Here is a 72,089-nt window from a genome sequence, read left to right as displayed (position 1 = left end):
CAGACAGGTTCAGAGATTGAAAACTAAAGACGTAGCTTCGGTAAAAGTACTTTGGAGAAACAACAATGTGGAAGAAATGACTTGGGAGGCCGAAGAAGACATGAAGTCTAAATATCCTCACTTATTTCCTCTTCCAGAGAAGGGTCCGATCGAGACATCACAACCTTAAGGTACGTGTATGGATTCTTGTGTTAGTTCTTGTCATTGGTCGTGTGAGGTCATTGTCGTTATTGATGATTGTGGTCCTATGTGGTGTTGAATTATTGAGTTTCTACAGGAAGAGTTAGTAGTAGTATTGTTGCAAAGGCGACTCTGCCAAAGTTTATATAGATCCCGGGGATTTAAACATTCGAGGATGAATGTTTCTAAGGGAGGAAGGATGTTACATCTCGCATTTTCGTATGTTAAAGTTTTCCCTTCAGTTAATCAACGTAGACTCGAGGATGAGATTATCTTGAGGTTATATGCATTTATGCTACTTATAACAAGCGATAAGTAAGTGCCGTAAAGGATAAAGGGTAAACGAATCAAAGAAAATGAGTTCCGTTGAAGGTTGTCGATTTGGGATAAAATACGGTCCGAGCAATAATACCCGGTATTTATGGACTAGTGCCATACAAGGAACCCCATGACCACGATAGTAGGGTACGTAAAGTGTATTAAAAGTGAGTAGTATTTTAAGTAATTTGAGATAATTCTTAATTATGAGAATTATTAGTTAATGGGAGAATTAACAAGTTAATTAAAATTAGTGGGTAATTAATTAATAAACTTGGGATAAGCTTAACCCCTCCCCAACGTGTTTCCCAATTTATGACTATTGAAAGACTTAAAGGCGTCACACTTGGAAAGGTTATGTGACTCCAAGATTAATTATGTGGGGCCTACCTAAAAGTAAGGATAACATTTATTTTCTCTTAAGAAAGGATTTCAAGGAAAGTAACGTTCTTTCTAAGAGTTTCAGCGAAGATTCCTTACACATTAATGTTATTTCTTATCTATTAAGAAAGAGTTCAACAAAGATGATTTTCCAAATAGCAACGTTATTGGTAAGTTCTTAAAGAAAATCTTCAGCCAAGATTATCTTTGCATAGCAACGTTATTGCTTCGGGTATTTCATATGAATTGTTCCCTATTTCGATCTAGTTATTACGTGTTTCGTCGCGATTGGCATATGTTTGAAGGATTGTCTAGAGGATCGGCTCAGGTATGTTAAGGCTATCCCTTCTTTCTTTTTGGCATGATCCAAATGATACAAATGAAACGAGCAAAATATGCAACTTTCATAAATGACTCTATTCATAGGAGTATTAGATGTGCCTATGTTCTTGAATTCCCATGTATCTTATTATCACATCTTTTGTTCATGGGTCTCAGGAAATACATAGTTGATAAAGTTTGTCCGAAAGGTATATTGATCATATTAACATATTTTTATGCATTTCATTCATTTATACATGCACATTGTCCCATGACCAGATAGCGTTATATACGCGTATATATATATATATATATATGTGTACTTATATGTATATGGGATATTAGAAAAGGTTACGGTGTTATATATGCACCACCACCTGATCAGCTGGTATATGTGAATAATTTTGCCCACAGTGGCCGAGATGATATGATGGGATGCCCTTGAAGGCTTGATGATGTTATGTACACCTATACCTATGTATGACACGACATTTATACGCACGTGCAGGACATTATAAATGTTTCAGGATTTACAAAGTGATTTAGACTTACACTCGGAATTCTTTATTCCATGTTTCATCTATGTTTGTTACGAGAATAACATACATGGGTCGTTACAAAAGTGGTATCAGAGCAGCTATCATATGAAGAAGCCCCCATTGCTATATGGGATCTAGCAAGTTGAAGGAAGGTTGTGAGTAGTATAAATAGATATGTGTAGGTCGCAAGCTAAAGTATGGTAAAACGACAAGGTTTTAGGAAGATGGGAGTAAGGATAAGAAAGGGCGAGTGAGAATGTGACGAGAATGGATAACTCCTCAGGATTAAGCCCATGAAAATAAGAGAGCTGATGGTTTCTCTAAGTTATAAAAAGTTTAATATAGCCTGAATGAACTCAAAGGAGTCTAAGACTAATAGCATTTAACCTGGTAGTAGAATAAGGGTGTAATTATGATAGGTAAAGGATGATGTTTGGCCCTTCGATCGAGTAATGATTTGAAAAAGAAAAAAAAAGGGATTTCATGAATTGTACAGGATTAAAATACCCACATAAGGTGAATCACATTGGGATACTATGACAATACGGTTATGGAAGTATGGTATCGCCCCTAGGTGGATCAGGAAAATCACTTCAAATATTCCTCGATGCAACATAAGCCCTAGTGTCAATGTATTACGTAAGAGGTTTCAAGTTATCAGTAGTAGATTGTAGATCAACATTGAGGTGAATCAACAATGGATGGATAAAAGTTATAAAGTATGAGTTGAGATTAGGCCATCATTTTAAAGATGAACAGTAATGAGGAAGCATTAAAGGACTTAGACTTATACATATAGGATAAGCAACGAGAGTAACTTGGAGTTTGGTAGAAGACCTCAGTAACGATAAATCAGAGTAAGAGTTATGGTATAGTATGAACTACCTAGATGTGGTAAAGTCATACGAATGGATAATCGGGTCTATGAAGTAAGATATAACAAAATTCGTAAGTTCAACAAAGTATCGAGCGAAAAATTTATTGTACTTATAGATGCCAAGAAGGACATCTTATTAAGCTCTGTATATGTTCACAAAATGAGGCCTAGGAATTGGCTAAAAGCAGGATGAAAAAGGAGAGAAGAGTCGTATAGGCGCACTTACAAAGTCAGAGTCATACATGTTGCATGATAAAAGATAGCAACAATTACAAGATTGGAATGATTCCGACCATGAGTCATGGTGTGAGAAAAGAGGCCTAAAGGGGGGAATGCACTAGCCTTTGGATTTATTCAAATAATAGTTGCCTAAATGGCAAGAAGAGTATTAAAGTATTCGCAATAGCTACGGGTTATGAGAATGATAAGTGCATCAGTCAACATTCGAGGACGAATGTTCCAACGGGGGGAATGATGTTACACCCCATATTTTCATACGTGAAAGTACGTCATAAATAAATCGACGTAAGCTCGGGAATGAGATTATTTTGAAATTGTAAGTATTATGCTATTTCAACCAAGTGATAAGTAAAATCGTGAAGGAGAGAGGGTAAGCGAATTGAAGAAAATGAGTTTTCGTCGAAGTTTGACATTTTGAGAAAAAATACGGTCTGAGCTATAATACCCGGTATTTATGGACTAGTACCATACAAGGTACCACATGGCCATGATAGTAAGGTGTATAAAGTGTATTAAAAGTGAGTATTATTTTAAGTAAAGTGAGATAATTCTTAATTGTGTGGGTAATGGTATTATGAATTTTAGTAAGAGATTAACTAATTAATTCAATATTTTGGATAAGCTTACCCTTCCCTAACGTGGCAGCAACATGTGATATCCACTAAGTGACTCTTAAATTATTTTTGCAAGGTGGCAACATTTAAAGATGCCTTTATCTCTTTTGGTTAAGAATATAATCAAAAAGGGAAAAAGATGGTACAACCCTTTAGATTTCCTTTCTTGTATGTTTGTCGTTGAGCTTTCTTGATATTTAGAGAATGTGACACGCCTTTCTAGTGTAGCATTCCCTTCCTCCAGTTAAAAAGTGAAAGACTAGCTTTTCATTTGGTATTTGAGAAAAATCCGAATTGGAATCTTGCTAAGACTTACAAAGTAACGATGGATCTTAATCAATTCATTTGAAACTTCAAAGCGTGAGGTGTTACAATTATAAGGGAGTACGGTGCAATCTTTCTCAAGAATATCATACGGATTTTTTCCTACTCCGATCTTGCCGTCATGTGTTTCGTCGCAATTAACGTGTGTTAGAGGGATTGTCAAGAGAATTGACTCAGGTATGTTAAGGCTATCCCTTCTTTCTTTTTGGGATGATCCATACGATAAAAACGAATCGAGTAAATGCACAACTTCCATAAATGACTCTATTCATAGAAATACTAGAGGGTCCTATGTTCTTGATTCCCCATATGTCTTATTATTCTATCGTATGTTCATGGGTCTCAAAAATACGTAAGTTGATAAAGTTTATTTCATGATATTAATCAAAGGCATAATGGTCTTATGACATTCCGAGAGATTTTATTGACGTACTTCTCATGCATTACATTTATTTATACATGTATATTGACCCATGACCAGATGGCGTTATATACATGTATATATGTATGAGATATGGGAAAAGGTTACGGTGTTATATACGCACTACCACCTTATCAGCTGGTATACGTTGATGATTTTGCCCACAGTGGCCGAGATGATATGATGGGATGCCCTCAAAGGCTTGATGATGTTATGAACGCATATACCTATGCATGATATGACATTTATACGCATATGCATGACATTATAAATATGAAATGATTTACAGAGCCATTCAGACTTACATGTTGAGTCTTTTACTACATGTTTCTCTATGTCTTTTATTTACGGATTTTCATTCCTTATATACTTGGTAGATTATTTGTACTGACGTCTCTTTGCCTGGGGACGCTGCGTTTCATGCCCGCAGGTCCCGATAGAAAAGTTGAGAGCCCTCCAAGTAGGCTATCAGCTCAGCGGAAGATGTTCGTGCGCTCCATTTGCTCCGGAGTTGCTATTTGGTTAGTATCATTAGGACATGTATTGATTGGTATGGCGGGGCTCTGTCCCGACCTTTATTACAATTATGTATTCTTAGAGGCTTATAGATAGATGTCATGTGTACGGATATTTGTATGGGCTTGTCGGCCTATGTTTTGAGTTTATAAATGATCATGTTGGCCTTATAGGCCCGTATGTCATGTGCATGAGTTTTTATATCAGGTTGGGTCGTTATATGTAGGGTAATTCCCTCGTGTTTACTCTGTTTATCTCATGATACACCTTCTGGCCCACTTACCCATGATGATGTAATAAGAAAGATATGTTATATTGGTACTCGGTTGAGTAAAGTACCGGGTGCCCGTAGCGGCCCATTGGTTTGGGTCGTGACAAAAACATATAAGAGCAAAATAACAAGTAAGAGGTAGAACAAGTGCTAACAACGTCAAATAGAGCATGTAAGAGTAGACTAACAATGAGAGATATCACATGTTATGACAATTCAATTAAAGGCATGGAAAGTGTCTAGATAATCTAAACCGGTCAAATATCACATATAGGTCGTGTACCCACTCGTTACCTTGCGTACATGGCTTTCACATAACACAAATAGCACAATTAACCCAAATCCTAAGAAGTAGTTTCCCCACACAAAGTTAGGCAAGATACTTACCTCAAAGAAGCTAAACCGATACTCTAAAATGACCTTCTCGTGTGAGACAACCTCCGTACGACTCAAATCTAGCCAAAATAACTTCATATTATAAATAAAAACCATAGAAAATAATTTCGGATAATAAAGCTTCAATCTTTAAAGAAAACTAAGAAGTCAACCCAAAAAGTCAACCCCGAGCTCGCACTTCGGAACCCGACAAAATTAACAAAATTTGAACACCCATTTCGATACGAGTCCAGCCATACAAAAATCATCAAATTCCGACTACAAATCGACATTCAAACCCTCTTTTTTACATTTTTGAAAGTTTATACAAGAATTCTCATATTCTCCCATTCAAATCACTAATTTAAGGTAAAAAAACAAAGTTGGAATCACAAAATATACTCAAATTCGGATAAAGAATACTTACCCCAAACCAACACGTGAAAATCCCCTCCAAAATCGCCCAAATCCGAGCTCTCTAACTCAAAAAGTGATAAAATATCAAAACCCCTCCTGAGAACTGGAATAACTTAGTATGCCATTTGGGTCTTGAGTACAAAATTTGAGGTCATTACGGATTGATTTGATATAGTTCGGCACGAGTTTTGAAAGTTGAAAGTTCAAATGTTCATTAAGTTTGATTTGAGGTGCGATTCGTCATTTCGATGTTGTTATGTGTGGTTTGAGGCCTCGAGTAGGTCCGTATTATGTTTCAGGACTTGTTGATATATTCGGACGGGGTCTCAAGTGGCTTGGGTGAGTTTTAGACGGGATTCAAATCATTTTGGAACTATTGGGTTAAGGCTGGTTTGTGGCAGGATCTGGTGAGATCGCACCTACGGAGGTCTAGGCAGATGCGAAAAGGTCTGGGCAGAACAGTATTAATTCGAGGGTTGGTTGATTTTGTCATATTTTGAGTTGGGGAGCTAGTATTTGGGCAATTTTCACCACGCGGATTGGGGTAAGTGTTTTCTACTCGGTTTTAATTATATTTTATGAATCTATCTTCGTTTGTATCATTTGGATTATGAATTTCAAAGAGAAATTTGGGGGGTTTTGTCTAAAATTTCATAAAGTGAATTTTCGAGTTTGAACATCGATTCGGAGTCAGATTTGAGTGAAACTAGTATGGTTGGAATCGTAATTGAATGTGTTATCGCATTTTGTGAGTTATGTCGGGTTCCGAGGTGCAGGCCCAAGTCTAAATATTTGATTGACTTTGGGCTTTTGATTAAAGATTCGACCTTTATCGATTGGGTTTGTTTCCTTTGGCATTATTTGATATTATTGAGTTGCTTTTGGCTAGTTTTGAGTCGTTCAGAGGTCGGTACGCATGAGATGGAATTTCTAGATTATTGTCTGGCTTGCTCGGTGTTGGATTTGGCTTGTTCGAGGTAAGTTACACTTCTAAACTTAGTGATGAGGGTATGAACCCCTAAATATACTTGTTATGTGTTTGGTGTTGAGGTGACGCACATGCTAGGTAACAGGCGTGTGGGCATGCACCGTGTGGATTATAACCTGGTTGGTTATGTGGTACTGCGTAGTTACCTAATCTTGTTTTTATCCATGGAATTTCTACGTGCTAAAGTAATTGAGCTGTGATCCATGTTAGAAACCATATTTAGGATATATGTTTATTCTTTTGAGACCCACTGGGGTCATTTTTGCTGTTGAGTTATTTGCTTAAACTGCATTTACCTACTCAATCTTATTCATTCATTTGCATATCATTTCTCAGTCTCTGTTGTCATTTGTTGTCACATGATGTTATCATTGTTTGGGGCTAATTGGCATGAGATTTGTGAGCCCAAGAGACTAGAGAGATTGATGACTAAGTTGGGGCATGATGGTAGGATTGTGAGTGTTATTGATGGGATCGGGCTGCAAGTCGTAGCAGGTTTTATTAATTCATGATGTGATCGGGATGCACGCCGCAACAATCCTTCTTGGATTTATATATATTATTATTATATAGATCAGGTTGTACGTTGCAGCAGGCCTTATAGGCTTTATTAATATTGATAGGATCGAGTTGCACACCGCAGCACGCCAAGTGTTACTCATGATCCTCCTGGCTTCGGGAGTACACCAGAATGTCGTCAATAAATACAATGACGAACGAGTCAAGATAGGGCTGAAATACACTGTTCATCAAGTGCATGAATGCTATTGGGGCATTGGTTAGCCCAAAAGACATCATAAAGAACTCATAATGACCATACCGAGTGCTGAAAGCCGTCTTCGGGATATCTAGCTCCCGAATCTTCAACTAATGATAGCCTAAACGCAAGTCGATCATAGAGAACACTCTGGCACCCTGAAGCTCATCAAATAGGTCATCAAACCACTTGGGCAGGATCCGCCCCTCCGGAGTCAGACATACAACCAGTGAGTGCATGTAGTGTACAGTGCTGAGTGACTGAGTATGCTGAGTGATTGAGCGTGATGAGTGGGAGTGTGAGTCTGTAAGATTGAGTACTTTGAGATGTGTGAGTACATGAGTCCATCACTGTGGTGCATTACATTTGACATGTATACCTGGCATGTAGGCGTAGAGATGCATTTCCACATGCTAAACGGTATTGTGACATTCATGACTTCACATGCACATTGACATGTAAGCATATAGATTTAATTTCCTCATGCTATCTGAGAATGAAATATCTCATATGTTGTTGAAAGTTGTTTTGGCAAAAATCACAATTTAATGATATACTCATATTTTGGTGATTTTGGTGAAAGATTTGGGTTTTAATGATATACCAGAAAAGCATGCCTATTTTCCGTAACTGTGAACGAGTTAAGCATCCTATATCTGAGTTATTACTTCTACTACTTTTATTATATTGTTAGGAGTTGTTCTTGGCTATTGGTATTGGGCTTTGACTGTTGTCCAAGCTGGGCATGACTTTCAACCTAAGGTTAGGTTTGTTACTTATTGAGGACATGGGGTCGGTTGTACTCGTACTACACTTCTGCACCTTGCGTGCAGATTTTGGAGCTGATGTTGCTGCATATCGCGGGAGCTGGCATTGGAGATGTACCTACGTTCTAGTTATAGCTGCCTCTTGTTCTTGGTAGCTTTATATTTATAAATCTGTTTATGTATATTTGGAACTGATGATGTATTTATTTCATACCAGCTTTGTCAACTGTAAATCTTAGAAGCTCATGATTTGTACTACCAGTCCTTGGGAAGATATGTAAAAGTTTAGTTGTTTCATCATTTATTTTTCTCGGTAAATCTCAATTGAATTGGATTGTTGTTAATTGGTTTACCTAGCAGGTTGAGTTAGGTGCCATCACGACTAGTTCGATTTTGGGGTCGTGACAAGTTGGTAACAGAGCTCTAGGTTCATAGGTTCTACAAGTCATGAGCAAGTGTCTAGTAGAATCTTGTGGATCGGTATGATGATGTCCATACCTATCTTAGATTGGCTGCAGAGCATTTAGGATTAACTTTCCATCCTTCTTTCCTTATCATGCGACATTGATTCAGCTTGAAGCATATCTCTTTGAATTTATTCCACTCACTCGTATGTGTTTGTGAGCGCCCGGTATGAGGTGCGAGATGTGATTTTTGTGTTTTGGTGATGGGCTAGTCTGGAGGAGTTGAGACCGGGTTTTGACCGCAGCTTGGGCATGGTGACTTTAGTTGTGTGAGTATGTAATTTTGGACTTCTATGTCCAGTAGTGTCCTTATGAGTGGGATTTATGGCTCGGTGAGTGGTTGGATGGCTATATGATGAGTATGACGTGATTGCGACATGCGTTCATATGGTCTGGATGTGGCGAGAAGAGTTGATTGGGATATGGAAAGGACTATTGGATTCTTGAATTCTGTCTTGATGTATTGTACATTCTCGAGTTATGATCGTGATTGGGGGATCTTTCATGTTGTTTATTTGTGGAACAAAGTAGATTTTCATGTCTTGTTGATGAGTTCAGACTCACAAAGATTAAGTGATTGTGTAGTAGTTGTAGCTGTGAAAGGGTATAGAGAGATGTCAGTTTGAGGCTAAGCAGGTGGGTTATCACCTGCAGGGTAATCTACGGATGTGTGATACTTATGATGTTGTGTGGAGGCTTTCTTTTCGGCCAGTAGGTATAGGTGTTGCGATTTGAGTTTGGATGGGCGTCGTTTGTCCCACACTTAAGAAAAAGTAAAAAAGTATGGATGGAGTAAAAAAAAAAGTACATAAGGAGTGAGAAAGAAAAACTTGGTTACGGGAACTGAAGGTTAGGCCGACTACTTTAGTAGAGCAACACCTAAAAAAGTTCATTCCTACCCCTTACCCTTTCTTTCAATGTTTCCAATTCCCAGAATACTAATGTACCCTCGTGTATACAGTTGTCCAACAACTTTCTTCCTCTGACTTCTTTAGCCACTTCTGCATCTATCGTAGTCGGGAAAGCTTGCTTTGGTTGAGAAAGTTGACTTGACCGTCATGATGATGAATGCGAGCTTAGCAGATGATTTGAAGTATTATATGGTTTTGTTACATGAGCTTATGAAGGATTTAGTTGAATCTCATTGTGGTATTATGGCAGTAATAGAGTATGTGCATTGTGAGTTATCGAGTGTTTTGATCTATGGCTAGGCGGAAGACGCTTTGGCATGTCTTGTGGCATGATGTCTTCAAATTCCAGAAGTAACTCCTTCACGGGTGCAGGAATGGGACCCGAGGAGCATTCTATATCTTCCATGTAGAGGGTAGCCAGGAACGTGGGTTCATGTCTTTTTACCCCCTTCTTCAACTGCAAGGCCGAGATGTTCTCGGCTGCCATCTTCATGGGAATGCACGGAATAATGAGCCAAGTGGGGGATTCTACTATCAACGATTTGATTGCATGGTTACATGTTGTATTGATTTCGGTCTGAGGCATACTTGTGGATCGGATATGACTTGCATAGTCTGGTTTTGAGGACGGCATAAGCAAGGAAATTTTTGGATGTATGGTGTATGACACTTTATGGGTATAAGCGAATAATGGAATGATTGAGTTGTTATTCATGGTGGATGTGATATGCTAAGGAAAAGGATTCACTCGGTAGCTTAGAGGTACAGATTACTTCTTTAGGTGTTAGTGTGCTAATTGAGCACAGGTCATTCAGCTCGTTTGGGTGGTGCATTTGAGATTAGAATAGGGTGGATAACTCTCGAAAAGGTTCTAATGAGTTCAAGATTTATATGTAGCAATTGAGAATTTTTCAGATTTGTATACGGCTAGAACCTGAGAATTTACATTGGATTGTATCGAGACTCGCGGTATTTCTATATCATTATACATTCTACATTTCAGTATCAGGAAGGTGAAGGAAACGACTTTAGATTCACAGAGTCGTTTGTGGTACTTTGAGGGTTGCTTAAGAGGAAATACAGCGGCTTATAGGCCTTAGGGAGGTGTAGTTTTATGCTGGGATCTCTTGTGGTGAGCTTTGGATAAGGTTCGTGGTGTTCTAGCAAGGAAAAGTGTCAACTTGAGGGTAATTCAGAAAGAACTCAGAGAAATAGGACAGCTTGGTAGTAGATTGGATCAACACGGTAATGGATATGATCGATTCTTTGTGTACTTATGATGTGGTGAGTCTCTATAGGTGTTTTGTGGCAATACTCTTGGGGTTTGGAGACCTGTGTGACTTGGTTGAGTTAGAGAGATTCAGTTCTGGTGGCTTGGTTATGTGCAGATAGGTTAGTGTTCTTGACGTTTTCTACCTTAACTTGAAAAAGGATTTATCTACAGGTATGAGGGGTATGTGGCGTGTTATGATCTTCTCCTGGATGGAATCAAGTGGAAGGTTTCTGACTGATCGTGTATGTATTCTGCTTGTGACTCATGGTTGATAATGAGATTCTCGTGCCTTTCACATGATGGAATGATAGATGCGGTGCGCTCGGTAGGATTGAGATTCACATGTACAAGTTGATGGTTTAGTTTTGAAGGGAAGGTCATGAATTCTTAGACAACATGGATGGTTTCAAATGATTAGATGAATGTTATTACTACTTGGTATTGCCTGACAAGGGTGCGTATTTCAGAAGGCGCACTGTGTTTTGACTTACGGATGCTTCATTGGCATTGCGGTACTCGCCTGGTTGATCTACTGCTGATGTCCAGATTTTGCTATGTGACACGGAAGAATTATAGAAATATTTCTTGTGGAGATGATTGTGTATGAGAGATGTGTTATTCATTCGAGTGGTGGAGTTGGGATAGGCTATGATGATTCATGTGTTCTATAGATTTGGAGACTGGGAGTTCTCAGAAGTAGATTGTTTTAGGGTTGCGGACTGTGAAGATGTGGATAAAGTTAGCTAGATGATAGTACGTGCTATGGTTAGGTCATTGTGGACTTTTGGAGGGCTATTTATCCATTTGGGGATGACCAGAGTTGATTTGGGGGACATTGGTAGGCCCAACGAGGATGTGTACTCTACACCAGGTCAGATTTGTTGACTCAACACTGTTATTGCTGAAAGCTGTGTCATTCGGTTAGAGTTGAGCTGGTTTGTGTTATGATATATTCTATGTGTTACTCTTCTATGCTATGAGGGGTTGTGATTTGTTGGTTATATGCGCACCCAATGCGGTTATGTTTGGGCCTTGTGGCGAAATTCGAACGAAATGGTTATTGCGGTGTTAAATGGTCGATTGCGTCTTGGTTATGGTATTTTAGGGATGTGATATATTGTGTTATTCTCTTCGCCATGGTTATGGTCATGCACTTCGTGTACTTGATGTCGAATAGCGCGTGGTAGTTGATATTGAGCATTGTGGCTTGAGGTACTTCATATGGACCAGTGTTTGGATGGGTCACGCATTGCAACGGGGTTATGTTGCGATATGATCCTTGTGATGGATTCGTGTGTCTTAGTTCTACTATGTGTGATGGGTTAATAGCATTGTGGTTGTGGTAGTATTTGTTGAGCTTGCGGGATGGTTCTCTCATTTGAGTCATTTTTCGTGTTTGAGTACATTTGAATTGTTGCTTATTGGTGCACAGATTTTATGGTTTGTGGTTTTAGGTTGTATTGGTGTGGCATGTCAATAGAATGGTTGTGTTTTATTAGATGAGGTCATTGGACCTAGAATGGGTACTATCGGATTTGATTACAGTATGTATGTAGGAATAATATCGGGAGTCGGCTTAGGATTTGGCTTTGGTTCTTGTCGTACGAGAGAGAGCTCCATGACTTGTTGATCTGATAAGTGGTTATGAGTTTATGCGTGTTTCTTTCATCATCGGCAGTGTACAAAGGTTTTGGAACTAGGTTTTATTTTATATGAGGTTTATTAATTTTGAGCAGTTACTGTGATTGAAAATTATTGCTACAAGTAAGCGAGTTATGTGGTATATCATGTGATTTCATCTTGGGTATGGTCGTGGCTTGATACAGCTTGTTCAAACTTATACAGTGTATAGATGCGAGATTCGGGTCTTGTAAGAAATTCTAGATATTCTTCGGTTATGTTGAGATTCCAGATTCCAGATATTCTTGGATTGGGGTGACGTGGGACCACCCCCGGGTATGTGCTAAGTGAGTTTACATAGTAATTTGATGGCTTTGGAATGATTCTTGGCACGTTCGAGGACAAACGTATGTTTAAGTGGGGGAGTATGTAACGACCCAGCCGGTCGTTTTAAGTATTTGCATTCCGTTCAGCTATTTGAAGTTTTGAGTAGCTTCGTATGATGTATTATGACTTGTGTGAATCGTGGGTTTTGGTTTTCTAGTGTTTCAGAAATGATTTGGAAGAATGATTATCAGCTAGGAAGTTCTAAGTTGGAAGAGTTGACCAAGCTAGACTTTTGAGCATTTGACCTTGGATCGAAGTTTCGATGTTTCCGTTAGGTCCGAGTGTTGATTTTGGACTTGGGTGTATGCCCAGATTTGCATTTGGACATTTTTAGAAGGTTTCAGCACTAATTGGCAAACGTTTGAAATTTGAAGGTTTGGAATGTTCATAAGTTGGCCGGGAGTGACTTTGATGATATCGGGTTCAGATTGTGCTTCCGAGAATTGGAATAGCTTCGTCATGTCATTTGGGACTTGTGTACAAAATTTAAGGTCATTCCGGATTGATTTGAGATAGTTCGGCATGAGTTTTGGAAGTTAAAAGTTCAAATGTTCATTAAGTTTGATTTGAGGTGGATTCGTCGTTTCGATGTTGTTATGTGAGATTTGAGGCTTTGAGTAGTTCTGCGTTATGTTTCGGGACTTGTTGGTATATTCGGACGGGGTCTCGAGGGGCTCGGGTGAGTTTCGGACGAGATTCAGATCATTTTAGAACTATTAGGTTAAGGCTGGTTTGTGGCAGGATCTGGTGAAATCGCACCTGTGGAGGTCTAGGTGCAGGTGTGGTGCCCGCAGGTGAGGATAGTGGATACAAGTGCAAAAATGGGCTGAGTTTGGGAGCACCACAGATGCATGTTTTTGTGGTGCACCTGCGAAGGCGCATAAGCGGATCGATGGGCGCAGAAGCGGGACTTGGCGCAGGAGCGGAACAAGACTCGCACATGCGATATCGCAGAAGCAAAAAATGTTTCTGCAGGTGCGAGAGGTCGACTGGAAAGTGGAGTCCACAGAAGCGTAACTTGTGTCGTAGAAGCGACGCCGCAAAAGCGGCTCATTTATCGCAGATGTGAAAAGGTCTGGGCAGAACAGTATTAATTCGAGGGTTGGTTGATTTTATCATATTTTTAGTTGGTGTGTTCGGATTTGGGTTATTTTGGAGGCGATTTTCACCACACGAATTGGGGTAAGTATTCTCTACTCAGTTTTGATTATATTTCATGATCTATCTTCGTTTTTAGCATTTGGATTTTGAATTTCACAGAGAAATTTGGGGGTTTTGTCTAAAAATTCATAAAGTGAATTTTTGAGTTTTGAGCATCAATTCAGAGTCGGATTTGAGTGAAACTAGTATGGTTAGACTCGTAATTTAATGGGTTGTCGGAATTTATAAGTTTTATCGGGTTCTGAGGTGCGATCACGGGTTTGACCTTTTGGTTGACTTTGGACTTTTTATTAAAGATTCGACCTTTATCGATTGGGTTTGTTTCTTTTGGCATTATTTGATATTCTTGAGTTGCTTTTGGCTAGCTTTGAGGCGTTCGGAGGTCGGTACGTGTGAGATTGAATTTCTAGAGTATTGTCTAGCTTGCTCGATATTGGATTTGGGTTGTTCGAGGTAAGTAACACTTCTAAACTTGGTGCTAAGGATATGAACTCCTGAATATACTTGTTATGTGTTTGGTGTTGAGGTGACGTGCATGCTAGGCGACGGACGTGTGGCCGTGCACCGTGTGGGTTATAACTCAGTTGGTTCTGTGGTACTGTGTAGTTACCTAATCTTGTTTTTATCTATGGAATTTCTACGTGCTAAAGTAATTGAGCTGTGATACATGTTAGAAACCGTGTTTAGGCTTATTGTCTTGGGACCCACTGAGGTCATATCTGTTGTTGAGTTATTTGCTTAAACTACATTTGCCTACTCAGTCATATTCATTCATTTGCATATCATATCTCAGTCTCTGTTGTTATTTGTTATCGCATCATGTTATAATGGTTTGGGGCCAACTGGCATGAGATTTGTGAGCCCAAGACACTGGAGAGATTGATGACTGAGTTGAGGCCTGAGGGCCGGATTATGAGTGTTATTAATGGGATCAGGTTGCATGCCGCATCAGGTTTTATTGATTCATGATGGGATTAGGCTGCACGCCGCAGCAGGCCTTCTTGGCTTTATATTTATTATTATTATATGGATCGGGTTGTACGTCGCAACAGGTCTTATTGGCTTTATTATTATTGATGGGATCGGGCTACACGCCGCAGCATGCCATATTAGCTTTATATTAGCGCTTGGGCAGGATCCGCCCCTCCGGAGTCTGACATACCAGTAGTAGGTACCGTACATTATTGAGTGGCTGAGTATGTTGAGTGATTGAGCATGATGAGTGGGAGGGTGAGACAGTGAGATTGAGTACTTTGAGATGTGTGAGTACATAAGTTCATCACTATGGTGCATTACATGTGACATGCATACCTGGCATGTAGGCATAGAGATGCATTTCCTCATGCTAAACAGTATTGTGACATTCATGACTTCACATGCACATTAACATGTGGGCATAGAGATTTACTTTCCTCATACTATATGAGAATGAAATATCTCATATGTTGTTGAAAGTTTTTTAGGAAAAAATCATAGTTTTCTGATATACTCATATTTTGGTGATTTCGGTGAAAGATTTGGGATTTACTGATATACCTAAAAAACATGCCTATTTTACGTAACTCTGAACGAGTTGAGCATCCTATATCTGAGTTATTACTTGTATTGCTTTTATTATATTGTTACGAGTTGTTCTTGGCTATTGGCGTTGGACTCTGACCGTCGTTCAAGCTTGTCACTGCTTTCAACCTAAGGTTGGGTTTGTTACTTATTGCGTACATAGGGTCGGTTGTACTCATACTACACTTCTGCACCTTACTTGCATATTTTGGAGCTGATGTTGTTGCATATCGCAGGAGCTGGCATTAGAGATGTACTTGCGTTTCCGGTTATAGCTGCCTCTTGTTCTTGGTAGCTTTATATTTATAAATCTGTTTATGTATATTTCGAAGAGATAATATTTTTATTTCATACCAGATTTGTAAACTTTAAATCTTGTAAGTTCATGATTTGAACTACCAGTCCTTGGGAAGCTGTATAAAAGTTCTGTTATTTCATCATTTATTTTTCTTAGTAAATCTCAATTGAATTGGATTGTTGTTAATTGGCTTACCCAGCAAGTTGGGTTGGGTGCCATCACGACTAGTTAGATTTTGGGGTCGTGACAGTCTTAGGCAATTATTTGCTATGCTACTTTTATCAAATTCAATGTCACGTCCAGAAAGTGTTTGGCAAGCAACATGGAATTTACTATATAAAGATATCCTTCACGCCGAAAGAACGATGTTGGATAACCCGGGTACTTAAAATAATGCTTTCAATTTCGAGTTATTATATGATATTTCAGAATTATGGATGATATGCTTGACTTCGTGTTGTAATTTGATTTTTTAGAAGGTCATTCAAATTAATCTGATTGTACATTGCTTTGACGTTTTGTCCCTTCAATTCCTGCAAAATGCATCAAAGAACTTGAGGTTCCAGCAAATTATGTTTCGTTATGTTTGTCTTTTTATATAGTGTTGACTTTAGATCATACGAATAATATTGGTATGGATTAATGCATTTACCATAATATTTTCTAAAACCCCAATAAAACTGGCTTTTTGCATACATTAGGTATAAGAAAATGCATCTTCAATTCATCATTTGTATTTTGTTTTCAATAAAATGAACTAGATTGTTTGGACTATCTTATTGTTTCAAACTCGCTGATAATTAAATGGCTTTCATATTAATCTAAATCACCATTTTGCATTTTTACCGATCCATTAATCTTATTATTCATTTCATGTAGCTACACTAAACTATAAGATTTAATTGAAATTGTATTTAATTATTATTATTTTTTTGTTTTATCAGAAGTAACGAGGAAGAAGTTGACAACAGTAACAGATTAATTCGAGATGAATTGTGTTATAATAGACGCGCTTTTGCAGAGGAACATGATGAGTTAGTAAAGAATTTTAAAGATGAGCAAAATTGTATTTATAAAAAAATAATAACAGCTGTGAATGAAGACAAAGGTGAATTTTTCTTTTTATATGGTTTTGGAGGTACAGGCAAGACTTGTTTTTGGAGGACTCTTTAATCTGCCATAAGATCTAAAGGAGATATTGTGTTAACTGTTGCATCTGCGGGGATTGCATCTCTTTTGTTACCAGGTGGTCGAACAACTCATTCAAAATTTGTAATTTCACTCAATCTTACTGAAGATTCAATATGTAATATCAAGCAAGGTACTCCGTTAGCAAATTTGATTGTCAAGGCAAAGTTAATTATTTGGGATGAGGTCTCTGTGATGCATAGATATTGTTTTGGATCTCTTGATAGAACTCTAAGAGATATTCTTAGATTCAAAGATGAATCCAACTTAGAACGACCATTTGGAGGTAAAATAATTGTTCTTAGTGGTGACTTCAAACAAATATTACTTGTCATTCCAAAAGGTACTAGGCAAGATATTGTTAATGCTTCTATCAATTCTTCTTATTTATGGTCTCAGTGCCAACTCTTAATGCTAACAAAGAATATGAGATTGCAAAATAATGAAATAGGGCCCCAGATGCAAGAGTTGAAAGTTTTTTCAGATTGGATTTTGGCAATTGGTAATGGTATGATTGATAATTCAGTTGATGGCAATGAAAAAGTTGAAATACCAAATGATCTTCTGATTAAAGATTATGTTGATCCAATATCTACAATTGTGAAAAGTACATATCCTGATTTTATCAATCATTGCAACGATATAGGATACCTCCAACAAAAAGCCATTCTTGCTCCAACTCTTGATATGGTAGAATCAATCAACGAATATATGATTTCACTCAATCATAGTCCTGAGAAATCATATTTGAGTTCCGATACAATTTGTAGCTCTGATCAAACTTATTCATCATTGGAACATGTACACACACCAGAATTTTTGAACACTATTAAATGTTCTGGAGTTCCAAATCATGCTCTGACTCTAAAGGTAGGTGTTCCGGTGATGTTATTAAGAAATATTGACCAATCAACAGGATTGTGTAATGGAACAAGGTTGATCATAACGAAACTTGGAAATCAAGTTATTGAAGCCAAGGTTTTATCAGGACATATGGTCGGAGAGAAAGTGTTTATCCCAAGAATGACATTGACTCCATCTGATGCTAAAATTCCAGTTAAGTTCCAGTGAAGACAATTTCGAATCACTGTATCTTTTGCCAGAACAATCAATAAAAGTCAAGGACAATCATTATCTCACGTGAGATTATTTTTGAAGAAACTTGTATTTACACAAAGATAACTATATGTTGCTCTTTCCGGGGTGACAACTAGAAATGGATTAAAAATTTTGGTTTATGATGATGATGGACAAATAGCTATTGAAGCTACAAATATAGTATTTAAAGAAGTTTTTCGAAATTTAGGTTTGGGGTGCGTATTGATGCAACACGGGAATGTGATTGCTTATGCATTAAGACAACTGAAGAAAGATGAAAAGAATTACCTGACTCATGATTTGGAATTGGCTGCAGTAGTATATGCTTTGAAGATATGGCGGCACTACTTATATGGTATTCATGTTGACATCTACACAGATCACAAGAGTTTACGATATATCTTCAAGCAGAAGGAGTTGAATTTGAGGCAACAAAGACGGCTTGAATTACTGAAAGACTATGATGTCGAGATATTAGGCCATCCCAATAAAGCCAATGTTATAGCAGACGCTCTCAATCGTAAGCCAATGGGCAACTTTGTACACATTGAGGCAGGCAGACAAGGGTTGACTAAAGAGCTTCGTCAGTTGGCCAATATGAGAATCAGATTGTTAGACTCTGATGACGGAGGTGTTACTGTGTAGAATACGACAAAATCATCTTTGGTAGCCGAGGTAAAAGCACAACAATATGAAGACCCTACCTTAGTACGATTGAGAGAGGGCATTTAGAAGCATAAGATTATGGCTTTCGAGATCGGAGAAGATAGGGCACTAAGATACCAGGGCCAATTATGTGTGCGAAATGTGGCAGGGCTGCCAGAGAAGATTATAATAGATATTCATCAGTCCTGGTATTCCATCCTTCCCGGCTCGACAATGATATATCATGACATTAAGGAGTTGTATTGGTGGGACAACATAAAGAAGGCTATTATAGAATTTATAGCCTAGTGTTCTAATTATCAACAAGTAAGATTGAGCATCAGAAGCCCAGTGGACTGATTCAAAATATAGAGATTCTGACCTAGAAATGGGAGGCGATCAATAACGACTTCATTACTGATTATATCGCTTTTATCATAAGTTTGACTCCATCTAGGTGATAGTTGACCGGCTTACGAAATCTGCCCACTTTCTGCCAGTTAAGACAACTTACACGACTCAAGATTATGTAAGGTTATATATCAAGAAGATTGTTAGGCATCACAGTGTGCCGATATCTATTATATCAAACTAAGGTGCTTAGTTTATGACTAACTTTTGGAGGTCATTTTAGAAGAGTTTAGGCACACAAGTGAATCTCAGCACTGCATTCCATCCGCAGACTGATAGTCAGACTGAACGTACCATTCAAACACTCGAAGATATTCAACGAGCATGTGTTCTGGATTTCAAGGGTAATTGGGATGACTTTCCTCCACTCATAGAATTTACCTACAATAATAACTGCAATTCCAGTATTAAAATGGCCATGTACGAGCGTTGTACGGGAGGATATGTGGATCACTAATTTGATAGTTCAAAGTTGGCAAAACAAAATTATATGGGCCAGGTTTGATTCACCAAGCCATTGAGAAGGTTAAAGTGATACAAGAACGACTAAGGGCAGCGCAAAGCAGGCAAAATTCTTGTTCTGATGTCCGACATCATGATCTGCAGTTTGAGGTAGGTGATTGGGTTTTTCTAAGGATCTCACCTATATAGGGTGTTAAATGTTTTGGGAAAAAAGGTAAGTTGAGTCCACAATATATCGGGTCGTACAAGATTCTTCAACCAATTGGACAGGCTGATTATGAGTTATAATTGCCATCAGAATTGGAATTCTTCAACCCGATATTCCATGTATCTATATTGAGGAATGTATTGGGGACCCTTCTTGGGTCGACTCTATCAAAGATGTACAAGTTATGGAGGATCTATCATATGAAGAAGTGTCATTAGATAGACAAGTCCACAAGATGAGAACAAAGGATATAGCTTCTGTCAAAGTATTGTGGAAGAATAATAATACAGAAGAAATAACATGGGAAGCGGAAGAGGGGCTGAAGTCTAAATACCCTTACCTATTCCAGATTAAAGGTTCCTAATAGATGGCCCCTTATGTATACTCTTCACCTCGTACATGTATCCTAAATTGTTTTTTGTTTATCCTTAGATAATGAGGATGTTGGGAGAATGCAAGATGCAAGGGAAACTGAAACGGCTCTGTGAGGTAAACAATAGCTTGAGAATACTCTTCCTTAATACAAAATGGTAATATACAGTTAATGTACATATCTATAATGCTTTGTATATCCTTGTGATATCATAGGTTGGGTTTAACTACTTGCAGGTTTGGCTAGTGTCCATTTTATAGGGTAAACTCTGCCAAAAAGTTTTGTCGGAATCCATGATGAGTTAGACTCCCCATAAACCCTTACATTCGAGGACAAATGTTTCTAGGGGGTGTTACAACCCATGTTTGTGTACGTTAAATCACGTTGCAAGTTAGTCGACGTAAATTTGAGAAGAGATTATCTTTGAGATGATATGAAGTTAATCCTATTGGTCTTAAATGTTACAAGGGTATATAAGAGTGCTTAATAAGTATTAGAAGTTAGAAGGTAAATCAAAGATGTTGTAACACATACTTTCGGGTTAAAACTAGGGGTTCTTAATATGCTAATAAGGTTGTGTTTTAAGTTATTTGAATTATATAATATCTGTATCATAAGTTCTAAAGTAAAGCAAGTTGTATGACAAAAATTAGAAAAGGTTATCGCATGTTACGTTCATAATCCTATTGAAATTTTGGTCTAATGTCATGAAGCTTTTATCCCAATATAACTAGAGTTACGGGATGGTCCACCAAAAATATTGAAGGTCTATGAGTCTAGTTTCCAACTCATTAAACATTTCATCGATAAAATATCGGAGTAGAGAGATATTCGCGTTTTCGCGAGACTGCACAAACAGCTCCCTATGGGAAACCACAAAGTCGGTGGGGGCTTATCTTGTTATATAAAGTGGTGGTCTTCATCTCCAAGACTCATACCTAAAAGTCTCTCTATACCTCCTAAGCATATACTTATAGTTTGGAAGCCAAATCAAAGGTGGAGACGGTGAAACAAGTGGATTCAAGCCTTGGGAACCCGAACTAGTCGATAGTTTGCCTTTTCTCACTTTGTGGATTATTAAGGAGGCATAGCAACAAAGTAAGCTCTAAAAATTGGGGATTTGTGTGCTATACGTTATGTTCTTCACCCCTATACTTGGGGTTGTGTCGGGTTCAGGCCATAGCAAGCCTAGATATTGAAGGCAAACATGTTAAACTTGATGTTGGAAGTGTGTTTGAGGTGTTATGTATATGGGACTGTCTTTGATGGTTTTTGAGCTAGGTTTCAGCTTGTTCTTTATTTAGTAGATTGGATGTGTTGTTGTTTATGTTGTTATTGTTGTTTTTGGTGTTGGTTTGAATTGAAAGGAAGTAATATAGGTGCTGCCCAATATTCTGAATATCGTAGGTATCTTGTTATTGATTGTTGGACTATTTGGGAGGCGTAACATATCTATTGCTGATGTTGTTTGGGATGTTTTGTGATTGTTGTAACTTGTGGGAAGTCATATAAATAGTGGAGGTGCTGCATGTTTTATTATAAAATAGGTTGTGGTCGATATATAATAGTTACGACACTTAAACTATAACAATAGTATTATTTCTCTTATTGTAGACTAAGGAATCGTGATATTTTCCTAGCTTGATGTTGGGATGTATATACAAGGTATGTGAGTCTATCCCTTTCTTTATTTTGCATGACTCTGATTGTACTTAACGTAAATGAACGGGCTTCCAAAGATACTCCACTCTTAGAAGCTGCAGTACTTACATTGTTTCCCTTCTTATGGACTGATTGATGTTGTTGTTGCTTCTCTTATTCTTATGTTATCAAATGCTGTTAGTATTTACTGATTCTTATAAGATTCGTGATGACAAGTTAGCTCTAATAATATATACAGAGGTTACCGACCTTACGTCACTCCGAACGGTTCATAATGTGATTTCATGAGTCCAGCATACATTTTATGTATGTACCTATTTTACTCTACCGAGTCGCGCTATAGTCGGTCAGGTATGGAACCTATTGTGCAATCACTAATCAGTTGGGTTTAAACGAGCTCCACGTGCCTGGGTACAATTCTACTGAGCCTTATGATTGTCGGGTACATTTTTACCGAGCCTATTACTGCCGGATAAGATATGATGATGATGATTCCCATAGAGGCGTGTGTGTATATATATATATATATATATATATATATATATATATATATATATATATATATATATAATGCATTCATGTCAGTCGCCCTCAGAGGCACTCAGATGTCACATGTTGTATCTTCTCTATCTCTCTTTACATTACTGTTCTTATTTATGCTTTCCTGCCATACATACTCAGTACCTTATTCGTACTGACATCTCTTTTATTTGTGGACGTTGCATGTCGTGCTGCAGGTCCTGATAGAGAGGTAGACGAAGCTCCCCCACCATAGTAGGCTTCCCAGTTCAGCGTTTATTGGCGAGATCCCTTCTCCGGACTTGCCGTGGTCTTAGTATACATTAATGTTATAGACATTATGGCTATGTCGGGGCCTTGTCCCGGCAATGCTACAACACTTATGTTCCTTTAGAGGCTCATACACATGTGTCGTCTTATGTATAGTTTTGGATAGCCTTGTCGGCTGATATTTGTTGTATAGTCTATCATGGCGGCCGGCTTTGTTGGCTCGTACCTTATATATGGCTTTATGACAGCTTTCTCGGATGTTCATGTCGTTATCTGTCCTTGTTGGTTGTTTATTATTCATGTTTACCAATTATGTTCGCCTCGTCGACCTTTACAGATAATAAGAAAGGTTAGATAAAATGTACGTCGATGCTCAGCAAGTATGGCCCAGGTGCCAGTTATGGGTCTCCTGTTTGGGTCGTGACATTTTGTTTAATTGTCAGGAGCTATAACAGCTTGTGCTCGGATTCATATGTACCCTTACATTTCCTGAGACGACTATTACTACACCGATACCGACTCCGTGGTTCTTGGAAGCCCTCTTCCGGTTTAAGAAATCTCTTCCACTGAGATGGGTAAGTTTAAAATGGAGCACCTTGTTAAGAGGGGTATCTTCTTATCCCATACGAGTTATATGTTAGACATATTATTAAACACAAGGGTCATGCTAATGATTTAGTAACATCTGAATGGTTTCAAAGGCAATTAGTAGATCTATCTTTATTGAAGAAGATCTCAAGTTCTGCTAACTTCAGAATAGATTGGAAAGAACTCAAGATTGTCAGAAAGGATTTGCTAATAAACCTCGGACTACAGCAGAGTATGAAAAGAGATAATTTCTATGATGATAATAAAGTCTAGATAGACACACGACCAAGAGAAGTAATAGACTTAGGGAGTAAAGATGCAAACACTATTTACATATTGTAACTATTGAGGGAAAAGGCTAAAAATCGTGTGATTACTGATAACAGGAAGAAGTCAGTCAGCCCCCTAGGGAAGGTCAAAAGACCAAACCAACTCTCTTCAATACCAAGGCACATGCGTTGAAGGTTAAGGCTAAGAAGGCTAAGACGAATGATAATAAGGATCATAGACCAAAACCTGATGAATAACTTTGGAAAGGGCCTTCTCCCTTAGAATATCTACATGCATGTCCGTTTCATTAGAAATGTACACTGTAATTATGACTTCTGTTCTCTAGAAGCGTCTTAAATTTATTCCAGTTTTGATTACTGCTCACAACATATACATAGTTGTTCTAATACTTAACAAACTCGGATACCTTTGTATCCCATATCTTTTTCTCTTTACTTAGAGATTCTGGTAAAAGAGAATTCATTAAATCTATAAGATCATCAGATGGTAAATGATATTCTAACATGTGATAGTATTTTCTTTTAAAGGGGAATGAAGGGTCAATCAGATTTTGATTAATAAAATCATTGATGATTTTTATTGGATAACTTATATTAATAAATACATTGGTATATATATCAAGAATTATTCTTACGTAAGGAGAAGTAGTTAAAAAAGTATCATGTACCATGTATAGGTGCATGTTGACTCAATAATGATTCTACTACTTTCATGGCTATGTATGCATCCTTGTGAGGCATCATAATACACCATATAACCTTTTGATCTTGATGTGAGAGTGAGGACTGGAGCAGATGTTAATCGATTCGTAAGCTCCTGAAAACTACATTTACTAATGTCAGATCACTAGAACTTTGTAGCTTTCTATGTTAACTTAGTCAAAGGTGTTGATATAGAGGAAAACCCTTCTACAAACCGCCTGTAATATAGCCTGCTAGTCCCAGAAAGCTGCAAACTTCTGATGGTGTTGTAGGTCTCAGCCAATTATTCACTACATCGATCTTTTTAGTGTCGACACTAATACCCTCGTCAGATATCAAATGGCCAAGGAATGCTACAGAGTTCAACCAGAATTCACATTTGGAGAGCTTAGAATATAACTTACGATTCAGGAGGGTCTGTGATACTATTCGCAAGTGGCCTGCATGTTCCACCTCCGAACAGGAATATAATAGAATGTCATCAATGAATACAATCATGAACATGTCAAGATAGGGTCTGAAAACACTATTCACGATATCCAGAAAAGCTTCCGGGGTATTTGTTAGCCCGAAAGACATCACCAAGAACTCAAAGTACTTGGCTTTAAACGTAAGCAATTTCTTTTCCTGGTATTTTTACCACTTGTTGCATGAATACTTGGCTTATCTTATTTCCCAAACATATTGGAATTCCATACAACCCATATGATCTTGAATATCACCTTTTGATTTTCTTCTTCTTCCTGTTCATTAGCCACGATAGGTGCCACTTTCTTATGGGGTGCATACAATGTTGTTGTGAGACTGTTGTTACAAGACCATTTTCTCTTTATGTCATTGTGCTTAGGTTGAAGCCTTCTTCCTTATTTCCTCAGCTAGTCTTTTGTTGTAGTACTTAGGGAAGACCCTCTGACTCTTGTAAAGTTGCGAGCTTATTACATCGTATACCCAATAAAAGTTTTGATATTCGTACTCACTTATAATTATCCTTAGTTACTCGCCTCCATACTCATGTGCTCGTACGGTTGCTTCTGAACTGAAATTTTGACTGTCTTCCCGGAGGGGCTTTCTTTTATTTCCATAACACTCATACGGTACCTTTAATTTCCCCAACTCCTATCTTGCACGATCTCTTTATTCGTCTGTAATCTCCTATCTAGCCATAACTAGGCTCTTCCTGAATCAACTACCAACTACTCGTTGGCCCATTCTCATATCAATATTCCGCATAATCTTTCTTGGGTTATTTCCTTGTCTTAACGTACGTCCCGCACTGGCTCCTTATCTACCAATAACATCTCAGACAGGAATCCTTACTTCCTTTCTTTGACGTCGTGTTTGCATAATGTTCTAGAATCATAGCATATCTGTAGGATTTGAATAAGTGCAATCTCATCCCTTTCTCATTTTTTATCGCATTCTTCCTTTACCATTCCATAGTTACTAGAACCACTTAATTCTGACTTAATGCCACATCACTTCATATTCTCCCCTTTAGGGGAGTACTTAAGATTTAGCGCTACGATGATCTACCCAAAGATGTTTTACCTCTTTATCTTTGGCGTCTTTTTACATCATTGATGACCCTTAATTGCCTTGCGGTAATCCTTTTGTACCAAGGATAACAAAATTCCTTACTCGCGAGGAAGACACCTAGTGTAACTAGCACACACGGTCCCTTACGCTTAACTTTGCTCACATTGCTTGCTTTAGGGAAGCATCTTCCTGAATGATCTTTAAGGGTTATTCTTATGTCGTCCATTCTATTATTGCCGGAACGCAATCTCTGAATATCCCATGATGCCGACTATTATCAAATCACTCAGTCCCTAATTCATGTTTAGTTTATCTTGTTCACCAGTCTATACTGATTTCTGTTACTCTAGGGTCTAACTTTTTTTTCTGGTAGTCACGTTGGAGTCACGAACTTATTTCTCGAAATAAGGATATGACTTTCTGGCCTATACTCTTTTGTTGTCTCAAGGCCTGTCACCTCTCGTCTTTTCCTTTACTTGACTATAGACTCTGTAATACTGTCATCTTTTTGATCTACCGTTGTCATCAATGTATCACATCTTACTCATAATGCTTCATTTACTCTCTTCTTATTTCCCGGTAACATTTATGTCTATCACTTTATTCTGAAAACTCGAACAAGATATTCTTTTGCTTTTAGTTCCCCTTGCTCCATCTGCTGGCTCTTCGGGTTGCTTAACATTATTTCTCTACCAGGGACGGGAGCCACACTAAGGTAATATTTATCCTTTCCAGGCTCCTAGTGCTTATCTTTGTAAAAAACTATTTCTGAACATTCTAGTATTCATATCTAGCTGTACTATTCTAAAGTGCACCATCTGGGTGTCTCACAAGGAGATCTATTAGCACATTTGTAGTATCCTTCGGAAATGTCAACTAACTCAAAAAATCCATTTTGGGTTACTCTAACCCCAGCCGGATTCTGATATCCCATCCTTCTCTTAAACTATATTTGTTAGCTTCCATAGGGCATAACTGAGATGGGTGTGGCTGATTGTACATACCTCTACTACGATTGAAGGTGATTCAAAATGCTTATATCTCTCTTCCTGATTGGTAAATAATGAAAATCTTCACTAGCTGGGTACTTCGCACCCTGCTTCATCTTGCTTCTTTTATATGTTGAAACTTGTATCTAGCTTCTGAATCTCTCATTGCCTTTCACCATAGGGGTGGATAGATATTCTTGCCTTAAGGCTCCTTATCAAGAGGCTTACACGTCTTAGTATACACATGATCTGCTGAAGACCTCACATTTACTCATCATGCGCATCATGCAAAATCGAGTTTCTGACTCAATTCTTCCGCAGCTACATTCAATCCCTTACCAACCGTCTTTCTAGATATAGACATCGTCGTATTATGAATAAGATAGATTTTAGGAAATTGAGTTCTTACAACTGGGCTCTACCACACGATCTAGAGTAAGAAGAAAGAGTGACAGTCCTAAATGCCCTGTAGCCTCCTGCTTATAAGTGTGGTGCACAACACACCCATAAACAAGACTCTACTAGACACGGCTTGTAGACTCCCTAGGACAGAATTGCTCTGATACCACTTTTGTCACGACCCAAACCGATGGGCCGCGATGGGCACCTGGTGCCTTACTCAACCGAGTACCAACGTCACATATCCTTCTTATCGTACTGTCATTGGCAAATGGAACAAACGGGCTATCATGGGCTAACCAGAATAAACATAAGGGAATATTCCCGACCCAATCTGATATAAAAACTTATACATTTGAAATACGGGCCTATAAGGCCAAAATGACCGCTCGTACATTGAACATAGGCCGACAAGACCATACAATCTTTCATGTACATGACATATGTCTACAAGCCTCTAAGAGTACATAAACGTCATAAGGCCGGGACAGGGCCCCGACATACCAATCAATATGTGTCCAATGCATACTGACCAAATAGGCAACTCCGGAGCAAATGGAGCACACCAACACCTTCCGCTGAGCTGATAGCTTACTTGGAGGGCTCTCAACCTGTCTATCGAGACCTATGGGCATGAAACGCAGTGTCCCCAGGCAAAAGGACATCAGTACAAATAATGTACCGAGTATGTAAGGAATGAAAATCAGTAAGTAATAGATATGAGGGAAACATGGAGTAAAAGACTCAACATGTAAGTATGAATAACTCTGTGAATCATTAATATTATAATGTCATGCATATGCGTATAAATGTCATACCATGCATAGGTATATGCGTTCATAACATCATCAAGCCTCTGAGGGCATACCATCATATCATCTAGGCCACTGTGGGCAAAATCATCAACGTATACCAGCTGATCAGGTGGTGGTGCGTATATAATGCCGTAACCTTTTCCCATATAACATATACATATAATATACATATATACGCATATTCATGGGTCAATGTAAATGAATACAATGCATGAGAAGTACGTCAATAAAATTTCTCGAAATATCATAAGACCATTATCCCTTTGATTAATATCATGAAATAAACTTTATCAACTTACGTATTTTCTGAGACCCATGAACAGATGATAGAATAATTGAACACATGGGGAATCAATAACATAGGCATCTGTAGTATTTCTATGAATAGAGTCATTTATGAAAGTTGTGCATTTGCTCATTTCGTTTGTATCGTATGGATCATGCCAAAAAGGAAAGAAGGAATAGCCTTAACATACCTGAGCCGATTCTCTTAACAACCCCTCTAACACACGTCTTTTGTGAAAACACGTAACGGCGGATCGAAGTAGGAAAAAGTCCGTATGATGTTCTTGAGAAAGATTATACCGGGCTCCCTTAGAATTGCAAATCCCGTTGCTATTGCGTAGTATAACTTCGTATGAATTCCTTTGCTGAAGATCGTTACTTGTGAATTTGATATAAGGTGAATTCTTCCTTTGCAAATCTAAGAACTCCCGTTGCTCTCTTTGTGAATTAAAGGTTTTATACCTTAGTGATGTAAAGAGATCCTTGGAATTGTGAGCTTCATCAGTAAGCTTAGCAAGCTTATGTATTTTCTCTCTTAACTTATGTATAATAATCTCTTATCTTTGAGATTTGTGGGCCCCCCACATATGAGATGACTAAGCCACCCATCTCTCTTAATTTTCCATCTTGATTTATGAAATAAGACTCATATTTTGTGATTTGATCAAGACTTGTGGGCGGCCACGTTAAGGGGTGATGCCCCTCCTTAATCTTATCCACCAATTATCTTAATTAATTAGGTAATATCCATTACCCAATAATTAACTAATTTTCTACATAATTAAAAATTATCTCAAATTACTTAAAATACTAATCACATTTAACACACTTTATACACCTTACTATCATGGTCCTGTGGTACCTTGTATGACACTAGTCCATAAATATGGGGTATTATAGCTTGGACCGTATTTTATCTCAAAATGTCAAACTCCGAAACTCATTTTCTTCGATTTGTTTACCCTCCAACCTTCACGGCACTTACTTATCGCCTGTTATAACTAGTATAAATGCTTATAACCTCAAAATAATCTCATTCCCGAGCTTACGTCGATTATCTTACGACGTAACTTTAACGTACGAAAATGCGGGATGTAGCATCTCATTTCCGAGCTTTTATCAATTTACTTATGTCGTACTTTCACTTACGAAAATATGGGGCGTAACAATAATCAGCAAGAATGAATCAACCAGCCAGCTAAGGACATAGTAGCCACATCATGAGTTATTTATTGTTTAACGAAGAAATGGCTAGCAGAACGAATCTTATTCCCCACCCTGATGGGAAAATACAAGATGTATGCATGTACTTGCTCCATGATTTTAAGGAATTTTTGCATCATCGAATAAATGATAAATTACAAATGGAAACCATTGAATCTAAGTTAGATAGAAAGCTCATCAAAAGTCTACTCATGCCGGCCATTGATCTATGGGATGAAATTAATCAGCATGGAAAAGGATATTAGGGTAAAATATGCTGAATACTTAGTCGAAAGGATAGCTATAACCTCGCAAAACTTAGCAATGAATTTTGGATACATAAATATCCAGACATAGGCGATTTTATGAAGTTGATTACCATCTTTAGTTGATTTTGTTCTGTAATGGATAGGTCTTTTGTCTATAGTGTACCACATTTCACTACAAAACATGATTATATGTCTTTCGTAAAAGAAGAGATAATGGTTTATGAAAGGACTACCAAAAAGAGATGACGGGTTACTCTAAGTGTACCTACTATGAATAGGGATAGGCGAAAGACTTTATTCATCACAAGGATGCATACATAGCCATGAAAGTAGTAGAATCATTATTGAGTCAACATGCACCTATACATGGTACATGATACTTTTTTAACTACTTCTCCTTACGTAAGAATAATTCCTGATATATATACCAATGTATTTATTAATATAAGTTATCCAATAAAAATCATCAATGATTTTATTAATCAAAATCTGATTGACCCTTCATTCCCCTTTAAAAGAAAATACTATCACATGTTAGAATATCCTATACCATCTGATGATCTTATAGATTTAATGAATTCTCTTTTACCAGAATCTCTAAGAGAAAAAGATATGGGATACAAAGGTATCCGAGTTTGTTAAGTATTAGAACAACTATGTATATGTTGTGAGCAGTAATCAAAACTGGAATAAATTTAAGACGCTTCTAGAGAACAGAAGTCATAATTACAGTGTACATTTCTAATGAAACGGACATGCATGTAGATATTCTAAGGGAGAAGGCCCTTTCCAACTTATTCATCAGGTTTTGGTCTATGATCCTTATTATCATCCGTCTTAGCCTTCTTAGCCTTAACCTTCAACGCATGTGCCTTAGTATTGAAGAGAGTTGGTTTGATCTTTTGACCTTCCCTAGGGGGCTGACTGACTTCTTCCTGTTATCAGTAATCACAGGATTTTTAGCCTTTTCCCTCAATAGTTACAATATGTAAATAGTGTTTGTATCTTTACTCCCTAAGACTATTACTTTTCTTGGTCGTGTGTCTATCTAGACTTTATTATCATCATAGAAATTATCTCTTTTGATACTCTGCTGTAGTCCGAGGTTTATTAGCAAATCCTTTCTGACAATCTTGAGTTCTTTCCAATCTATTCTGAAGTTGGCAGAACTTGAGATCTTCTTCAATAAAGATAGATCTACTTATTGCCTTTGAAACCATTCAGATGTTACTAAATCTTTAGCATGACCCTTGTGTTTAATAATATGTCTAACATATAACTCGTAGGGGATAAGAAGATACCCCTCTTAACAAGGTGCTCCATTTTAAACTTACCCATTTCAGTGGAAGAGATTTCTTAAACCGGAAGAGGGCTTCCAAGAACCACGGAGTCGGTATCGGTGTAGTAATAGTCGTCTCAGGAAATGTAAGGGTACATATGAATCCGAGCATAAGCTGTTATAGCTCCTGACAATTAAACAAAATGTCACGACCCAAACAGGAGACCCATAACTGGCACCTGGGCCATACTTGCCGAGCATCGACGTACATTTTATCTAACCTTTCTTATTATCTGTAAAGGTCGACGAGGCCAACATAATTGGTAAATATGAATAATAAACAACCAACAAGGACAGATAACGACATGAACATCCGAGAAAGCTGTCATAAAGCCATATATAAGGTACGAGCCAACAAAGCCGGCCGCCATGATACACTATACAACAAAAATCAGCCGACAAGGCTATCCAAAACTATACATAAGACGACACATGTGTATGAGCCTCTAAAGGAACATAAGTGTTGTAGCATTACCGGGACAAGGCCCTGACATAGCCATAATGACTATAACATTAATGTATACTAAGACCACAGCAAGTCCGGAGAAGGGATCTCGCCAATAAACGCTGAACTGGGAAGCCTACTGTGGTGGGGGAGTTTCGTCTACCTCTCTATCAGGACCTGCAGCACGACATGCAATGTCCACAAATAAAAGAGATGTCAGTATGAATAAGGTACTGAGTATGTATGGCAGGAAAGCATAAATAAGAACAGTAATGTAAAGAGAGATAGAGAAGATACAACATGTGACATCTGAGTGCCTCTGAGGGCAACTGACATGAATGCATTATATATATATATATACACACACACACGCCTCTATTGGAATCATCATCATCATATCGTATCCGACAGTAATAGGCTCGGTAAAAATATACCCGACAATCATAAGGCTCAGTAGAATTGTACCCAGGCACGTGGAGCTCGTTTAAACCCAACTCATCAGTGATTGCACAATAGGTTCCATACCTGACCGACTATAGCGCGACTCGGTAGAGTAAAATAGGTACATACATACAATGTATGCTAGACTCATGAAATCACATTATGAACCGTTCGGAGTGACGTAAGGTCGGTAACCTCTATATATATTATTAGAGCTAACTTGTCATCATGAATCTTATAAGAATCAGTAAATACCAACAGCATTTGATAACATAAGAATAAGAGAAGCAACAACAACATCAATCAGTCCATAAGAAGGGAAACAATGTAAGTACTGCAGCTTCTAAGAGTGGAATATCTTTGGAAGCCCGTTCATTTACGTTAAGTACAATCAGAGTCATGCAAAATAAAGAAAGGGATAGCCTCACATACCTTGTATATACATCCCAACATCAAGCTAGGCAAATATCACGATTCCTTAGTCTACAATAAGAGAAATAATACTATTATTATAGTTTAAGTGTCGTAACTATTATATATCGACCACAACCTATTTTATAATAAAACATGCAGCACCTCCACTATTTATATGACTTCCCACAAGTTACAACAATCACAAAACATCCCAAACAACATCAGCAATAGATAGGTTACGCCTCCCAAATAGTCCAACAATCAATAACAAGATACCTACGATATTCAGAATATTGGGCAGCACCTATATTACTTCCTTCCAATTCAAACCAACACCAAAAACAACAATAACAACATAAACAACAACACATCCAATCTACTAAATCAAGAACAAGCTGAAACCTAGCTCAAAAACCATCAAAGACAGTCCCATATACATAAAACCTCAAACACACTTCCAACATCAAGTTTAACATGCTTGCCTTCATTATCTAGGCTTGCTATGGCCTGAACCCGACACAACCCAAGTATAGGGGTGAAGAACATAACGTATAGCACACAAATCCCCAATTTTTAGAGCTTACTTTGTTGCTATTCCTTCCTTAATAATCCACAAAGTAAGAAAAGTCAAACTATCGACTAGTTCGGGTTCCCAAGGCTTGAATCCACTTGTTTCACCTTCTCCACCTTTGATTTGGCTTCCAAACTATAAGTATATGCTTAAGAGGTATAGAGAGACTTTTAGGTATGAGTCTTGGAGACGAAGACCACCACTTTATATAACAAGATAAGCCCCCACTTTATCTCTCTACTCCGATATTTTATCGATAAAATGTTTAATGAGTTGGAAACTAGACTCATAGACCTTCAATATTTTTGGTGGACCATCCCGTAATTTTAGTTATGTTGGGATAAAAGCTTCATGACATTAGACCAAAATTTCAATAGGATTATGAACGTAACATGCGATAACCTTTTCTAATTTTTGTCATACAACTTGCTTTACTTTAGAACTTATGATACAGATATTATATAATTCAAATACCTTAAAAACACAACCTCATTAGCATATTAAGAAACCCTAGTTTTAACCCGAAAGTACGTGTTACAACATCTTTGATTTAACTTCTAACTTCTAATACTTATTAAGCACTCTTATATACCCTTGTAACATTTAAGACCAATAGGATTAACTTCATATCATCTCAAAGATAATATCTTCATTTACGTCGACTAACTTACAACGTGATTTAACGTACGCAAACATGGGTTGTAACACCCCCCTAGAAACATTTATCCTCGAATGTAAGGGTTTATGGGGAGTCTAACTCATCATGGATTCCGACGAAAATTTTTGGCAGAGTTTACCCTATAAAATGGACACTAGCCAAACCTGCAAGTAGTTAAACCCAACCTATGACATCACAAGGATATACAAAGCATTATAGATATGTACATTAACTGTATATTACCATTTTGTATTAAGGAAGAGTATTCTCAAGCTATTGTTTACCTCACAGAGCCGTTTCAGTTTCCCTTGCATCTTGCATTCTCCCAACATCCTCATTATTTAAGGATAAACAAAAAATAATTTAGGATACACGTACGAGGTGAAGAGTATACATAAGGGGCCATCTATTAGGAACCTTCAATATGGAATAGGTAAGGGTATTTAGACTTCAGCCCCTCTTCCGCTTCCCATGTTATTTCTTCTGTATTATTATTCTTCCACAATACTTTGACAGAAGCTATATCCTTTGTTCTCATCTTGTGGACTTGTCTATCTAATATAGCCACTGACACTTCTTCATATGATAGATCCTCCATAACTTGTACATCTTTGATAGAGACGACCCAAGAAGGGTCCCCAATACATTCCTCAACATAGATACATGGAATATCTGGTTGAAGAATTCCAATTCTGATGGCAATTATAACTCATAATCAGCCTGTCCAATTGGTTGAAGAATCTTGTACGACCCGATATATTGTGGACTCAACTTACCTTTTTTCCCAAAACATATAACTCCCTATATCGGTGAGATCCTCAGAAAAACCCAATCACCTACCTCAAACTGCAGATCATGATGTCGGACATCAGAACAAGAATTTTTCTTGCTTTGCGCTGCCCTTAGTCGTTCTTGTATCACTTTAACCTTCTCAATGGCTTGGTGAATCAAATCTGGCCCATATAATTTTGTTTTGCCGACTTCGAACTATCAAATTAGTGATCCACATATCCTCCCGTACAACGCTCGTACATGGCCATTTTAATACTGGAATTGTAGTTATTATTGTAGGTAAATTCTATGAGTGGAGGAAAGTCATCCCAATTACCCTTGAAATCCAGAACACAGGCTCGTTGATTATCTTCGAGTGTCTGAATGAAACGTTCAGCCTGCCTATCAGTCTGCGGATGGAATGCAGTGCTGAGATTCACTTGTGTGCCTAAACCCTTCTAAAATGACCTCCAAAAGTTAGTCGTAAACTAAGCACCTCGGTTTGATATAATAGATATCGGCACACTGTGATGCCTAACAATCTTCTTGATATACAACCTCACATAATCTTGAGTCGTGTAAGTTATCTTAACTGGTAGAAAGTGGGCAGATTTCGTAAGCCGGTCAACTATCACCTAGATGGAGTCAAACTTATGATAAAAGCGATATAATCAGTAATGAAGTCCATATTGATCGCCTCCCATTTCTATGTCAGAATCTCTATATTTTGAATCAGTCCACCGGGCTTCTGATGCTCAATCTTACTTGTTGATAATTAGAACACTGGGCTATAAATTCTATAATAGCCTTCTTTATGTTTTCCCACCAATACAACTCCTTAACGTCATGATACATCATTGTCGAGCCGGAATGGATGGAATACCAGGATTGATGAATATCTATTATAATCTTCTTTGGCAGCCCTGCCACATTTGGCACATATAATTGGCCCTGGTATCTCAGTGCCCCATCTTCTCCGATCTCGAAAGCCATAATCTTATGCTTCTAAATGCCCTCTCTCAATCGTACTAAGGTAGGGTCTTCATATTGTTGTGCTTTTACCTCGGCTACCAAAGATGATTTTGTCGTATTCTGCACAGTAACACCTCCGTATTCAAAGTCTAACAATCTGATTCTCATATTGGCCAACTGACGAAGCTCTTTAGTCAACCCTTGTCTGCCTGCCTCAATGTGTACAAAGTTGCCCATTGGCTTATGATTGAGAGCGTCTGCTATAACATTGGCTTTATTGGGATGGCCTAATATCTCGACATCATAGTCTTTCAGTAATTCAAGCCGTCTTCGTTGCCTCAAATTCAACTCCTTCTGCTTGAAGATATATCGTTAACTCTTGTGATCTGTGTAGATGTCAACATGAATACCATATAAGTAGTGCCGCCATAACTTCAAAGCATATACTACTGCAGCCAATTCCAAATCATGAGTCAGGTAATTCTTTTCATCTTTCTTCAGTTGTCTTAATGCATAAGCAATCACATTCCCGTGTTGCATCAATACGCACCCCAAACCTATACCGAGGCATCATAATACACCACATAACCTTTTGATCTTGATGTGAGAGTGAGGACTGGAGCAGATGTTAATCGATTCTTAAGCTCCTGAAAACTACATTTACTAATGTCAGATCACTAGAACTTTGTAGCTTTCTATGTTAACTTAGTCAAAGGTGTTGATATAGAGGAAAACCCTTCTACAAACCGCCTGTAATATAGCCTGCTAGTCCTAGAAAGCTACAAACTTCTGACGGTGTTGTAGGTCCCGGCCAATTATTCACTACATTGATCTTTTTAGTGTCGACACTAATACCCTCATCAGATATCAAATGGCCAAGGAATGCTACAGAGTTCAACCAGAATTCACATTTGGAGAGCTTAGAATATAACTTACGATTCAGGAGGGTCTGTGATACTATTCGCAAGTGGCCTGCATGTTCCACCTCCGAACAGGAATATAATAGAATGTCATCAATGAATACAATCATGAACATGTCAAGATAGGGTCTGAAAACACTATTCACGAGATCCAGAAAAGCTTCCGGGGCATTTGTTAGCCCGAAAGACATCACCAAGAACTCAAAGTACCAATATCTTGTTCGGAAGGCCGTCTTCGGAATATCCTTCTCCTTAACCCTCACCTGATGAAACCGTAAATGTAAGTCAATCTTGGAGAAATAATTAGCACCCTGGAGTTGGTCAAACAGATCGTCAATCTTCGGAAGTGGATACTTGTTCTTTATAGTAATCTTATTCAGTTGTCGATAGTCGATACACATCCTTAATGATCCGTCTTTATTCTGCACGAACAGGACCAGTGCACCCCAAGATGAAGTGCTAGGCCTAATGAAGGCCTTATCCATCAAGTCATTCAACTGCTCCTTCGACTCTCGTAACTCTGTCAAGGCCATCCTGTGCTGATGGATAGAGATCGACTGAGTGTTAGGTAACATATCAATGCTAAACTCAATCTCCCTTTCAGGAGGAAGGCCTGGGAGTTCAGTTCATCTAGAAATTCATTGAGCATGGGAACATATTGTAGAGTAGGCGGCTTTGCCTCCGCATCTCTAATGTGAATTAGATGATAAATGTAACCCTTTGAGATCATCTTCACTTCCTTAAGATAGGAAATAAACCTACCTTTCAGCGTAGCAGTGTTGCCCTTCCATTCAATGACGGATTCACTGGGAAACTGAAACCTAACCATCTTCCTATGACAATCAGTGTTTGCATAACATGATGCCAACTAGTCCATTCCCATTATCACATCAAAATCAACCATTTCTAACTCAAATTGATCCGCCGAGGTCTGACGACTATAAATCATCACTGTGCAATCTCTATATAACCTTCTAGCAATCACAAAATCTCATACCAGAGTGGATACCGTGAATGGTTTAATTATCAATTCGTGTTCAAAGCCAAACTTATTAGCCACGAAAGGTGTAAAATATGATAATATAGATCGCAGATCAATCAATGCATATACATTATAAGAAAACATAGACAATATACTTGTGACAACATCTAGAGATGTCTCGAGATCTTGTCGACCTGCTAGAGCATAGATTCAATTCTGAGTACCGCTTGTACTCAACACTACACCTCTGCCTCTACCATGACCCGCCGACTGCTGAAAACCCCATGCTAAAGGTCGAACTGATGAAGAAGAAACATCCACTGATCTAGTCGGCAGAGCCATACCACCACCTCCTCTGTTAGGACAATCCCGCATCATACGGCCAAGATGTCCGCAATAATAGCATACATCGGAACCTCGACGACACTATCTAAAATGGGCCTTGACACACTGATCCTAATCCGGTGCTGGGGGTCTTGTCTGACAAGTATCCCCATGATATTGCGAGCGTGATCCCCACGAACTCTGCCCTAGACCAGAATAGCTAGATCAATCATACCGAGGCCTCTGAAACTATGGAGGAGCACTAGCTACCGGTGGCGCTGAACGCCTCAAAAACTAGGGCCTGAAACTACCTCTAATGTCACAAGAATACCATCCAGATCTCTCCCTCTTATGTTGGCCCCTATTCTGCTCCCTATTTGCCCTCTACTGGTGCTTACGATCCTCTAGTCTTTGGGCATAAGCCTGAATATGGGAAGTATACATTCCCTCCACCAAGGAGGCTGTTGTGCATTCATTAATCAGATGTGGTCCCAACCCTACAAACTGGTGCACCCTATCGCTCATCTCGGCCACCATATGGGGAGCATACCTTGCTAAAGAATCAAACTGCATAATATACTCTCTCACACTCATATTACCTTGCCAAAGTTTCAAGAACATATCAACTCTAGCTCGTTGTATCTCAACTGCAAGTAGTGATGAAAAAAGGCCTCAAAAAATTCATTCCACACAGCTGGAGGAGTATTCAGACCCCTGGATCTCTCCCAATTATCATACCAGAAAGCTGCTAAATCCCGTAACCAATAAGAAGCCAACTCTACCGCTTGAGTATCACTGGTTTGCATAACCCGTAGTGTCCGATGAACCTGATCAATAAAAGTCTACAGGTCCTCTTTGGGGTCTGATCTGGTAAACACTGGAGGGTCTAAATTAAGAAAATCATGAACTCTCGCACTAACTGATCTGTCAGCAGCACTGTTACCTTGCCTCTTTACCTGAGCGGCTACTAATCAAGTCAACAACTACACCGTACTCCAAATATCCTGGTTTATAGCACCAGACGGAGGAACTGGAGGTACTGGGTCTCTCATAATCTCCTCTAAAGTGGACAGAGTAGATGAGGTCTGAGACAACATATCGCTCTGAGCCTCACTCTTGACCACTCTGGTTGGAGGCACCTGACTGGTATGCTCTCCCTGTAAGGCCCCGTAAAAGTTCTCCAAGGAACTTAAGGTAGTATGGTGTCGGGGTACGGTCTTTTTGGGTTGTGCAATGCACTTAGGAGTTGATAGAATCTTTTTGCAGAAGAAGACAATTCTGCGGTCAGTTTCGCGACCACAGATCAATTCCGCGGGCTGCATTCCCATCGTAGAGTTCAAAAGAAGAAGCTAAATTTTGAAGGTCATTTTGCGGTCCATTATGCGATCGCATTTCCGTTTCGCGAATCGCACTTCTGTCGCAGATTCAGCATGAGAAATTTTGGAGGGTAATTTTGCAGTCCATTTTGCGGCCGCATAACTGGTCTGCAGACCGCAGACCTGTCGCAGACCTAACCCGACCAACCTAGTCTTGGAGGATGATTTCGCAGTCCCTTATACGGACTGCATACCTTTTATGCAGTGCATTCCGCGAGCATAGAGTTTAATTCGGAGGGTCCATTTTGTGCATTTTATAACCCAACCCCATTTTGATTAAAAGCCATTGGGCTCGTTTTGAAGGCAAAATCCTGATATTTTAGAGAGAAGAGAGTATCTTAGAGAGAGAGAGAGAGGGAGAAGCTATATCAATTCTACTCATCCATTCTTTTCCCATTCTTCAAGAATCAAGGAAGCCACTCACTAGGCCATTAACTATTTGGGTAAGTCTTTCTCCTAAGATTTTATACAAGTTGTTATGGGTCTCAGTAAGTTGTGGAGTTGAAGATAGGCCATGCATGTGCCAATATGAGGTAGTATGTGGGGGTTGTTGAACTATTTCGGGTAGATTCATGTTGAAATTTGTTGTGGGAGAAAGGGATTACCATTGTAGAGCCTTGCATTAGATTTTGCATAGTAGGTATTTGACAAAATTCCCAAGAGACTTATATCATGAGAATCCTTCTAATTAGTATTCGATTTTCACTATATTCCTATAGATTGAAATTGCTATAAGAATTGAGACATTGTAGTAATCTAAGTAAAGCTCAAGCAAAGTATGTTGGCTAAACTCCTTTTCTAGAATCGTAATCCATGAGTTCCTCGTAAGTTCAAAATATGGTTTGTTAAAACTCATGTTCCTACTGTTCCGAATTGCTTTCGATAATTGACTTTCCTAAATGCTTATGTACTAGAGCCATGTTCAAATTTCCATTATCATATTATGCTCCCCCTTTTGTGGGAAAATGTTCAAATATGATTGCTGTAACTAATGCATAAGATTTGAATCCATGTTTCAGTTGTGAATCATAATGCTCTCCTTTGAAAGTATTTCCAAGGTGTTTTGAGTCCTTACATACTCATGAGTTGAAACTGTATATTGCCCTTTTTGGGAAGAGTATTTCAAGAATAAATGGCATATTAATTTTTTATGATTTTAACTTGTGCTTCAATGGCGAGTCATTATGCTCCATTCTTTGGAATGAAATCCACTGTGTTTAAAGCCTTCATTACTAATGAACTTAAAGTCATGATTTTTCGAATATCCTATATGTTGATGTTTATGATAACGATCCTTGGAAGTAATGAAATGAAAATATGAAGTGTGAAATACGTCCATCGTGCCATGAATAAAGAACTTTATGCATGGCCAAGAGAGCCAATGAAATATTGATGTTGTGAGTAGTTAAAAGTGGTAATAAAGCTATATATGGTATGAAAGGGTATGAGATGAATACATTTATATTTCTATTTCCTTTGTATACAAAAAAAATATTTTTAGGAGTATCATTAGCGTGCCGAGGAAGGGTGGGTTGTAACGGCCCACACCTGAAACTACACGTGCTGGTGTAAGAGTTGATTGAAATTATTCCCCTTGATTGGTATAAGATTGATGTGTTGATATTATTCCCCTTAATTGGGATGGTATTGTTGCTGGCCTTAGATGCCGTGTGTCGCGCCCATGGTGGTTCCTCCTTCTTATTATTGTAATTTATTCGCATCACCATGTCGATCCACATTCATTCGTGGAGAGATGGATCAGCCGATTGAGCTATGATCAAACTCCATGCCTCGTGCATGGTGTGATGATCGGAGGCTAATGATCTCCCAACCAAAAATATTGATTTTTATTAGAAAATTGTTGTGTTTTAACTTGGAATTTGGATATCATTGGTTTTTACTTGTTGCTTTTCATGATTTCCCCTTCTTATATTGGCATTTTATTTCACGAGAGGGTATTTAGCTTTACATACTAGTACTATTCCATATGTACTAACGTCCCTTTTGCCGGGGACGCTGCATCTTTAATGGATGTAGGTGGCTCCGCAGCAGGTGGCTCAGGTTCTTGATAGACATACCTCTTCTTAGCTGATTCGGTGAGCCCTATTCTACTTCAGGGCCTTATAACATTTGATTTTGCACATTGTGTTTTGAGGTATAGCTGAGGCCTTATCGCGGGCACTTCCATATTGTACTCTTGTTCAAGTAGAGGCTCCGTAGACATATTGTGGGTTGTGTTTTGAGTGGGGAAAAACTAACTAAAAACGTTGTTGAAATTGTTGGATGTTTTCTCTTTTAACTATGAATTTAAAATATTTTGGTAACTATAAATGAAACTTTTGTAAGAATGAAAGTTGGTGTTGGGAATACTATCCACTCGATTGGTTTAACTCTTTATATTTATCCTCAAATTGTTTATGGGTGAGGTGGAATGGTAGGCACTCAGTAGGCTTGTTTGACTGGGGCGACTCAGTCGAGTGTCGGTCCCGCTCTCCAAGGTCGGGGTGTGACACTCCCATAGCTATATCAAGTCGTCTTCTAGTCATCTGCTTCCTATTAGAAGTCATCGCTGAAATAAAACAAGGTGAATATTAGAGATGAACACATACGACTCTGCTCTAACGCACGATCTAGATTCAGAAAAAAGGTAACAACCCTAGATGTCATGTAGCTTCCTGATTATAAATATGGCATGCTACCTATTCATAATCAAGACTCTACTAAACATGACATAGACAACCCCTAGGAGAGACTTGCTTTGATACCAAGGTAGTCACAACCCAAATTGGAGACCCATGACTGGCACTCGGGCCATACTTGTCGAGCATCGATAAATATTTTATCTAACCTTTCTTATTATCTATAAAGGCCGATGAGGCTAACATAATTAGTAGACATGAATCATAAAAGGGCAATAATAACAGATAACTACACGAACATATATAACAATGGACGATAAGGATGTCATAAAACCATATATAAGGTACGAGTCGACAAGGCCGCCATGATAGACTATACAACAATAATCAGCCGACAAGGCTATCCAAAACTATACATAAGATGGCACCTGTCTATGAACCTCTAAAGGAACATAAGTGCGATAAAATTTGCATGGCAAAACCCCGACATACCCATAATGTCTAAAAAAATACATACCAAGACCACGGCAAGTCCGAAGAAGGGGTCTCCCTAATAACCACTGAACTAGGCAGCCTACTATGGTGGGGGAGCTTCATTTACCTGTCTATCAGGACCTACAACACGACATGCAGCATCCGCAAATAAAAGAGACTTTAGTACGAATAAGATACTGAGTATGAACGACAGAAAAGCATAAATAAGAATAGTAATGTAAAGAGAGATAGAGAAGATAAAACCTATAACATTTGAGTGCCTCTGAGGGTGACTGACATGAAATGCATGATATATGTATATATGTATATATTCTTCAAAACTTATACGCCTCTATGGGAATCATCATCATATCATATCAGGTCGTAATAGGATCGGTAAAAATGTATCGAACCATCATAAGGCTCGGTATAATCATACCCGGCCACGTAGAGCTCGGTAAAACCCAATTGATCAGTGGTTGAACAATAAGTGTTGTACCCGGCCGACTATAGCGCGACTTGGTGGAGTAAAATAGGTACCTACATATAATGCATGCTGGACTCATGGAATCACATTCTAAACCTTTCGGAGTGACGTAAGGTTAGTAACCTCCGTATACGTTATTAGAGCTAACTCATTATCATGAATCTTATAAGAATTAGGAAATACCAACAATATTTGATAACATAAGAATAAGAGAATCAACATCAACATCAGCCATTCCATAAGAAGGGAAACAATATAAGTACTGCTAACTTCTAAGAGTGGATTATCTTTGGAAGCCCATTCGTTTATGTTAAGTACAATTGGAGTCGTGCAAAATAAAGAATGGAATAGCCTCACATACCTTGTATATACTTTCAAACCTCAAACTATGCAAATGTCACGACTCCTTAGTCTACGATAAGAGAAATGATACTATCGTTATCGTTTAAGCGTCGTAACTATTATATATCAACCACAACCTATTTTATGATAAAACAGACCAGCACCTCCCATATTTATATGACTTCCCACAAGTTACAACAATCACCAAATAGCCCAAACAACATCAACAATAATCATATTCAGCCTCCCAAATAGTCCAACAATCAATAACAACATACCTACTATGTTTAGTAAATTGGGAAGCACCTATATCACTTCCTTCCAATTCAAACCAACACCAAAAATAACAAGAACAACATAAAAAACAATACATCCAAGCTACTACATAAAGAACCAGCCGAAACCTAGCTCAAAAACCTTCAAAAATGGCCATACGCATAACACCTCAAACATACTTCAAACTTCAAGTTTAACATATTTGCCTTAAACATCTAGGCTTGCTATGGCCTAAAAATGACTCAAACTAATTAGAGAGGTGAAAAAAATACCTTATAGAACACAAATCCCCAATTTGCAGAGCTTCGTTGATATGCCTTCCTCAATCAGCCACGAAGAGAGAAATAGGCAAACTATCGACTAGTTTGGATTCCTAAGGCTTGAATCCACTTGTTAAACCTTCTCCACCTTTGATTTAGCTTCCAAACCCTAAGGATATGTTTAGAAGGTCTAGAGAGAGCTTTAGGTTTAATTTGGGTCGAAAATGAGGCCTCGAGATGAAGGCCACTACTTTATATAACAAGATAAGCCCTCACCGACTTTGTGGGTCCCAAAGGGAGCTGCTAACGCGGTCTCACAAAACTGTGAATATCTCTCTACTTCGATATTGTATCTATGAACGGTTTTATGTGTTGGAAAATAGACACGTAGACCTTTAATTTTGTGCGTGGACCATACCGTAATTAACAATTATATTAGGATAAAATCTTCATGACATTAGACCCAAATTTTAGTAGAATTATGAACGTAACTTGCGATACCCTTTTTCGAATTTTATCATACAACTTGCTTGACTTCAAAACTTATGATATGAATATTATATGATTCAAATACCTTAAAACACAACCTTCTTATCATAATAAGCACCCCTAGTTTTTCCTAAAAAGTTTAGGTTACAACATCTTTGATTCGTTTAACTTCTAAATTTTAATACTTGTTAACCACTCTTATACACCCTTGTAACATTTAAGACCAATAAGATTAACTTCTTATCATCTCAAAGATAATCTCTTCTCATATTTGCGTTGAGTAACTTACAACGCGACTTAACGGATGCGAATATGGGTTGTAACACCCGACTTCCTAGGTGCATTCCATTTTGTGTTGTCAAGTCATGCTATTCTTATTGGTAATGCAATTGAAAATATAGTAGTGATCGGTAAGCTTCGCTGCAGTTTTAAAATTATCCTTCTTCATCTAATCCTCATATTTCTTTTGATTGTAGATCTCTGTAACTGTACTTTCAAGGTTAATACCAAATCTACCATAGAGAGAGTTCATTAGAATCTTATAGAAATAAGACATAACATCATCACAAAAATTCTTGGATCCTAGTTTGCCTTCATAGAGGTGTGAGACAAAGCCTTTTAAAGGACAGTCCTTCTTCTCAAACAAATAACCCCAAAGAGGAATTATATGATAACCTAAATTACATGCAAACTCCAACTCTTCGCTATGATAGACTCCAACGAATTTTCCTGTAGGAAAGATTAAAGTACCAGATTTATCCTTATAAGGTAATAATGGACGTGATATATTAGTAGGACATAATACATAAGCCTCAAGAAACCCAAACAAGCTATCTAATTCGACGCTCTCCAAATTATTATTCCAGATAGGTATACCACAAGGCATCAGATATTCATTCATAATATAAGGATATAAAGAGTTCACATCATAATAGTAAAGAATCTCACCATATGGCTTATAGACATCATCATGACTGCCATAATAGCCACGCCTAATAAAGGTGTCTTGGTTCTTTTGTAATGACCCGACCGATGGTTTTGAGTATTTTAGCCATGTTTTCCTATTTGATGCTTTACATATGTGTATTTGTGATTATGGAACTTTTTGGGGTGGTTGGTTTGATTTCGGAGAAAGTTTGGTTTGAGTTGTGACACTTAATCCCTTGGCTGAAAGCTTAAGTTTTAAGAGTTGACCAGAGTTTAACTTTTGTGTAGATGACTCCAGAATGGTATTTTGATGGTTTCAATAGCTTCGTATGGTTATTATGGACTTAGGCGTACACCCGAATTTGGGTTTGGAGGTTCCTAGGTCATTTTGGCTTGAATTGGCGCAAGTTGGAAGATTGAAGGTTTGGAAGGTTAATAGGTTTGACCGAGAGTTGACTTTATTGATACTGGGTTTGGATTTTGGTTCTGGGAGTTAGAATATGTCCATCGTATCATTTGGAACTTGCATGCAAAATTTGAGTTCATTATGAGTTGTTTAGGAATAATCGACGTATGTTTTGAATTTTGAAATTTGGATAAGTCCCTTAGGCTTGAATTTAAGTGCAATTTATGGTTTTGATTTTTCGTTGTGTGATTTTAGGCCTCTATTAAGTCCATGTTATGTTTTGGGATTGGTTGGTGGGATTGGACGGGGTCTAGATTTATTTCGGATAATTTTTGGACTATGTTGCATTGCTGAAGATTTCTGGGCTTCTGGTGTTTTCGTTTGTACAGAGGTTTGGCTGCAGATGTGTCCTTTGTTTCACCGGTGTGAGACTGTCCTGGCAAGGGGGGAGATCTATAGATATGGATTGTTTCAGCATAAGCGAATGCGCTTCTGCGAGGGTAGCCGCAGAAGCGAAAGCGCAGGTGCACTTGCAGAGCCACATAAGCGGGAGGTTGGGAGCTTAGTGGGGATCAGATATATGGTCCTTTATCCCGCAGAAGAAGCACCGCAGAAGCGGTTAAGTGTACGCAGATGCGGATTAACTGGGAAGAATATTAATTCGAAGGGTTTTGGTTATTTCTCATTTTTGGAGTTGTGGATCTTGGTTGGAGGTGATTTTTGGAGGGCTTTTTATCTCAATTGAAACGGTAAGTAATCCTTACTTGATTTTGGTGTTAGCTATTAATTACCCAAAGATTATTACACCTAATTTATATGAACTTAAGGTGAAATTTGGAGGTTTTTGGACTATGATTTTGGAGAATGAGAATTGGTGATTTGAGGGTAAATTTGAGGTTGGAATTGGATGAAACACGTATATTTGGACTCGTATTGGAATGGGTGTTCGGAATTTATGTGTTTTGTCGGGTCTGAGGGTACAAGCCTGGGCTTGATGTTTTGGGTGGACTTTGCGTAATTGATTCAAGATCTTAGCTTTATCATTTGGAATTATTTTCTATGGCTTTTATTGATGATATTAAGGTATTTTAGCAAGATTCGAGCCATCCGAAGGTTGATTCACGTGGGAAGGGCTTCTTAGAGTACTGGTTTAGCTTGCTTGAGGAAAGTATCTTACCTAAACTTGGTTGAGGCACTAGTGCCTGAGTTTTTTATGATAGCTACGTGCTTTGGTTAGCGCACATGTGTGGCGTTGAGACCATGTGCATGCATCGGGGTATTAATCATGCTCGGGGTAGTGCTTAGGCTAAATTGGTTGCTAAGCTTATTGTTGTGATTTTTGTTATATTTCTACCCCTGTTGTGAGTTATTCGAACCACATTTGAGGTCACATAGAGGTTAATCTCCTGATTGAACCTTATAATTGCTATTTTCGTGATGCAATTGCCTGATTTAAGTTATGATATCACACTTTGCACATGCATACACCATATCATGTCACTTATACCAGTCCAGTAGTATGCAATTTTATATTCATTGATCATGTACATGTATTCTTGTATATCTACTTTCTGTGTGATATGGATTGGACTAGTAGCACGTGACCACGCCGTGAGGATTATGATTATGAGCACATGACCATGCCGTGCGGATTGTGGTTATGAGCACGTGACCACACCGTGCAAATTATGATTATGAGCACGTGACCACGCCGTGCAGATTGTGATTATGAGCACGTGACCACGTCGTGCTGATTCTGATTATTAGCACGTGACTACGTCGTGCAACATGTGGATATAGATCCATCCCCCTAGGGTCACTTTCTCATGTTTTTTCTTGATGGTGTACACGTGGTTTGAGGAAAGCTGATCAGTTGTATGTTTTGGTAATTAAAATTATGAGGAAAAACTGGCTAATGTTTGATTTGGTTATTGCATTTCATGTTTACTTTCAATTTCCTTGGTTGTTTACATGATTTATTTGCATATCTTCTTTATATGCTAGATTGTGGAATACACAGAGTACGTTAAGTTAACATGTACATCAAGGTAGTTTTATTTGTGATTTATGACTTAATCATATTATTGTTCTACACTTGTTAGATTTAAGAATTGTACAGGTGGTTAGCAAGTATCATTTGTAATTGTTGCTTCTATTACCTCGCCGAGGTTAGTTATGATACATGATGAGTACATAGGGTCGGCTACACTCATACTATACTCTGCACTTAATTTCACTTAATTAGTCTAGCTGAGGATCATTGCTGAGTTATTTTTGGAGAGACGAGGTAGAGCTACATCTCGACAGCAGTCTTGGTGTCTCTTTTCATTTTGTACTTTTGCCTTTCATTCAGGCAGTATTGTTATTTGGTATTCCAGAATTGTATTTTCGTTTTAGAGCTCATGACTCTATATTTAGAAGTTCTGGGGGGATTTATTGTATTTTGATGCAGTTGTTTATATCATTGGCATTAGACTTGTACTATTTCTATTATTATTTTTCTGTTGGCTTACCTAGCAAGTGAGTTAGGTGCCATCATGACGGTTGGTGGTTTTGGGTCGTGACAAGTTGGTATCAGAGACCTAGGTTCATAGGATCTATGAGTCATGAGAAAGTTTAGTAGAGTCTTGCGGATCAGTACAAAGACATCTGTACTTATCTTCGAGAGGCTAAAGAATTGTTAGAAAAAAACTTCACTTTCTTGCATTCTTGTTGTGCGGATTTATTAATTCCGAAGTTTGAACATTTACGCTTCTAATATCTCATAGATGATGAGGACACGATCAACCAGATTGGGTGGGTAGGCACCAGTTCCACCAGTCAGGGCCACGAGAAGCCAGGATCAAGGTAGAGGCAAAGGTAGGGCCCGCACCTACAGCTAGAGCAGCACCTGTGGAGCCACTAGTCAGTCAGGTGGAGGAGCAGGTTCCAGATACTATTGTGTCGGTAGGACCAGCTCGAACATAGGCGGTACATGTTGTTATACCTAGTCTTAAGGAGGCCTTGGCTTAGATCTTTAGTGTGTGCATGAGCTTGGGTTAAGCAAGTATGTTACCAGTTGTACCAACTACATCATAGGCTAGGGGAGGAGCCCAGACTCCTGTTGCCTGTACACCAAAGCAACTAGCTTAGGGTTATTAAACACCAGGGGTGTTACAGATTTAGCCAGTTGTTGCTGCTCGTGCCAGGTTGATCCATCTATGATTGATGAAGAGGAAGAGAGGTTTAAGTGATTTATAAGGATTCATCCTCCTGAGTTCAGTGGCGGAGAGTCAGAGGATGCTTAGAGTTATCTAGATTGGTGTCATCAGATTCTTCGCACAACGGGTATTGTGGACACTAGTGGAGTTACCTTTACTACTTTTCAGCTAATAGGGGCAGCCTACAGATGGTGGCAGACCTATGAGTCAGGCAGGCCAACTGGTGTATCACCACTTACATAGCATCAGTTCTCAGTTCTCTTCTTAGAGAAGTTTATCCCACAGACTCGTAGAGAGGAGTTGCGTAGGGAATTTGAACAGCTACGCCATGGGGATATGACTGTGACCCATTACGAGATGAGATTTGCAAATTTGGCACGTCATGCAGTATGGTTGGTTCCCACTGAAAGGGAGAAGATCATTAGGCTCATTGATGGCCTCAACTATGGACTACGTTACAGTTTGGCTCAAGAGTCCGAGATGGATGCTAGGTTTGACTATGTGGTTGAGATTGCTAGACGTTTGGAGCATGTTCGTACGATTGAGCAAGAGGAGTGGGAGGCCAAGAAGCCCTATGGTTCAGGTGGTTTTGGTGGTGCCTCATCCGCAGGATAGCCGCATTACAGTAGAGGTCGTCCTTTTAGGCCCGCGCAGGCAGCTCGTCTGATTCCTCATGGTTCATCAGTTAGCCACAACTCATATAGTGCTCGACCAGTTCAGTCATAATTTAGTGCGCTACCGGCACATAGTTCTTACCGTTCCCCACTTTCTCAGGATCCCACAAGTAGTTATTCAGGTTATCAGGGTCAGCAACCTCATATGAAGGGTTGCTTCGAGTATGGAGACTTGAGTGATCTCAAGAGGGATTGCCCCAGACTTCTGAGTAGGGTCCCACAACAGAGCTCGTAGCCTATAATTTCAGCACTAGTAGCTACACCACCCGCACAACCAGCTAGGGGTGGGGCTCAGTTAGTTTGAGGTTGCCCTAGAGGAGGAGGTCGATCAGGTAGTGGTCAGGCCCATTGCTATGCATTTCCCGCCAGGCTAGAGGCAGTTTCATTTGATGCCGTTCCACAGGGATGCCTCAGTGTTATTTGACCCTAGTTCCACTTACTCTTATGTGTTATCCTATTTTGCTCATTACTTGGATATGCCTCGTGATTCTTTAGATATGCATGTTCATGTATCTATACCGATGGGTGATTTCATTATGGTGGATCATGTATATCAGTCGTGCGTGATCACCATTTGGAGTTATGAGTTTATAGTCGATCTTTTATTGCTCGGCATGGTTGATTTTGAGCTGATTTTCGATACGGATTGGCTATCTCCTACCATGATATCCTTGATTGTCACACTAAGACCGTGACATAGGCGATGCCGGGGTGGCCTAGGTTGGAGTGGAAAGGTTCCTTTGGTCACACTTCCATTAGAGTGATTTCATATTTGAAGTCTCAATGGATGGTTGAGTTGGCGTATTTGGCCTTTGTGAAGGATGTTACTGCTGATACTCCTACTGTTGAGTCAATTCTAGTAGTGAGTGAGTTCCTAAATGTGTTTCCTACAGACCTGCCGGGCATACCACCCGATATTGACATTGGTATTGATTTGGTATCGGGCACTAAGCCCATCTCTATTGCACCATATCGTATGTCACCAGTAGAGTTGAAGGAGTTGAAATAATAGTTGCAGGGGTTGTTTGATAAGGGTTTCATCAGGTCTAGTATGTTGCCTTAGGGTGCATCAATACTATTTGTGAAGAAAAAAGATGGTTCTATAAGGAGGTGCATTGACTACAGGCAGTTGAACAAGGTTACTATCAAGAACAAGTACCCACTATCGCGTATTGATGATTTGATTGATCAGCTTCACGGTGCTAGGGTATTCTCGAAGATTGATTTGACATCGGGGTACCATCAATTGAAGATCTGGTCTTCAGATATTCCGAAGATGGCTTTAGGGACCCGTTATTGTCACTATGAGTTTCTTGTGATGTTTTTCGGGCTGACCAATGTCCCAACAGCTTTTATGCACTTGATGAACAACGTATTTCAGCCCTACCTTGATTCCTTCGTCATAGTTTTCACTGATGATATATCAGTGTATTCTCGCAGTCGGGAGGATCATGAGCAGCATTTGAGGATCGTGCTCCAGACCTTGGGGGAGAAGAAGTTGTATGCTAAATTCTCTAAGTGCGAATTTTGGTTAGACTTGGTGTTAATACCCAATTTTGCCCTCATATTTTATAAAATATTCTATATACTTTCAAAATATCATTTTGCATTATTACCCAATTTACAAGAGTCATATAAGTTTTTCTATAATTTTCTATAATTTTTAAAGCTTTAAAATTAATTTTCTTGCATTTAAATTATTCAAGTAGTTATTAATTATCCCTTAAAATTATTTTTGGGATGATTTAATCGCCCAGATTTATTATTTACACCCACATGTATATTTTATAATATTTTACTTCATATCATAAAATTATATTTGTATTTTCGAGCTATTTACACAATATTTGCAATAATAGCCTATATTCTATACATAATTAAATTTATTACATTATTTATGCTAAAATAGCATTTATTTTTATATTTTTATAATGTTAAGCTATTATGTTCAAGCATTTTACTACATGAATATTATTTTTATTATTTATTAATTACTGTTTATAAGTTATTTTTAGCAAATTTCGTGTATTTAAACTATTGCCTAATTTTGAGTTGATTTCGGACCAAATTATGGCCCAAAATGTTTAGCCCAATTCCCAAGCCCAAACTAGATGACCCCTTTAATAAACCCGGTCGCGACCCGTCTCATGACCTGCCCCTCTTCCCCTTCGATCCTGGCCGTTGATCTTAAATGATCAACGACCCACAACAGCCCTACCCCTCTCTTTATAACCCCTCTCCCAAACCCTAAAGACCCATTTCCCCGCCCAGCCGGCTCTGTATTCTCTCCATCTCTACACCCTCACACCAAACCCTAGCCGACTATGGAGATTCTCTCCCATTCATTCCTTATACGAGTTCATACGTGAATTCTACTTATCTTTTCCGCTATTATCACTCATTTATGGTAACTTTCGTTACCATTATACTTATGGAAAGTTTGATTCTCACAGATCTGGCTTTGATTCCATGGTTCTTGGTGTGATTGTGGTTCTATACACTTAAGAAGATAAATTTCTCTTGTATATGGTATGTTTCCGGTGATTCTGTCATGGTTGGAGTTTGTGAACGATTTGCCCTAAATTCGACTCCAACTAGCATTCAAAATTCTTACTTCCTCTGTTTTTTTCAAGTATGCATGAGATATATTGTTTCCTTTTTTGTGTTGATTGATTATATTTCCTTGGTTGTTCGTCCAAGCTTGCTACTATATAAACCCCCTTCCCCGTTCCCCTTAAAAGCCTTAACAACTACTGTTACGACTACTGTTCTCTCACTCTTACACTTTCTATACTATTCTGCACTCTTGAATGTGGCTGGCTTAAAGCCAGGGTCACCAGAATCCTCTCTATCGACCTCCCTAGTGCAAGCACTGCTTGGGGCTCATTTGAAGCTCCTATGAACTCTGACGCACTAGGATTTAGGTCTTTTGGTTGTTCTCTTTGTTGCTGATACTCGAGCTATTGCTGGCACTTAGTCTTCTCTTCTATTTTATTTGTTGAATCTGCACACTGTTGAGTGTCTCTACTTTTGCAATTCTATCTTCTTTTGCTTGTTTTTAGTGCACCATATATCCATGTTGTTTGAACCAATATGACTCCAATATTGTGTTATTATCATTGGCAATTTTACTTGCTTTGTAGCTATTGTGTAATTCTGAATCTTCTAGTGCCACAACCTGCATTGATTTTTAAACTCCAATATACGTTCAACTTGAATGATTTTCTATCTTTAAGTCTGCTTTGTTGTTCTGCTGTTTATTGTGACTTTTTCGCATGCCTTGTTTTGGATTCTCGCACTGAAATTCCTAGGGAATCATCTCCTACCCAGAACTTGCCTTAATGAACTTCTACTGATAATTCCTTTATGTGGGCTCTACGTTTACTTGCTTTCATGAACCATATTTGTTGTCGCAATATTTTAACCAAACCTATTGCTTTGTTTTGGTGTTTGGTCAATCCTGCATTCTTTGGTATTGCTTATGCTTCTAGTTGAATCCCAATACCTTTAGTTCCCATGATCATGCATAGTCGACTGGTTTAAGTTCCGGTGTGCCTGTTCTATTTAACCTTAAGATAATATGTCTTCCTTCCATGACACCTTTGGACTTTGAGATCTTTGTGTTATACTCAACATGATTAGGCTATTTATCGATTGCTTGCTTGCCTGTTTGATATGTGCAATTGTCATTCCCTGACTATGACTCTATTTGACCTACATGACTTAGACTTCTAGATTCAAAATCTTTTTAGGCTAACTACGAATCATGCTCTATTCTACTCACCCTGGAAAGCTTATCAGTTCATATCGTTTGTGTCTAGTATTATTTACCCTGTTAACCCCAAATGGCATATTTCCCTAACTCTCTTAATGTGTTATTCATGCTCAACATGCTATCACCTGCGGAATGATTGAACCTGTAGTGTTAGTTTTCCATATCAAACTTGCCATGTTAAAACTAAGCCCTACTGATTCTCTTAGTTTTCATGTTCTTTTGTTTAGTCAATTCATGTACTCTCGCTTCTAAAATGCAAATCTGCTTTCCTGTAAATCCTATCATCTAGTCTCTATGGGAACTGCTTTTAGTATGTTTTAGAATCGTTTTAGTGATTTCTATGTGTGGTTCGTTAGTTTATCTAGTTAAGTTGTTACTTCGCAATTGCTGGGTAAGTGGGACTCCATCTGGGCTTGATATGGGTCCAAGTGTGGGCCTGAGCTATGCAATCGATACACTCCAATGTTTGAGTTGAGTTTTGGTCTGGGTCTGCTACTTGTGTGAGGAATGAGCCTGTTGAAGGCCCCGACAGAACTGGGTTATCTCCTCTTGGGCCTGTAGTCATTTCAATTCTGAAATATTTGAGCTTGTTTTGTTTTCTTTTATCTTTGGGCCTGTAATAATTTGTAAACAAACAATTAGGGAGTTAGTGAAATGGGGGAAGCGCGTATACTTTAATTTCTGCCTAAATGGGTAGAAAACATGTCCATAGAATTTATGTGGTTCACTTGCTATTTGTTTGGCATGCTTTAATTCTGTACACACATAGAAACCATGCCTATAGGAGATTGCACACTTCACTTAACTTGTCTAATACTCGTACGCTATTCAAAACATGTTGGTTTGAGTAAATATTGTACCTATTTCCATGTCTACTGCTGTGCTCTATTATATAGTATGTCTATAGGAATGAAACGCCAATAACTACTTGTTTAATTATTAGATATCATGCTTATAGGATGTAACAATACATGCCTTTGCTAATTCCCATCTATATACCATGACTATAGGGCTTTGACGAGCTCGAAATACACATTTAATTTATGCTCGCTAATCAAGTATAGTATAGTATAATATCGTATCCACATGGATTGGATTTAAACAGTATTCTCAGAGTTTCTAGCTTGGTTGCTATCCAAGATGATCAACAATTGAGATTTATATGAATTTTAACTAAAATTAACAAAGAGTCTAAAGCTATTGACTAATAACAATCAAAGCAAGGAATAAGTAAAGAAGGTTATCAATGGGAGAAGATAGGGTTTTCAAGGATAGGTGCAAGATAATTGTTTGGGATCTAACTCTAGATAATTCACTTCTAATGTTTAAGTGAGTCTCTCGAATTCACTCAATTATTACTTCACACACTCAGCAAAAACTCCTCTCTCGAATAAGTCTCAACCTCACGAGATGAACCAATTTAAGCACATGAAGATATGCAAGAATGCGTAGTGGATTGGTCTTTAGGAGAACCTCTCTCGATTATCCTCCTAACTAGGTTTAATCAATGATTCAACTAGCCTCTTTCAATTACTAAGAAGAATTAATGAACTCAACCAACAATATAATGCATATATATCAGAAGTTACGCCTCTCTCGATTACATGAACAAGTGAATATAGATACAACGATTAAATCATCCAAAAATACGTCAATACATGAAACTAGAGTTATAATCCACAAACAATCATCAATACACCAATTCCATCAAACCCTAAAGAGAACTACTCCATATATATGGAGTAATTCATCACAAATATAATTAAAGTATAGGAAAACATAAATTCAATCCAAACTCGGGTCTTGAGTGAGGAAGGAATGATGAAATCCTTGTGCTTTTGCTCCTCCAACTCCTCCTTAGATTCCTTAGGTCCAAAGTATGTCAAAAGTCCAGAAAATAATATTTTTCCATGTATAACCAAGTAGGGTCGGGCCCAGACGAAACCATCTTCTCCTAGCCGAAATAGGATTTTTACTCTGTAAAAATTACACAGGCTCGCCCTGACGCGCTATGCGGGGCATTAGTGGGAAATCCAGAGAGCTCAACTTCCGTCAGACAATAGGAAATAGGTAGTCGCGGCTCCCCACGCGCCGCGGTAGTGGGGTTTTCTCAGAGTACGGCTCAAACATTGATTTTTGACGTCCAGACTATGTTCTCGACCCCCGAACAGGATCCCAGCTTAATCCCTTGTGATTTTACTCATACTTCAAAGCTCCAAATAGCTCGAATTCATTCCATAACATCTACATAGCTTGCAATCACCCCTACAACGCATAAAATACACAATAAGTGCAAAACACTACCAATTAAAGCTCAAACATGAATAAAGTGCAGTGAATTAGAGTGCAATAACCGACTAAAACACGTAATTATAGCCTACCATCAAAACCCCACACTTAAACCATTGCTCGTCCTCGAGAAATCATACTACACTTCATATAGACACGACCTTTTTCAACAACTTTAATAACTCATCACACCAAGAATATTTAAAACAGATTAAGCACAATACTGTAACATCTTTGCCTCAAGATTTGTCTCAAAAGCACCACACATTTTTCACAACCCGCTCACTTACCCTAACACAGAGGTCAATGACATTATCTTTCCTTCATGAATCAAGTGCCCTCACACAACAATAGAGAGTAGTTCCACACACAATAAAATTTAAGAACAATTAGGAACTGAAGATAGAAAGAATTCACTCACTCTCAGAAAAATATTCATATGCCACAAAAGACGTACCATAGGCTTGCCCGTAGTGTACTACTCTACTAATTGAGCTCATTCAGTCAAGGATCAAGTAGGAGTTTAATTGGTTGTAATATAGGCTGCGGGATAAGTATGATACATTTGGATATAAGAGTGACTACACCTCCCTAAGTACTTTAATACATATAATTAACCATTCAAAACCCCACACTTATGTCAAACCATAACTCCACCCTCACATCAATATGCATTAACTCCCTACTTCTTTAAGCACAAATACATCAAGAGTCACAACTATCAAGGAGTATTTTTCACAATCATAAACTTTTTTTTTCTTTCTTTTTCAATTCAAGTGGCTCTTACTTTTTCAAAATAGTGCACCTTTCTCCTTAGTTCAATAGTACCACTCAAAAGTCAAACCAACACCCCACATTTCAACTTTTACAGAGTTCATAACAATTCAAGCGCTCAGGAGAGGTATAAGGTTCAAATAGATGGTCAATTCAAACAAATGAGTAAGGCTTGTAATGTGGTTGCCAAAGAAATAAGATTACAAGATCAATGGGGTTAACTAAGATACATAACAATTAGGTGGGTAAAACCATATAACTAGCTCAACAAAAAAATGCCTGTTTCACTTCCAACTCCTCCTTAGCTTCCTTAGGTCCAAAATATGTCAAAAGTCCAGAAAATAACGTTCTTCCATGTATTGGGCGACGAAATCACCTTCTCCTAGATGAAATAGGATTTTCACTCTGTAAAAATTGTACAGGCACACCGCATGGGGCGACGCGCCATGCGGGGCATTAGTAGGGAAATCCAGAGAGCTAAACTTCTATCAGACAACAGGAAATAGGCAGTCGCGGTGCCCCACGCGCCGCGGCAGTGGGGTTTTCTCAGAGTATGACTCAAACTTTGATTTTTGATGTCCAGACTAGGTTCTCGACCCCCGAACACGATCCCGGCTTAATCCCATGGGATTTTACTCAGACTTTAAAGTTCCAAATAGCTCAAATTCATTCCATAATATCTACAAAGTATGACTCAAACTTTGATTTTTGAGCCCCAGACTAGGTTCTCGACCCCCGAACACGATCCCGGCTTAATCCCATGGGCTTTTACTCAGACTTTCAAGCTCCAAATAGCTCAAATTCATTCCATAATATCTACATAGCTCAGAATTACCCCTACAAGGCATAAAACACACAATAAGTGCAAAACACTACCAATTAAAGCTCAAACACAAATAAAGTGCCGTGAATTAGAGTGAAATAAGTGAATAAAACACATAATTATAACCTACCATCAGGCTTTAACTAATTGACTAATCGGCCACTTCTGTTGTTTAATTATACTGCCCGCCTAGATGATAAGCCTATAGGAACAAGCATGATAAAATCGAGTTCAAACACCAACTATTAAAAATCTTGCCTATAGGATATTGTTACTCGCCTAGGAAGCATGTCTATAAAATCAAACGCTGGTAATTCTGAGTTTTCAAACGGTTTTACTGCTTCATTGCGCAAACAATTTAGAGATCATGCCCATAGGGTTTGTAATACCTGTAATCTGCAAATTTATTAGTCTAAAACAGCAGTACTGCCTGTAAGGCACTTGAAATCAGAATCACCTAGACGCCATCTCTATAGGACTTAATAACTCTAATACGTCTCAATTTTGAAACTATATGCTGCCTAATATAAGAATCTGCCCGCGTGTATTTGTTGCTTATGTGTGGAGGCTAACTTGAGCCATTTATTGTCTTTATGTGTAGTCCTACATGTTTTGAATGTGCGCCTAGTTTTATTATTTTTGAGCACCCTAAGTAAAGTCTAGAACAACCCAAATAGTAGATCCAAAACCTCCTGGACCATAGGCATGGGACGGGTAGCGCACGCACAAGACACAATTTAGAATTGAATTAGAGCGCTTTAAGTAAACAACTTTAATATAGTAATTGGGTAGCAAGAGATGATAGTCCGTGCCCGCTGAATAATATGAACAACCCCTACCCTAAGGGAGTTGTGAAGTATTATTTATGTTGCACGGGGTTATCCTTTAGGCTAAAAAACTTAGGACCCCCCCTTCCTTTATATTTTTATTGTTCGCGCCGGGTCTCCTGAACATAGAATAATTAAGTTTTATCATGTAACCTCTAAGGAATTGTACTGATTATTTATATACAGTCTAATTCTTATGCAATTCTCTTACACTTGTTTACATCACAGTAGAACTTTTAAATTCTTTGTCTTCCCTCACTCACACGATCACATAGGACAATAAAAATCCAATAATCCCACATAGAGTAAATTTTGGCTGGGACCCACAGTTGGGGACCTCGAAGAGTGCCTAACACCTTCTCTTTGAGGTAATTTGAGCCTTTACCCGATCTTTGGTGACGCAGACTAATTAAACAGAGTTATTTGCAAATAGGTGCCCCTACGCACATCAAAATCGTTAGGTGGCGGCTTGTCACGCCCCGACCTCGGGAAGTGCGACCAACGCTCAACCGAGATACCCCGGTCGAGCAAGCCTGCATAATACCGTCTACCCGACTCACCCAAGAATAAATAGAAGATACTTTTCATTAATTAGACAATAAGAAGGTCACATGAACAACATCACTTCATCACCATTGGTTACTTCATTTATAAGTATCAAAATACATTACACATTCGTAGTTTGAAGTGGAACACGTGATACAAATGCAACATTCTTAGTTTGAATTTTCCAACACCAATATACAACCCATACTATGTCTACGGAGCCTTTAACAGAAACCAAAGAGTGTTATGACAGTGTCAGCAACAAGGCCCCGGCTATACCTCAAAATGCTATGTACAAAGGACAAAAGAAACAGGACACCGAAATGAAATGGGGCTCACCAAGTCAGCTGAGGAGAGGGTGTACTGCTATCACTGCTCAATGTCGCCAGCTGTGGAACCACCTACATCCATTAAAGATGCACCGACCCCCGCAAAAGGGATGATAGTTGTTACACCCCATGTTTTCATACGTGAAAGTACGCCGTAAGTCAATTGATGTAAGCTCGGAAATGAGATTCTCTTTGAAAGTATATAAAGTGATCTAATGATATTACATCTCGTATTTCCGTTCAACATACAAACAACTAGGTTGAGGACGAATGCACTTAAAGGAGATTTTGGACAAATAAAAATGAGCTGCTTTCTTACCCGACGTGCCTGCTTCACTAACTTACTTTCCATCCTACTTTCTTGAGCTACTCGATTCATGTCTAAATTATTTAATGAGGATGAGACACATGTTTCAAAATGGGAAAAGGACCAAAATGAATCACCTACTTGATTAAGTAGGTGACAAGTAGGTGCATCACCTACTTAGAGCTTGTGAATCAAATTAAAAGGGAATGGAAAAGGATAGAGATGGGCAAGTCTTGGGGCAGCCCAAGACCCATCTTCCCAACCCCATTATGTGGGCCATATAAGTATAGATATATCTCAATTTTACTTAGAAAATAATTCATAATACCTCTCTCTCTATTGCAACGTGAAGGAGCTCTAAAATATCATCCCAAGATCTCTCTCAAAGTTATCCTAGGGTTCAAGACCAAATCCACAAGTTGGTAAGGTGATTTCTCTCTTGGAAGACCTAGGTCACCTAGTTATCTCTCTACTTTGTTGTTTGGGGTAAAAAGCTTATTTGAGCTTTAAGTAAAGCTTAGTTGGATGAGTATTCTTGCTACCAAGGTAAGGTTTAACTTTTCCTATATGTATTTAAGATCATCTATGTATATCTAGTTGATTTTGATAAAGAAAACTTGTGAAGTAAGTTTAACTTCATGTTGAAGTGTTGTAGTTGTTGGACTATTTTGGAGTTGAATTCTTGATGTTTTATGTCTGGAAATCAGTAGAAATATCTTAAGAATACTATTGCTATTGTGGTTGATGTGTTTGGAAGAAGGGAAGGCTTGGAAAGTGCAAGTTAGAACTTGGTTGTTGGGTGAGATGGTGTGGACTATTTTGGTGATGTATTGTAATGAATATGAGGTTAGATATTGATATATATATATATATATATATATATATATATATATATATATATATATATATATATATATATATATATTTGACATTCTGGACATGTTGGTCTTGTTTGTGGATTTGAGGAAAGTGAAAAGAATAAGGGGAGGTACTGTCCAAAATTTCGTAGATGAGCTAGTCGCTTATTTGTGTTGAGTTCTAGCTTTCGTAAGCTTAACAATGGTCCTTTATTGTTTGTTGTAGATTGAAGTACTATAACGAGCTAAACCGACGTCGTATGGTTAGGTAAACGACAAAGGTATGTTAAGGCTATTCCTTCTTTCATTTTTGCCTGATCCATACGATGCAAACGAAATAAGCAAACACATAACTTTCATAAATGCCTCTATTCATAGAAGCACTAGGGTTGCCTATGTTGTTGATTCCCCATGTATCTTATTATTATATCGTCTGTTCATGGGTCTTAGAAAATACATAAGTTGATAAAGTGTATCCTAAGGCATGTTGATCTAATGATCAGAGAGATCTTATCGACTTACTTCTTATGCATTGCATTCATTTATACATGTATATTTACCCATGACCATATGGCATTATATACATGTATATTATATGTATATGGGGTATGGGGAAAGGTTTCGGTTTTATATACGCACCACCACCTGATCAGTTGGTATACGTTGATGATTTCGCCCATAGAGGCCGAGATGATATGACGGGATGCCCTCGGAGGCTTGGTGATATTATGTACTCATATACCTATGAATGGTATGACATTTAAACGCATATGCATGACATTATAAATGTTACACGATTCACAGAGATATTCAGACTTGCATGTTGAGTTCTTTACACCATGTTTCTTTCATGACTTACATTCTCGGTACTTTATTTGTACTGACATCCCTTTTGCTTGGGGACGCTGCGTTTCATGCCCGCCGGTCCCGATAGACAGGTTGACAGTCCTCCTAGTAGGCTATCAGCTCAGCGAAAGGTCTTGGTGCACTCCGCTTGCTCCGGAGTTGCCTATTTGGTCAGTATGATTTGGACATGTATTGATTGGTATGGCGGGGCCCTGTCCCAGCCTTTATGATGTTTATGTACTCTTAGAGGCTTGTAGACAGATGTCATATATATGGATACTTGTATGTCTTTATTGGCCTATGTTTTGAGTGTACAAATGATCATGTCGGCCTTATAGGCTTGTATGTCACGTGTATAAGTTTCTATATCATGTTGGGTCATCCTATATCTAGTATTCCCTTATGTTTTATTCCAGTTATCGCACGATGGCCCTTCTGGCCCATTGACCTATGATGGTGTGATAAGAAAGATATGTTACGTTGGTACTCGATTGAGTAAGTCACCGGGTGCCCGCCGTGGCCCTCCGATTTGGGTCGTGACAATAGTACATATGGAATAGTAGTATGAAAACTAAACACCCCTTAATAGAATGAGTAACAGTACAATGATAAAGAAACCTGGAATCAATGAGGGTCTCATCAATATTGAAGTACCAAGTTAGGAGAAAGAATAAATTTTAAGCAAGTTTCAATGTTTTAAGTAGGGAGTTTGTTTAGTACCGATACACCATCGTGCTTTTAGCATGGAGTCTGATCTCAACCCAATCGGCTAAGCCGTCCACTCACAATACCACCATGTGCGCAGCATGGCGTCCGATCTCAGCCCAATCGGCTAAGATATCTCACCACAATGTCGTGTGGGTCGATGTCACCTCATATTCTGCTAGCAATCATCTCATTCCATTTAAGGGGGCTTATCTCAACACATCAATCTCATCCCACATTCAGGAAAAACTCTCACCACCTCACACGGGGATTTTACCCCTCACTCACTCCTACACCAGCACATGTAGTTTTGGGGTTAGGTTATTTCAACCTACCCTTCCTCGGTGACTAAGCGATACTCCCAAGGCATTTATTATTTAAAGAATTTACAGCCCATTTCAATGTCTTTTACACTTCGCTTCATTTCATTGGTACTAGTGGCCTCTCTTATAATATCACTCTCGGCACGTTGACCGTGTTTCATATCTCATTCTCACTTCCATTGCTTTCAAACCCCATCAAGGATTATCAAAAAAACAAGGCATTTCTATTCAAGACCTTAAGTACACATGTGAGCAAATAAGAGTCTTGGGCACAATGAGATTTCTTACACAATTCGACATAATAGCTTTCATTAGAATCACGTCTTGAAGTTATAACATGTTAACACACAGCCAATACTTAGATCACATTCATGAAGGATAACACAATAAGATAAAAGCATTAGGAATAGTCACATTTATAATGATCAACTCGGGGCTTAAAAGAACAATGTGGGATTCAGTTCTAAGAGAGAAATTTAGCCAACATACCTAGCCTTGAGCATCCTTAAATTACTACAATGTTCTAGAAATCTTAGCGACTTTGATCTATTTGGAAATATAACAAAATTGAACACAAATTAGGAAGGAGTTTATGGTTCCAGCTCATTTGAGAATTTTATCAAACACTAGGTATGCATTAAGGTTTCAAGGTCCTCCTATAGTGGATTCCTTCATCCCACTGCCCAAAGTCTACCCAATTGAGCTCATCAATCTTCCCACAAACCTTGATAGTACATGCATGCATAATGAACAACTCACACACCCAAGAATTGCTTTTCTCATTACCTATTTTCAGTTAAGTCCTAAAATTGAGGGCTAGGGAGTAGAATATTACCTCTAGGATGAAGACCTAGTGAGTTTTCCTTGTTAATCCTCCAAGCCTTGAGCAAGAATTAATGAACAATTAGTTTAGGACCCCCTATAACTCTAGAGCACTTCCTCACTCTCAAAATATCAGATTTTTACTTAACAAATGGTCCTTAACGTCTATATATCACAGCTCTACGGTCGAAGAATGGATATGCAGTCCGCAAAATGGACCGCAAAAGTGATGTCAAGAACTGGGCTGTTCAGGTCAGGTCTGCGGTCTGCATACCAGTTTTGCGGTTCGTAGACTAGTTCTTCGGTCGCATAATGCACCGCAGAACTCCCCTCCGAAAATCTTCATGCTAGATCTGCAATGGATTGTGCGGCCCATGAAAGCATGATGCGGTTGCATATTGGACCGCAAAACGACCCTCCAAAATTGGCCATTTTTCTGTTGCACTCTGCGGCCGATCTGCGACCCGTAGAGTGATTCTGCGGTCGCATAGTGGACCGGAGAAATGCCCTGCTCTGCCAAATATTTTCTTCAACTCCCCAATGCACTGTTCAACCCAAAAAGTCCGTACCGCGACGAGCAAGCTCGCCACGAAGAATCTCTACAATCATCAACATATAAGCTACTTTTGCATCACGAAAACCTGGGTTCTAAGTAAAAAGTTTATGGGGCCTTACACGACTCTTCTCTTTTAAAACCCATTTAAAAGAGTTGTCACATGTCGAAACCCGCTTTCGAGAGAAAAAGAGGCGCGACAGTATGGCGACTCTGTTGGGGATATACTTAGGCTCTTACCAAAATGAAGTTGACTTATGTGTATTAATGGATTACTTGATGACATGTGCATCCCCTCCCTTATTTCCCTTTATTTGCTTAAATTGCTATGACATGTACATCTCCTCTCCATTTCCTTCATCTTGTCTAAGACTACTATATCATGTATCTCCTGTCCCTATCTCCCTATTTGCTTCATTTGATTACGTTCTCGCACATTTTCATGAGTTAAACTAACTTCTCTCTTTTGTCTTTCCTTTTTTCTTTTCTTTCTCTTGTTGATCTTTATCATATTATTTACTGTTCATACGTACTTTCATCATGCAAATATCTGGAAACATGTTATTGTTTTTGAATAAAGCATGCTTTCAACATCATATTCTATTCATGCTTATTATCAACATAGCGTCGCTTGATGAGTGCCCGCGCTTTCCTAAAAATACCCTTTTAAACCAGAAAGGCTTATTAGCGGTAGACTAGTCGATCAACGGTACAGTCGATGGTCCCGTGCCTTTCCTTCTCAAGTTGTCCACTTGGGTGTACCAGTCTAGACCCTTCTATAAACCACACTCTATTTGAAATGTACATGCATCATGCTAAACTTAGTATGGATTGAGACGTCATTCACGCATCAACCCGCTTAGATAAACCTTGTCCAAAGTCCAATGGTATTTCCATAATACCAAAGGACACCATCATATTATGTGCATTACTTGGAGAAAATGTGCCAACATGTTGATCATTATTGTGTAAATAGTAAAATCTGGAGGGGGAAAGAGCTCGATTTTATTTGTTTGCAGACAATGAAGCAAGAAATCCCCAGGTTTAGTATGGTCCAGAATATCCCGCCATTGCTAATTAACCGGTGGAACGACCTTGCACCATATGACAGAAATCATGTGAGGAGAGTACTGGGTAACTTGCCATCTTTGCTGAATATTCAACCCAACATGGGACTAATTGAGGAAGCCACCATGTTTTGGGATGAAAATAGAGATGTTTTCCGATTTGGCAATATAGAAATGACTCCTCTCCTGGAAGAAATAAGGGGCTTCGCCAAGTTACCATGGGATAGTACGGGTCTATTGGTGCCAAAAAATTGTACCCCGCATGGTTTATTGAAGATGTTGGATTTTAAGAAGAATGACTAACTGGTCTGCCTGAAGAAATCATACATCCCCTTTGAATTTCTTTATGAGCGGTATGGGCATAGCAAATAATATCGTATGCATCATGAGGAGATAACCATTACCTCTTTGGGATGGGTGCACTGCCGGGTCTATGTCTTCATAGTCTGTTTCTTGGGTTTTGTTGTCCAATGCAAGGGAAAATAATTCACACTCAATTAGCCATGGTCGCTAGGACCTTAATGTAGGGTATCGAAGGGCATAAATACACTATCATCCTGATGATATTAGCTGAGATGTACCGTGCTCTGGATCGGTGCAAGCATGGGTTAGGACACTTCAAGGGTTGGAATCTCTTACAGCAAGTTTGGGTGCTAGAACACTTTCAAAGAGGTGATTATCGCCAGGAGCTTTTGTGCAGGCCGTTGAATGACTACATAGCCAGTCATCATCAAAAGAAGATGACGTTCGTTCCAGGCAGGTTTGCAAAGCATGGAAATGTTGTAGGCTGGGTGTGTTTCTTCAGTAATCTGACAGACGAGTAAATGCATTGGATATTTGAGTGGTTTCCTAGTAGCGAGTTCATTATCAGGCCCTAAGGAACCACTAATTTGGTACTGATCAGGCTGCAAGGCATCTACCCTTACGATCCTATAAGGGTAATGAGGCAAGCTAGGAGGAAACAAGTTATACCACGGGTCTCCAACATGGTCCAGTATAAATCATATTTCAAAGGAGATGTCATTCCATTCAATTTTGAAGCCCAACACATATGGAATCAAAAGATCATCATGGAGGGAGAGACTATAGAGCCAGACAGGTATCACGCCGGTTATATGTACTACTATCTCTCATGGTTGGAAGACGACATAGTCGGGGACATCAAAACGGGGGTCAATATGAAAGATAGGATCATAGATGAGGTGGCTGAGGCACAGGTAAAGTACAAGAGGCTACGTAAAAGAGTGTTCGAGTCTAAACCTAAGACTCTAGAACATCATAAGGTGGATATGGAGGTGATCAGAGAATGGAAGGAGATTGCAAATAAGTCGACAGAGAGGTTAGAGCATCTAGAGCGAGGACTGATGGAGCTACAGGGGAAGATGAGAAAGAGGCTTTGGGATTGTCAAGTCATGGACCATGATGAAGGAGGGAAGCTGGCAATGGCTTACTTGCTACTCAATATACGCGATCTATGAAAGGTTATTGATGGAGTTAAAAGAGCCAAGCATGGAGAAGGTCCTTCGGGGACCAAGTAGACTAGGAGATGATGTTCTTTATTGCTTTCTAGATTGGATTTCATTATATTTTGATGTAATAAGGCTTAATGCCACTAGTGACTTTATAATTATTATTTCGATTTAGTGAAAGATTGATTTGGCATATTTTTGGATTAATGGAATGAGCAACATTGGCATGAATTTTCTCCAAGTCTATGTGTCGCTTAGTCCTACCTCAAGCACAATGAGGTCCCCAAATTAGGACGCGAATTATTGCATAACCTTACGTGATACCTGCTTAAATATTGCAAAAACTCTTTTACTTTGTCTTACTAACTTGGTTACCTTTTGTTTCCCTTTATTTTGATTACTCCCATACCCAAAGGTTGGTTCGTACATTCTGGCATCATCAACATACCATACCAGATCCAGAGGTCCTCCACCTCCTCCTCCACCTAGCGACCCAAAAAGCAAAGGCCAAGGCAAAGGGAAGATGGATGATCTAAGTGGTAATCGGAAAGACAATGCTACCATGGCAGAAAATGTTGAAACCTCAAATGGAAGAAGTATGCCAGGACAGAATGAGTTGGTCCTACGGTTGGAACAGAAAATCTTGGAGCTACAAGGTGAGCTTGAGCAGGTTTGAAATCTCGTAAACCTACCTCTTACTCTAAATGTTCTTGATATCAAGAAGCAAAACACAACCACTCAAAACCAAACACCACCGCAAAACACCCAAACCCAAAATCCACCACCCATGGCTCCACAAAATCCTCCCGCAACGCACCAGTATCACAATCTCGCACCCCCTCAAAACCTTAACCCCCCCACTAGTGCAAACCCCTCAACAACACCACCATCACCCAACCCAGTATACGAACCACCACTTATCACTCCCCTCAAAATGCACAACAACTTACTCCTGACCCCCCTCAAATCTCAATCAATGATCACCCATATACCAAAGTTCCAGGAACATACCAAGGCAACCCGATATATTTGGAAACCTTACCCCATACCCCGAAACAAACCCTATACATACCTAAATCAACCAAGAAGCACCTTCTCATCCGGAACATAGCGGAGGAACTCAAGAAACTGACAGGGAGAGTCCAGAATGTTGAAGGCGGGAAGGGTGTTGAAGGTTTGATCTATGAAGACTTATGTATCCAGCCAACTGTAGAATTGACGGAGGGTTACGAACCTCCCAAGTTTGAGATGTCTGATGGCACCGGTGATCCTAAGATGCATTTGAGAACCTACTACGGCAATCTTTTGGGAGTGGGCAAGAATGAGCAAATCTGCGTGAAACTGTTCATGTGAAGTCTTACAGGTGATGCGTTATCCTCGTATATCAGCTAAAACCCGAAGAAATGGGAAAACTGGGTGAGCATGGCATCTGATTTCGTGGATAGATTGAGGCTCAACACAGAGAACATGCCAGGAATTTTCTATAACCAGAACCTCAAGAAGAAGCGGAAACCTTCCGTGAGTATGCTACTCGTTGGAGATCAGAGGCCTCCAAGGCGAGGCCACCACTTGAAGAAGAACAAATCAACAAGTTCTTCATCAGAACTCAGGATCCACAATATTACGAAAGACTGATGGTTATAGAGAATCATAAGTTCTCCGACATTGTTAAGTTGAGAGAAAGGATAGAAGAAGGGATCAAGAGAGGTATGGTGACCAACTTCGAGGTGCTGCAAGCCACCAACAAATCTTTACAATTAGTAGGTATTTCGAAGAAGAAGGAAGTGTGTGCCGTAATAGTAGCCCAGGGCCCTAAGTCTCCTCTCACCTACCAAACACCTCCAAATACATACCAACCCTCACCTCCAAAATATCAATACCTTGCCACCACCTACCATACCTATAACACCCAACCTGCATATTACCATTCAGCTCCTCCCGCCCGCCACAACTACCCTAAACCACGATCTAACTTCGACCGCAAAGCTCCCAGACAATACACCACTATCGCTGAGCCCATAGCCCAATAATATGAGAGACTGAAGGCCGCTAGTTATGTCGCTCCCATTTCTACTGTTGCTAATGAAAACCTTTCCTAGTGGGATTAATCCCAACAACACTTATGCCTACCATTCAGGCATGAAGGGTCATACTATTGATAAATGCTGCATATTGAAGGACAAGATCCAGACACTGATTGACACCAACATTATACAAGAAAAAGAGTCTGCGCCGAATGTCCGCAATAACCCCCTTCCTGATCACAGGGGCAAGGGAGTGGATATGATAGAAACTAATGAAGAATGGGACCAAGAGGAATCCATCAGACTTATTCGAGAGGGGGATGCTCCCAAAACATCTCATGTTACCCTCTTGCCGATTTTGGTGCAAACCTAGGTGCCATTCGAGGTCGAGGTAGCTACACCTTTCACTGTGATGGTAGCTTCAACACCATATTATAAGTTTGATGTTGTCCCATGGGTGTATGTGGAGGAGGCGAGAAGAAAAGGAAAAGCCAAGATGGAAGAGACATGTGTTGTACAAGGAATGGCCAGAACTGGCAGAGTTTATACACTCGAGAATCTTGGAGGAACAAGCAATGAGACCACATCTAAGACACATGTTGTAAAGACACGTACTGATGATCTTTGGAGAAAGGTACATGCAAGGTAATACTCTATTTTTGATCACCTGAACAAGATTCCTGCCCAGATATCTATCTTATCATTGTTGCAAAACTCAAATGCGCACAAGAATGCCTTGATGAAAGTATTAAGTGAAGCTTATGCGCCTACCGGTATCACTAGTGTGGAGATGGTTAATATGGTAGGGAAGGTACTGGAGAGTCACAATATTACTTTCCATGAAGACGAGTTACCGCCAAAAGTGTTGAGTCACAACAAAGCCTTGCACATCACTGTGCAATATAAAGACAAGTTCATTGCCAGGGTTCTGATAGATGAGGGTTCAAGTCTGAACATATGCCCGCTGACTACTCTGAAAAGACTGGGTATAGGCCTGCATGAGATATGGATGTGGAGTATGAACGTGAAGACATTTTATGGGTCTTAGAGAGCCACTATCGGAGAAAAAAACCTTGATCTGCAGATGGGCCCGACCTAGTTTGATGTTGAATTCCATATGTTAGATATATCGTCCACCTAAAACTTGTTATTGGGACGACCATGGATACACGCAGCTGGGGCAGTCGCTTCTACCCTGCACCAGGATATGAAGTTTAAGTGGAATCATCAAGAGGTGATTATTCATAGAGATGGAAGTAACCCTATATGCACCAACCAGAGTGTGCTAGTTATCGAGAACAGGAGGAAATTGGGAGGAGAAACATACCACCGCATTGAGTAAGTAAATGCATTTGAGAAAGGCCGATGGTGGTGCAATAAGATAGAGAGCATACTGATGTGGTTGGGGTATGAACCAAGCAAGGGTCTTGGTCCAAATCTTCAAGGGATCATGGAACTAATACGGCCACTATATCATGGAACAACCTTTGGTCTCGGGTATGAATATACCTTGCAAGAGTATCAGGATTGGATATAGCCATGGCATGACTCTTGCTATCCATTGGAACAACACAGACATTCCGCCAGACTGATGTGATTTAGGGAATCGAGAAAGATGAGGTTTTGGTCAGTATAAGGAAGTTGTTTCTGGACGAGGAAGATATAGACTGCAGCGCATCTTAGAGGTAGAGGAGGAGGAGGAAGACCTTACCATTCAGACAGTGGGAGAATGAGTTGTTCTCAAGAACTGGACTGCTGCACCATCTCGGGCTTGTCGAGTACCTGGGTAGCCTTAATAGAATTAGAATGATTTATTTTAAATTTTTTTTTGGGCATTTAAACATTTTCAGTGTTTTGTTTTGAAATAATTACTCGAGACATGGAGTCGTACTTGTTGATAATTTTAAGTTTTATAATGCATATTGCTTTTAATTTATTTATTATTATCTTTCTACATTCTTTTTCAGCGTAATTATTACATATCCTGATTAATCTATGATTGTGACATGTAATGAGACAACGCAGCATAAGGAAAGTGAGTTGTAAGATTTGGAGAATGAAATAATAACTGAGGAAATTGCCAAAGAGGTGGAGAATTTTGAGAACAAACCAAAGTCCAATTTGGAAGAAACTGAGGCAGTTAACTTAGGGGATTCTGAAACAGTCAAAGAAACTCGCATTAGCATTCGTCTATCACCGTTAGAGAAGGAAGAGTACATCAGATTCCTAAAGGAATATGAGGATATTTTCGCACGGTCTTACGACGACATGACTGGGTTAAGCACATCCATAGTAGCTCGCAAGCTACCTACCAACCCCATGTGTCTGCTGGTAAAGCAAGCTTAGGAAATTCAAGCCAGATATGAGTCTGAAGATAAAGGAAGAAGTTACCAAGCAAATCAAAGCCAAGGTCCTTCGAGTGGTCGAGTACCCAACTTGGCTAGCCATCAGTATGCGTTGACTATCGAGATCTGAACTGAGCAAGTCCTAAGGATGATTTCGCATTGCCCAACATGCACATACTGATCAAAAACTGTGCCAAGCATTAACTCTAATCCTTTGTGGATTGCTTCACATGATATCACCAGATCAGGATGGACGAAGAGGATGCCGAAAAGACAGCCTTCATCATGCCATAAGGGATATATTGTTACAAAATGATGCCATTTGGTTTGAAGATCGCTGAGGCTACCTACATGAGGGCCATGACGACTCTTTTCCACGACATGATACACAAGGAAATAGAAGTGTACATCGATGACATCATAATCATGTCTAAGAGGAGTTCAGATCATGTAGCAGACCTGAGGAAGTTTTTCGACCGGCTTGGAAAATACAATCTGAAGCTAAATCCTGCAAAATGTGCTTTCGGAGTCCCTGTTGGGAAGTTGCTGGGTTTCATCGTTAGTCTCCGCGGTATTGAGCTATAATTTTCAAAAATCAAAGCTATTCAGGACTTGCCACAGCCAAAGAACAAGAAGGATGTGATGAGTTTTCTAGGACGCCTCAATTATATCAGCTGTTTTATCGCACAGTCAATGGTGATATGTGAGCCGATCATCCAAATTCTAAGGAAAGATACTGCGACTAGCTGGACCGAAGAATGTCAAAAGGATTTTGACAAAATCAAGGAGTACTTTTCTAAGCCGCCCGCGTTGGTCCCATCAGAGCCAGGGAGACCTTTACTGTTGTACCTATCCATGTTGGATGTATCCTTTGGTTGCGTCCTAGGGCAACATGATGAAACCGGGAGAAAAGAGCAAGCGAGATACTACCTAAGTAAGAAGTTCACGCCTTACGAAGACCGGTACTCTTTGTTGGAATGCACCTGTTGTGCTTTGACATAGATAACTCAGAAGTTGAGACACTACTTCTATGCATACACTACATACCTCATATCAAGGATGGATCCATGAAATACATCTTTCAAAAACCCATGCCTACGGGTAAGTTAGCAAAGTGGTAGATATTGCTAAGTGTGTTCGACATCATCTATGTGACTTAGAAAGCGATCAGAGGGCAAGCATTGGCCGATCACCTGGCAGAGAACCCCGTAGACAGAGAATATGAACTATTGAAGACGTATTTTCCCGACGAGGAGGTGTCATTTTGCGGGAAGATATTTCCAAAACATATGATGGTTGGAGGATATTTTTTGACTAAGCCGCAAACTTCAAAGGAGTGGGTATCAGAGCTATTTTTGTACCAGAAACCGGTCAACACTACTCGGTGTCCGCCAAGCTCAGGTTTCCATGCACCAACAATATGGCAGAATACAAGGCTTGCATATTGGGACTCAGATTGGCCATTTACATGAATGTTCAGGAGTTGTTAGTAATCAGAGATTCAGATCTATTGGTACACCAAGCACTAGGAGAATGGGCAACCAAGAACACTAAAATATTTCCATACATGCATTGTGTATAAGATTTGATCAAGAGGTTCACAAAGATAGAATTCAAACACGTTTCGAGGATTCAGAACGAGTCCACAAATGCATTGGCTACCTTGTCTTCCATGATACAACATCCAGACAAGAATTTTTATCTCGACATAGATTCATAAGCAGCCAGCTTATTGTGCTCATGTTGAAGAAGAGTTTGACGGAAAGCCATGGTTTCATGATATCAAGGAGTATTTAGAGAAAGGAGAATACCCAGAAAATGCTACACACACTCAAAAGCGTACACTTCAAAGATTGGTCAACTAATTCTTTCAAAGCGGAGGAATTCTGTAGAGAAGGACTCCTGAATTTGGATTGCTGCGATGTGTCGATGCCAAGGAGGCATCTAGATTGCTCGAAGAAATACACACCGGAACCTGCAGACCTCACATGAATGGGTTCGTTGTAGCCAAGAAGATATTAAGGGCAGGGTATTTCTGGATGACTATGGAGACAGACTACATCAAATATGTCCAAAAGTGCCACCAATGCCAGGTACATGCTGATATGATATGGGTGCCACCAACGAAC

General features: G+C 39.0%; 2 protein-coding genes and 1 long non-coding RNA gene across 3 annotated transcripts; 2 read left to right on the top strand and 1 right to left on the bottom strand.

Moving 5' to 3' along the window:
• The first annotated feature begins 888 nt into the window (after nucleotides 1–888).
• Nucleotides 889–4,878, top strand: LOC104118197 (uncharacterized). Its single transcript, XR_691216.3, has 3 exons — nucleotides 889–1,049; nucleotides 1,147–1,207; nucleotides 4,646–4,878. It is a non-coding gene; the product is annotated as an uncharacterized lncRNA (long non-coding RNA).
• Nucleotides 4,879–9,147: 4,269 nt separating this feature from the next.
• LOC104118200 (uncharacterized) lies at nucleotides 9,148–18,239 on the top strand. The gene is made up of 3 exons (XM_070178674.1): nucleotides 9,148–9,230; nucleotides 16,925–17,118; nucleotides 17,227–18,239. Exons 1-3 carry the CDS (start codon nucleotides 9,148–9,150, stop codon nucleotides 18,237–18,239), a joined length of 1,290 nt encoding a protein of 429 aa, XP_070034775.1.
• A 12,447-nt stretch (nucleotides 18,240–30,686) lies between these two features.
• LOC138894001 (uncharacterized) lies at nucleotides 30,687–36,043 on the bottom strand. The gene is made up of 3 exons (XM_070178673.1): nucleotides 35,951–36,043; nucleotides 35,594–35,857; nucleotides 30,687–30,827 (listed from the first exon to the last, which is right to left on the bottom strand). The coding sequence occupies exons 1-3, from the start codon at nucleotides 36,041–36,043 to the stop codon at nucleotides 30,687–30,689; spliced, it is 498 nt and encodes a 165-aa protein (XP_070034774.1).
• Between the last annotated feature and the right edge of the window lie 36,046 nt (nucleotides 36,044–72,089).

Source organism: Nicotiana tomentosiformis, chromosome 6 (genome assembly GCF_000390325.3).
Source record: "Nicotiana tomentosiformis chromosome 6, ASM39032v3, whole genome shotgun sequence".
Classification (NCBI taxonomy): Eukaryota; Viridiplantae; Streptophyta; class Magnoliopsida; order Solanales; family Solanaceae; genus Nicotiana; species Nicotiana tomentosiformis.
The sequence above is the reverse complement of the archived record's forward strand: the minus strand, read 5'-3'. Positions and strand labels throughout refer to the sequence as shown.

What these genes read in the sequence shown, in the direction of transcription:
- LOC104118200 (XM_070178674.1), top strand. Translation starts at nt 9,148, where the DNA reads ATGCGTTCATATGGTCTGGATGTGGCGAGAAGAGTTGATTGGGATATG. An exon ending in TTCTTGAATTCTGTCTTGAT is followed by an intron (nt 9,231 to 16,924) that starts GTATTGTACATT and finishes TTGTTTTATCAG; the next exon opens with AAGTAACGAGGAAGAAGTTG. An exon ending in CTTTTTATATGGTTTTGGAG is followed by an intron (nt 17,119 to 17,226) that starts GTACAGGCAAGA and finishes TTTTGTTACCAG; the next exon opens with GTGGTCGAACAACTCATTCA.
- LOC138894001 (XM_070178673.1), bottom strand. Translation starts at nt 36,043, where the DNA reads ATGCAACACGGGAATGTGATTGCTTATGCATTAAGACAACTGAAGAAA. An exon ending in ATTTGGAATTGGCTGCAGTA is followed by an intron (nt 35,858 to 35,950) that starts GTATATGCTTTG and finishes ATCTTCAAGCAG; the next exon opens with AAGGAGTTGAATTTGAGGCA. An exon ending in AATCATCTTTGGTAGCCGAG is followed by an intron (nt 30,828 to 35,593) that starts GTAAAAGCACAA and finishes TACTGATAACAG; the next exon opens with GAAGAAGTCAGTCAGCCCCC.